Source organism: Notothenia rossii, assembly GCF_949606895.1.
Source record: "Notothenia rossii genome assembly, chromosome: 1".
Lineage (NCBI taxonomy): Eukaryota > Metazoa > Chordata > Actinopteri > Perciformes > Nototheniidae > Notothenia > Notothenia rossii.
The window spans coordinates 28,731,190-28,792,137 of record NC_136912.1 but is presented as its reverse complement, the minus strand read 5'-3'; the positions used below and the strand labels follow the sequence as shown (position 1 = coordinate 28,792,137).

At 40.4% G+C, this 60,948-nt stretch overlaps 6 protein-coding genes across 11 annotated transcripts; 3 read left to right on the top strand and 3 right to left on the bottom strand.

The window, feature by feature from the left end:
- Window positions 1–257: 257 nt before the first annotated feature.
- Window positions 258–27,454, bottom strand: mycbpap (mycbp associated protein). 4 transcript variants are annotated; one of them, XM_079673638.1, is made up of 19 exons: window positions 27,259–27,444; window positions 23,005–23,126; window positions 22,704–22,860; window positions 22,461–22,567; window positions 22,118–22,358; window positions 20,334–20,449; window positions 20,091–20,241; window positions 19,383–19,498; window positions 17,256–17,380; window positions 10,230–10,338; window positions 9,457–9,649; window positions 9,135–9,322; window positions 8,536–8,682; window positions 4,728–4,826; window positions 4,416–4,543; window positions 4,163–4,290; window positions 3,951–4,090; window positions 2,410–2,589; window positions 258–460 (listed from the first exon to the last, which is right to left on the bottom strand). In XM_079673638.1, the coding sequence occupies exons 1-19, from the start codon at window positions 27,308–27,310 to the stop codon at window positions 371–373; spliced, it is 2,589 nt and encodes an 862-aa protein (XP_079529764.1). In that variant the 5' UTR covers window positions 27,311–27,444; the 3' UTR covers window positions 258–370. The 4 variants fall into 4 exon arrangements, 3 of the variants coding, with proteins under 3 accessions (XP_079529764.1, XP_079529765.1, XP_079529766.1); XM_079673639.1 differs by having other exon boundaries at window positions 22,118–22,301; window positions 27,259–27,442; XR_013806985.1 differs by lacking the exon at window positions 258–460 and adding an exon at window positions 3,789–3,869 and having other exon boundaries at window positions 2,449–2,589; window positions 27,259–27,454.
- Window positions 27,455–28,352: 898 nt separating this feature from the next.
- On the top strand, window positions 28,353–30,792 carry rasd2b (RASD family member 2b). Its single transcript, XM_079694590.1, has 2 exons — window positions 28,353–29,087; window positions 29,532–30,792. The coding sequence occupies exons 1-2, from the start codon at window positions 28,478–28,480 to the stop codon at window positions 30,074–30,076; spliced, it is 1,155 nt and encodes a 384-aa protein (XP_079550716.1). The 5' UTR covers window positions 28,353–28,477; the 3' UTR covers window positions 30,077–30,792.
- Window positions 30,793–32,641: 1,849 nt separating this feature from the next.
- On the top strand, window positions 32,642–45,329 carry LOC307029759 (GTPase IMAP family member 9-like). Of its 3 annotated transcripts, XM_079665842.1 has the most exons (4): window positions 37,668–37,791; window positions 42,235–42,283; window positions 42,393–42,500; window positions 44,233–45,326. In XM_079665842.1, the coding sequence occupies exons 3-4, from the start codon at window positions 42,458–42,460 to the stop codon at window positions 45,027–45,029; spliced, it is 840 nt and encodes a 279-aa protein (XP_079521968.1). In that variant the 5' UTR covers window positions 37,668–37,791; window positions 42,235–42,283; window positions 42,393–42,457; the 3' UTR covers window positions 45,030–45,326. The 3 variants fall into 3 exon arrangements, with proteins under 3 accessions (XP_079521966.1, XP_079521968.1, XP_079521967.1); XM_079665841.1 differs by lacking the exon at window positions 37,668–37,791 and having other exon boundaries at window positions 41,499–42,283; XM_079665840.1 differs by lacking the exons at window positions 37,668–37,791; window positions 42,235–42,283; window positions 42,393–42,500 and adding an exon at window positions 32,642–32,756 and having other exon boundaries at window positions 44,233–45,329.
- An 802-nt stretch (window positions 45,330–46,131) lies between these two features.
- Window positions 46,132–49,160, top strand: LOC307029748 (GTPase IMAP family member 9-like). Its single transcript, XM_079665829.1, has 3 exons — window positions 46,132–46,369; window positions 46,551–46,622; window positions 47,840–49,160. Exons 1-3 carry the CDS (start codon window positions 46,261–46,263, stop codon window positions 48,769–48,771), a joined length of 1,113 nt encoding a protein of 370 aa, XP_079521955.1. The 5' UTR covers window positions 46,132–46,260; the 3' UTR covers window positions 48,772–49,160.
- Window positions 49,161–49,868: 708 nt separating this feature from the next.
- LOC307029784 (GTPase IMAP family member 7-like) lies at window positions 49,869–51,151 on the bottom strand. Its single transcript, XM_079665867.1, has 2 exons — window positions 51,020–51,151; window positions 49,869–50,907 (listed from the first exon to the last, which is right to left on the bottom strand). Exons 1-2 carry the CDS (start codon window positions 51,039–51,041, stop codon window positions 50,108–50,110), a joined length of 822 nt encoding a protein of 273 aa, XP_079521993.1. The 5' UTR covers window positions 51,042–51,151; the 3' UTR covers window positions 49,869–50,107.
- Window positions 51,152–54,488: 3,337 nt separating this feature from the next.
- LOC307018902 (GTPase IMAP family member 8-like) lies at window positions 54,489–59,991 on the bottom strand. The gene is made up of 4 exons (XM_079649410.1): window positions 59,869–59,991; window positions 57,557–58,358; window positions 57,450–57,460; window positions 54,489–55,827 (listed from the first exon to the last, which is right to left on the bottom strand). The coding sequence occupies exons 1-4, from the start codon at window positions 59,888–59,890 to the stop codon at window positions 55,001–55,003; spliced, it is 1,662 nt and encodes a 553-aa protein (XP_079505536.1). The 5' UTR covers window positions 59,891–59,991; the 3' UTR covers window positions 54,489–55,000.
- Between the last annotated feature and the right edge of the window lie 957 nt (window positions 59,992–60,948).

Below are 60,948 nucleotides of genomic sequence, written 5' to 3'. Positions count from 1 at the left end.
TAAACAATTGCGTGAGTGTGAGGTTTTTAAAATAAATTGGTCAATAAGTCAGGGATGTGGAACTATATTTAACTTTTTGGTTTAAAACATTTTTTATACATAATTATGGGAAGTGCCCTTTTTCTCACTTGAGCTCCCACCTCCCAAAAAGTCTGTGCACGTCCCTGGGCAGGGGCGTCCTTTGCAGAGTCAGCGGTACTATCATCATGATGTGTGAGTGTGACAGTGAGTGACACAGAATGAATGTTACGCCACACTTATGACAGAAAAATAAAAGCTGTTTTTATTTTTACAACAATATTTGGTACTGAGATACATGGATCCTACATTTGGTATAGGATGATGTATTCAGTGGGACCCTGCCTGCCTCTCACGTGGTAATAGTGTGTTCATCTCCCTCTTTAAGATCATCCGTCAGGTCACACAGGTTGTTCACCAGGTTTTCCATCAGAGCATACACCTGTCAGAAAGAACAATATAAATCAATGTAGGACATCTTAAAAAGGCAAGTGTTGCACTTTCATAAAGTCATGAAATAAAGTTAAACACCCTGACTGTTATGGAGCAGGATCCAAAATCTCTCATAATGCTACTGGGAAGGGTCCTTTGTAATAATAATAATACACTTTATTTGTATAGCACCTTTAATGCTTGACACTGCTCAAAGTGCTTTTCAGAGTATGACAGAAAATGACAATAAAAAGTGAGGAACATGATTCAAAACAAGGTATAAACAAACAGAAAGAGTTCAGTGAACCATAAAGCAATAAAACACGAACAGTGATACTACAAAAAATTCCAATTGCCCCAAATTAAAAGCCAAATTAAAAAGATAGGTCTTTAATTTACTTTAAAAATTCCAATAAAGGTTGCTGTTCTAGGAACCAATAAGACAGTCCACTTCTATATATACTGTTCTCTAAACAAACCTCTCCAATTTGTAATGCATGTGTTCTTTTAAGGTTGAGCCACACAAACTCCAATTCAAACTTAACTCCAAAGAGATTTTAACAGGTTCAACCCAATTTAGTTTATGATGCTGCTGAATTTCTTTTAAAAGACTTTGTCTGGATTTACCCATTTTAATAATACTAGTTCTGCAAAGCTGATTTTACAAGTTATTTTTTTTTAATCACAGCCTGAGTCTTAGACCTGGACCTTAGACCAGCTTGCTGTCATCACAATAGTTATCAAGCTTTAGAAATCTCCTCCAGAGCTGAAGAACATATTAAACAACACACAGGTTCATGGGTGTTCCTCACAAATACGCCAAACTTCATTTGGTTGCTCCTTAAACAGTTAAGCCCAGAGCCTGTTTTTCAGGTTTCAGGCTCGAAAATGACATTCCCAGAACAAATGACTATATCTTCACTTCTAAAAAGGGGCAAATTAATAATCTTTTTTCTCAAAGCAATGATAAACCTGTGAGTTGGAAAAGTCAGAATCAATATAGATGTTTTTATTTTAAAGTACATTCAGATTGAACATAGTAAAACAATTTAAATTATAGTTTCCGTCCAAAAAAAACATTACTTATAGTGAAAACCACCCTTAAATGATGGGATAGACAAAAAGCTTTAGGAATCCAAACTGTAACACATAATAAGTACCCTTTATCAAGATTGATGCAAAACAAGTGACATTTGACCTTTTTAGAGAGGTTTAGAAAAAAAGACCCACTGATTGACACCACTTTTTAACCGATAGAGCCAATAGAATCTAGAGGGAAGTTCCTAAATCCATTTAAACATTACCATTGGTGAATGAGTGATGCGCAGCCAGCAAGCCCAAAACAGGAAGCTCTCATACACTCTAGTAGCTCTCATAGCAGCTATTTATGAAAACTCCGGTTATTGACATAAATGTTATGATGGATTATCAGTAATCATTTCAAAGTGACAGAGACATTGGATTAACCTTCAGCAGCGTTTTTATGCGTTTTAATGCCATTGAACACCACTTTTGATCAGAAAACAGCAAAGGTAAGACGTATTTGCCGTTTTGGCTACGTAAAGTGAAGTTGTGTGTTGTCTTTGCTTGTTTTAGCTGCCGCGAGTTTTGGTCGCACAATGATGATACTTATACCATTGGAATCCGTGGAATCTCAGCTTTCATATGATATCTAGTTTGTGCAGATCCGATGAAGAATACAATATTTCTACCGTGAGTTATGTGCTAAGTGCGTTAGCACTCTTTCGCTTAGTGCTAATTCAGAGGCTCGGCGTTAGACTTGTGTTTTGTTTCGGTAAAAAAAATTCATATCGTCAGGTAGCGGAGTTTCTTCCCGTTAAGTGGGTATGACACATTCATAGGTTGTTACATTTTAAGAAGCCCTCAGACGCTGTTTCTTGCAAGATGTTGCGGGAGGCTTAACAGGTTAAAATACTGTAAGATAGTTGAAAAACTTGCCTTTGAATGCAGGAGTCTTTTGTAAATGCCCATCGCCTCCGGCTCTACATTTGGGTCTTCGATAAATTCTTGACTGACGCTTTGTGAGGTGGTATCAGTCAGCGAGGCAGTTTCCTTCCCTTGCTTTTCCTTAGAGCTTTTCACCGCGTCTTCTCTTCGTTTCCCTTTCTTTTTGCTGTCCTGTACACAAAACGGATAGATAGACAACAGACATCAGTTAATGAAATAAAATAAATCTAACTTCCAAAACAAGTTGTCTGGTTCATAGTTAGCCACATCTTACACATTTCCAGTGGTGTTTAATAAATGGTTCTGTACCAGGTAGTGTATAGCTGTGTGCACCACAGATGGTGGTCCAGGGTCGATTAATTCAAAGCCTGGCACACAGTTGGAGAGCAGGTGCACGTTTTCACACAGTGTCCTGTTACCATGGTACCCTGTGAGTAATAGTCGGTACCTTACCTATGACTCAACCATCATGCAGGGTAGAGAATACACACACACACAGAAAAGACTTCATCTGTTGTCTGTTTCAAAATGTAATATTTGTTTCTGCCTTTGATGGCTGACAATGGAGAGACGGATCGTTAGGAGAGAGATGTTACAGGTCCCTGGGCAGATTCACACCGAGCACTTTATTTATGTGACGACCATCTGAGCCATCAGGACGCAGCATCATCAAAGTTGCTCAGATTTGTGAAGAGGACCATGCAAAGTTTCTGGGCTGAGTATAATGAGGACTGGTGAAAACAAATATCTGCATTATAAACAAATAGAAACTGAGTGAAAGTGTTTTTGCGCATTATTAAAAAAACAGGATAGGACCACGACCACATTTTTCCACTATGATTTTTCACTATTTTGGCCAAAATAATTCAGAAAAACGTCATGAATGGGATATCTTTAGAAATGATCTCTTTTTAAAATGTAAATAATACGTGTGTAATCAGTCAAATTCATCTTTAACTTTTGTGCATTCTTTGGCAAATAAACTACACTCTGAAGGAACTGTAATGATTGATATTATTATATGGGTATAGTAAACATGACATCAATATCCTTTTAATATTGTGGTATATTTAAATATCATGGTTATGGTCAATACCTGAATATGGCCTAAATGTCAAAAATAATAAGAGTGAATCTCTAAAAAGAAATTGTTACACAGTTGTTTTTGCTCCTGTTATAAATTAAATGAACCCTCAAGTGTGATGGTGACACACATGATATACTGTATAAAACATTGTTTCAAAAAACCAGGCAGCAGGTGGCCTAATGTGTGGCAGCAGTCTGTACTGTAGTAACAAGAAAATGGGAGTTGTTGAATATCAGGTGATTGAATGATGAACTGACAGCTCAAAGTAGTGAAGATGACTCACAGTTGGGTCAGCTGTAAGTCAGCTGAAGTGATGTGTCTTCATACTTCATAATTAAAACAAGTTTTGGATCTGCTGGCCTGCCTATCAGTGGAGAGAACATCTTATAGCAGCCCATCTACAGTATGAATCGTCAAAGGCAACAAACACCTTCTCTTCACTCACCTCCACTGATTTTTCAGTTGTTGCCGACTTGGACTCCACTTTGCTGTCCTCCTTAACTCTGGACTTCACTCCACTTCTCTCTTCTTTAGCAGCCGCTCCTCCCTTTTTCTCACTCTTCTCATCTTTGGTATCAGCCATATCTGCGATGAAATAACTCAGTAAGCATCAGGAATCTCCATCAATCTACATCTTATTGAAAGTCTGAGTCTCACCAGCATCTGAGATTGGGGGTTCCTCCTTTTCATGGATCTGTGTGTCTCTCTCTGGAAGGCCCATAACCTCTCTGAGCCACATGGCCTCACCAGCCATGGTGCCGAGGAGTTCCCTCCACAGCTGCTGCCTGCAGGTGGCAGCACATACCACCATAACCCTGAAGGCTTACTACGCTATGTACAAGTGTGTATCGTGTGTGTAGAAGCTATGATAGAGATGGTTCATTACTCATTGCTTGTGTTTATGCCTCACCCAATAGTTCCTGCAGTTAGCTGCTGCTGCTTGAGCTGAGGAGGTTCAGAGAGCTGCAGAATCAGAGAGTTGATCCGGGCCAGGCTCTGTTCCTGAGCCGACTCATGCTTAGGCAGAGACAGAACAACCTTGGGTGGAGAACCAATGAATGGACAAATAAATATGTTGTGTTTTTAATCATGGTATAGCATTTGATAGTCAAGTGCACAGTGCATTCAAAGAGGACCGTCACATTGGTTCAACCTGCTACATGTACTTTAATTGTACTAACCAAGGTTTATCATGCACCTTAACATTAAATAATGTCTCTACCTGTCGCAGTGTATCCACAGAGAGGTCCCAACTGCTTCCAGGTTGCACTTCTTGCGACAGTCTCTTTAGGTCCTCCACTGGCTGATAAAGATACTGCAACTAAAATAATGTATGGAGTAGTTATCAATATAAGCAGTATAAACCATACATCCATACAACACCATAGCTACCTGTCAATCACAACGTAGCCACGTCCTAAACCACACCCTGCTTTATCATCTATTGTACATTCATTGTGACAATACTTTACACAAAATGAACATCATGCTGCACTGAAGAAAACTTCAATTACCGATTGAGACCATTACTTTATTAGGAAAAAGTTTACTAAGGTAACAAATAAAGTGAAAAGTAGGGTCATTTTCTCATAGACTTCTATATAATCTGACTTCTTTTTTCAACCAGTATAGTCGCCCCCTGCTGGTCTTTAGAAAGAATGCAGATTTAAAGGCTCACCAGCATTGAACTCACTTTTCACTGGAGGTTGATTACCCTTGGTATCTTTAGGTCCTCCACTGGCTGATGATTGAATTAAAACAGTGTTTGGAATATAAATCAAACACTGTAAATAAGAAGTTGACCTCGTCACCGCGATGTTGTCTATTGGTTTGTGGACTACAGTTTGAAGCCTTACGTTTGGAATTACAATTAACTTTTATGAACTGAAAACACCTTGTGGAAGGGACTCAAATGAGGACAACAAATGTGTGCCACCCTTTGTGGTGATAAAATGTGGGTTAGGGTTAAAAAGCTCCAATCATCACAATATTTGGTAATGCCTTTTGAAAGAAAAGCCTTCTATTCATCATAATTAGTGTATAGCCTGTAAACAGATACAGTGGGTCAAAAAAGTATTTAGTCAGCCACCAATTGTGCAAGTTCTCCCAGTTAAAAAGATGAGAGAGGCCTGTAATGTTCATCCTAGGTATACCTCAACTATGAGAGACAAAATGAGAAAAAAAGAAAAAATCCAGAAAATATCATTGTCTGATTTTTAAAGAATTTATTTGCAAATTATGGTGGAAAATAAGTATTTGGTCAATAACAAAAGTTAATCTCAATACTTTGTTGTATACCCTTTGTTGGCAATGACAGAGGTCAAACGTTTTCTGTAAGTCTTCACAAGGTTTTCACACACTGTTGCTGGTATTTTGTCCCATTCCTCCATGCAGATCTCCTCTAGAGCAGTGATGTCGCTGGGCAACACAGACTTTCAACTCCCTCCAAAGATTTTCTATGGGGTTGAGATCTGGAGACTGGCTAGGCCACTCCAGGACCTTGAAATGCTTCTTAAGAAGCCACTCCTTCGTTGCCCGGGCGACGTGTTTGGGATCATTGTCATGCTGAAAGACCCAGCCACGTTTCATCTTCAATGCCCTTGCTGATGGAAGGAGGTTGTCACTCAAAATCTCACGATACATGGCCCCATTCATTCTTTCCTTTACACAGATCAGTCGTCCTGGTCCCTTTGCAGAAAAACAGCCCCAAAGCATGATGTTTCCACCCCCATGTTTCACAGTAGGTATGGTGTTCTTTGGATGCAACTCAGCATTCTTTCTCCTCCAAACACGTCTAGTTGAGTTTTTACCAAAAAGTTCTATTTTGGTTTCATCTGACCATATGACATTCTCCCAATCCTCTTCTGGATCATCTAAATGCTCTCTAGCAAACTTCAGACGGGCCTGGACATGTACTGGCTTAATCAGGGGGACACGTCTGGCACTGCAGGATTTGAGTCCCTGGCGGCGTAGTGTGTTCCTGATGGTAGCCTTTGTTACTTTGGTCCCAGCTCTCTGCAGGTCATTGACTAGGTCCCCCCGTGTGGTTCTGGGATTTTTGCTCACCGTTCTTGTGATCATTTTGACCCCACGGGGTGAGATCTTGCGTGGAGCCCAAGATCGAGGGAGATTATCAGTGGTCTTGTATGTCTTCCATTTTCTAATAATTGCTCCCACAGTTGATTTATTCACACCAAGCTGCTTACCTATTGCAGATTCAGTCTTCCCAGCCTGGTGCAGGTCTACAATGTTGTTTCCGGTGTCCTTTGACAGCTCTTTGGTCTTGGCCATAGTGGAGTTTGGAGTGTGACTGTTTGAGGTTGTGGACAGGTGTCTTTTATACTGATAACGAGTTCAAACAGGTGCCATTAATACAGTTAACAAGTGGAGGACAGAGGAGGCTCTTAAAGAAGAAGTTACAGGTCTGTGAGAGCCAGAAATCTTGTTTGTTTGTAGGTGACCTAATACTTATTTTCCACCATAATTTGCAAATAAATTCTTTAAAAATCAGACAATGTGATTTTCTGGATTTCTTTTCTCATTTCGTCTCTCAGAGTTGAGGTATACCGAGGATGAAAATTACAGGCCTCTCTCATCTTTTTAAGTGGGAGAACTTGCACAATTGGTGGCTGACTAAATACTTTATTTCCCCACTGTAAATGTACTCTTAATTTGTTGTTACACTTTCCTATGTTGTTTTCAATCATTAGCTGCCATGTCTAATGATTATATTGTAAAGTATTTTGATTGTATGCAGCACTTTGGCTCGACCAAAAATAGTTTTAAAAATGTGCTATATAAATAAAACTTGATTTGATGTCTATTGATGTTGTTTATCAAAGCTAAGTGGGTCTTTACTACAGCCATGCTCTATATTCACTGTAGTCTAATTAGCTAAATCAGCCTCATAATTAACCCAGTTATAGCCAGGTTACTAGGACACTAGTACATGACATATTTAGTACAGTGTAGTGGCAACAGTGACTAATTGAAGTTATAATGATTTTGTATCTATTATGAGTGTGATAATGGATGGATATATTTCAGTTTGTGAAGGACATGATATAATGGGCTGATCACACCCTTGTCTTCAGTTAAAAGGTCAAGAAGAACAACATGATGGGCCCACTGGTGGATCACCTCACACCATGCAATGTGAGTAAGATTCAGGGGGTACTATATACAAAGAAACATGTCTGGTATATCACTGATGTAAAAAATGTGGCAATGTATTAGGGCTGCTCGATTATGGCAAAAATCATAATTATTATCTTTGGTCACTATTGATATCACGATTATTAAATACGATTATTCAATGACTTTGAAAACATCCTTTAAAAAATGTTTAAATAATCATTTGAACAGTATGTTTTTAACAGTTGAATACCCTGAACTTTAAGTATTATTCAACTGAAAAACCAATTAAAAAATTATACATTTATATCTACATTTAAAGATGGGGTAGGTAATTTTGGAGAAACCAGCTCGAGTGCGCTAGAATTTGAAAATACACACAAAACATAAATTACCAAATTTATTTTTTCTGTTTTTTTCCGGTTGTGTATAAGGTGGGGTAATACCCCCACCTTTAAAGGTGGGGTATGTAATTTATTTCAGAAACACTTTTTGTTATATTCCATGGAATGCTCTTAACATCCCGATAGCAATTAATATATTAAATGCTTAAAATGACAATAAATACATAAAAAAATGTCATCTGTGGAAGCCGTAGTACTGTAAAAAGCACGACGATGACCTACCTGCCTGTCAGCCTTCCATCTGTGCAAAAACTTATCTCGTGCCCTCATTGGTAATGTGCGCGTTCGTGTGTGTTGGAGGAGAGGCTCTGTAAGGAAGTGGCAGATTTTTTCCAGTTGCGTATTTTCAAATTCTAGCGCACTCGAACTGGTTTCTCCAAAATTACCTACCCCACCTTTAAGTCCTAAGGAGGGTTTATATGAAAAGAAACGCCTATAAAAACTGAAGTGTGGCATGATTTAAGGACAACATCTTCCACTTGTAGTATTTACCTTGGGGTTTTGGCGTAAAAACTCTTGCTCTTCGGTGACGTAGAGTTCTGCAGGAGAGCTGGGTCTCTCTGGGGTGCGGACCCCCCGCAGCACGTCATACACAATGGACCGACACAGTTTCTCCTTCACTATCTTTTCCAGCTTCGTCTGCTCGTGCCCACACAACAGAAACACAGATAAAAAATCACAGATGGGCTTCAAGAAGATCTCAGTGCCATCTGTCCTTGCAATTTGCAGTCGTACTTTCAGATAAAACTGCAAAAATAGTAACTATTTTCATTTCATTCCCAATATTTAATAAAATGGCTTACATTTTTCAGACTGATAAGAAAAACCGAGTCACAAAACAGTGAAAATTGCCATCCCCACTTCATAAAGTCTAAAGGAGGTCTTAAAACTGTTGTTTTGTCAGTCTAAAACCCAAATATTTATTCTGTTATAGATCAAATAAACAGAGAAAACAATGACATTTCCATATTTAAGAAGCAGAAAATAGTACTTTCAGCCATTTTGGCATGAAAAATTACTTTTACGATTAATTGATTATCAAAATTGTGCAACAGTTGCAGCTCACTAAAACACACTGTAATTGTACCCACCTGTATGAAAAGCCTCTGGTCTGCAGTTGTGTCCTGGTGCAGAGCCACTCCTCTCAGAGAGACCTGCATGGAGGCACCTCGCAGCAGCACAGGGTGGGTGTTGAGCTGCCATATCTCAGTTATGATGCCTGGCTCCTCTGACTTAAATACAAACTCAACACGCTGGGTTTCGCCTGGACGCATAACGCCTGGATGGGAATGGAAGCATCATTAAAAACTGGTTGAGGTGCAATGAGTACGAGCTGAAAGATAAAGTATAATGGGCTGGAACTGGGACAAACAGTGTGTGACCAGGGCTTAGCAGGTGTCTGGTTGTGTTTACCACTGGAAGAGTTGAAGTAGAAGTGATGACGCATTGTGTGTGATCGCAAGTTAGCAAGGCAGCATGGCACGGGAAGCTGCTGCCAGCTGTAGAAGATGGCCGAGCTGCCCTCATTGTGCAGCTCCAGCTGGGATGATGCTCTTTCTCCAGTCAGGGCCTCAAAGATAATTGTGGCACTGATTCCTACTTGTCCCTGATCAGTGAGTGGTAGAGAGGGAAAAGTCTATTCATATGATGTAGGCGTCTCCAATAACAGGAAGCATGGACAAATAAAGGCAAACGGCAGGTACGGTACAGAAACATGGAGGAAGGTGAAATTACTTGTGGTTTACTCACATGGTAAATTTAGCTTCATATCGATTTACCGCATTTATTCCATCACAGCAGTTGTGTTATCAACTCAATCTCTATTTCTTCTAGAAATACTGTTTTCATACTGTAATTAATCACAGTCGTTTCTATTTGCCGTACTCTTGATCATTGTCCACCTAAACTAAAGCTTCCTGATCTTTTATTCCCTAAAATGTAAAGCCTAACTATAATAAGACCTCTGCAGGGAATTTAAACATTTAAAAAATCAGGAAAAATGCTGATTCATGCTAGCTCAACATCGTTCAGGGATGTTATGATGAATTGAACTAGACTTTTGCAACTGGGGAGCATGTTCATACTATGAGCCTGGTGTTTATCTCAGGTAAGATATAATAGTTGATATATCATGCTTTGAAACTCATTGGTGCAGACTAACTATCTGTTTTAAGGCCGCTCTGTACCTGGTTGATGGGAGAGTTTCCAGTCCAGCTAGCAAGTTGACCTCCGAACCTCAAGGCAGGAATGAGCAGAGCGTCGGTCCAAACATCATCGTACTGCGCCAGAGGATCTCTGAAGACAACAAGACAGCAGGAGTACCACGCGGCCAACACGATAGAAACTAGACTGCATCTTGACTTCTGATACTAGATATGGATTTATTAAATTAGTTTGAATGTAATTTGAATCTGTATTGTTGTTATGTTACATCTGGAATGCTGATTCTTCCCTCTGAACAAAACATTGACACATGGGTACTAATGACAACATTGACCAGCTCCTAAAAGGAGAACCATTGAAGGTACTGATGCATTCAAGCGTTTCTTGTCCAACTTAACATTTGCAAGCTTAGCATCAGGAAGCTGCCCTAACATGAGTGAAAAAGTGTAGTTCATGTTGGGACGTACACTTCAACATTATGGGTAACTGAGAATACACATTTAGATGAAAATTTAATTTTTTTTTATCCATTTCATATGATTTGTTGTGATTCATAAAGATGCACTTCCCTCTCTCAAGGTAGGAGAGAGGTTTAACTCTTATAATTATCTGGTTATTTTGGTTCATAACTCCCTCACATTTGAACCACATGTGCAGCACCTGGAGAAAAAAAACTTTTTTTATTTTAAAAACAAGTTTTCTTATTATTTGTATGAAACAATTAAATACAAAATTATAATAACTCATAAATCGTCAATAATAAAAAGAAAAAAAAATGTACTAGTGGAGACATGACATGGTTCCATTCATTCAATTTAAATTAAAATGGCATATTAAAGAGCCTGTGACACGATTGTCCCCCATCATCCAAACCCATCAATTTGAGTAAATATTGTCCCCTTGAAAACCGTTACTGAACTGATTTTGGATATTTGTACTTTGATAACCATTAATCTGCCCTTCAATGTTGACCATTTCCTGGATCTTCTCGGGGATTCTTCAAGTCCCGCCAAATTATAGGTGACGTCAATGCGGGCACAGCGCTCCAGCTGCACCGTTCAGGATCCCAGCATCTGCATGTAAACGCACGATGGCGCACACAGCAGCAAGCTCAGACAGCGATGACAGTTTAATCTTGAACGTGTCTGAGAGCTCATATGAGGTTGAAGGATCGGTTTATTTTGTATCTGTTAGAAGTTTAGGAATTAGGTGCGTCAATATGGGCGATCATACGGTCATGTAGCCAGTGGTGGACTGGGACTAAAAATCAGCCCGGGACTCTCGACCGGCCCACTGCGGTACAACTAGTAAATTGTCAACGGGGGGAGTGGGGGATGTGCTAGTGACTTATCCGACCGGCCCACTTCGGTACCGGCCCATCGGGATTCGTCCCGATGGCCAGTCCGCCACTGCACCCAGCCCAGCCCACGTAAACTGTCAACGGGGGGAGCCTCGCTGCGGGGAAACGGTGGACCTAGTGTCCCGATCGGAGTGGGAATAATAATAATAATAATAATAATAATAATAATAATAGTAATAATAATAATAATAATAATCCGTGCATTTTATCCATTAATTTCCCCAACATTGTTGTAAAAAAAAAAAACGTTTAATCCATGTTGGTGTACTACTACTGTAGAAGTTGTCGATACTTCTTAATACATGCATGTGTGTATGTACAAGGAATACACAATGCATAGGCAAGTGGTGGCTTTATTTATGACCACAGCATGAACAGTGAACATGTACGTTGCATGCCGACTAACAACTGAATGCCTATTATCTTAACACCTCACCGGGTGGCGCACCATCTACGGTAGCCTGCAAAGGACAAACTTAATCATATGAGAATGATCTACATCCCTTCTCTTTAGCTGATGTTTCTATCTGAAAGTAAATAACATTTAAGGCAGAGGATATTGAACATTCCTTTAGCATTTGGTGACACAAACAATAAACCATTACTAAATACCTTACCAGGTAACAGGAAAAGGAAATGACTAAACATATCACTTTAACAAGATTGTCCAACAGTGTTACTGCACATATTTAGGGTTTGGTTTGCATGTGCGACCTGATCGTGTTATGTATGGTGTGTCACTGTTGTTGCAAGGGAAATGTGATGTGTGTCTTGGTAGTGAAGGGGAACTGTTCTGTGTCAGCCTGCTGTTTCTCTCAGGTGTTTGTGGTGTGTGGGGTACACAGTCCATCATAGAGGGGTCAGTGTTTTGAGGGTCGAAATCTTGAGGCTGCTGTTGCTGGAGCAACGGCTCGAGAACAGGAATGATGTGACGACGATTCCGTCTGTATGAAGTCCCGTTGGCTTGGATTATGTAAGAGCGTGGTTTCTCGCTCACGTCCTTGACAACGCCAAGCCGATCATATCCTTTTGGGGTCTGCATCCTGATCACTTGTCCCTCTGCCAGGGGTTTTAGAGGAGAACTTGAGATGTCATAGTGGCGCTTTAAGATGAGCCGCTTGTTGAGGAGTTGTGTTCTGATTAGTTGTGCATCTTTTGGGTTTGGCTGTAACAGTTTGGTGCTCACAGGGATGGCTGCACGTGTTTGTCGCGACATCAGGCGTTCAGCAGGAGAGCCTAACGTCAGATCACGGGGAATGTTTCTGAGATTTACCAGGTTGAGGAAGACATCTGTGCCATCTCTGTGTGAACGTTCCATCAGCTGCTTTGCACTGCGAACTGCTCTCTCTGCTAGTCCGTTTGACTGTGGGTATTCAGGACTGCTGGTGATGTGAACAAAGTCCCACTGTTTTGCAAAGTCCTTGAAATGCTGACTGGCGTACTGTCCAGCATTATCAGAGATGAGTGTGTGTGGTGTGCCGAAAACAGAGAAATGTCTCTTCAATTTAGTTATCACAGTTGATGAGGTCACATCCCGGAGAAGGTCGATTTCAAACCAGCCAGAGTATGAGTCAACCAGCACCTGATACCGTTTTCCATGCCACTCAAAGATGTCTGTTGCCACTGTGGACCATGGGAGATCTGGCACAGGATGAAGCTGGAGGGGCTCCTTTTGCTGATGGGATCTGGTGCTGTTGCACACTGCACATGAAAGCAACTCCTCAGTGATGTCTCTAGACATTTCTGGCCAAAAGATGATGCTTCTTGCTCTGCGTTTGGTTGCTTCAATGCCGGGGTGCCCTCTGTGCACTATTTTGATGTACTCTCTGTGCAGGGATTGAGGAATGACAGTTTTGTGGCCTTTCATGACAATTCCCTCTTCTACTGTCATTTCATCTCTGTAGGGAAAGAAGAGACGGACAGCAGGTTGGAGCTGATTCTGTCGGATGGGCCATCCTCTATTAATGACTGCACTGAGGGCTTGCAGATCTTTGTCCTCTGCTGTGTGCTTTCTGAGTTCTTCCAAGCGGGCTGTGGAGATGTAGCTCACAGACATAACTTCATAAGCATCATTTTCAGCAGGGCTTTGAGATGTTTGTGTGGTTGGGGCACGTGAAAGTGTGTCTGCTACATACATATACTTGCCCTTTTTGTACACCAAACTGATGTCGTAGCTCTGCAGCCGGAGTAACATTCTCTGCAGACGGGCAGGGGCTGTGTGGATGGGCTTCTTTAAGATAGTCACTAAAGGTTGGTGGTCAGTCTCCACCACTACAGGCTTTCCATACACATAGTCTTTGAATTTTGTACAGGCAAACACGACAGCTAGCAGTTCTTTTTCAATTTGTGCATACCTTGTCTCTGTGTCAGTGAGGGTGCGTGATGCAAACGCTACTGGCCTGCCATCTTGCATGCACGCTGCTCCAAGTCCGTAGCACGACGCATCACAGGTGAGCGTGACTGGTCTTCTGACATCATAGTATGACAGGACAGGTGGACTTGATAAGCATGATCTAAGAAGGTCAAATGCATCCTGATGCTGCTGGAACCAACACCATGCAGTGTCCTTGTGGATGAGTTTTCTCAGTGGTGCTGCGATGTCGCTGAAGTTCGGGATGAACTTGCCGAGGTAGTTAACCATACCGAGGAAACGCTGTAGTGAGACAACGTCTGTGGGGACTGGCATGTTAGTGATTGCATCTGTCTTAGAAGGGTCTGCCTTCAGGCCTTCACTTGTGAAAATGTGACCTACATATCCTACATGATCCAGGCGAAACTTGCACTTGGCTGGATTCAGCTTTAGGTTGACTTCTCTCACTCGTTCCAGCACCTTCTTGAGGTTGGCATCATGCTCAGCAACTCCGCGGCCACCAATGATGATGTCGTCAACGATGACAGAACATGGGTAACCTGCAAATAGCTGTTCCATCGAGCGTTGAAATACCTCACTAGCAGAGCTAATGCCGAAGGGCATCCTTAGGAATCTGTACCGCCCAAATGGAGTACTGAAGGTCGTCAACATGGAGGATTTCTTGTCGAGACGTATCTGCCAGAAGGAGCTTTTAGCATCTAGCACAGAAAACACTTTCGCTCCTGACATCTGTGCTGCAACTTCTTCTACTGTTCTCATAGGGTGATGTGGTCTTTTCAGCGCTGTGTTGAGGTCTTGTGGATTGATACACAATCTTATTTCCTGCTTGTCTTTTTTGTGTGCTGCCACCATAGATGAGACCCAGTCTGTGGGCTCAGTAACTGGTATAATGACACCTATGTTTTGCATGCGGTTAAGTTCAGCTTTAACTCTGTCTTGCATTGCAATAGGAATGCGGTGGGCAGGTCTAACCACAGGTTGTACACTAGGATCAACTGTCATGGAGTAAGTGATTGGTAGTTCTCCAAGTTCATCATCAAACAGGTCTTTGTACTGCATGAGTGTCTGTGTGGTGAAATCCGTGTTGCTTTCCGTAGTGATCTGGTGGACATCTTTGCTCAATGTGACAATTCCCATGTCCACGCATGCCCGAAATCCCAGTAGTGGCTGCACATCTTTGTTCACTATGAAGAAAGGCAACGAATGGAGCTGCTCCTTTAATCAGGAAGGCAGTGTGGCCAGGCCTTTGGTCTCAATCCTGCTTCCTCCATAAGCAACAAGGTTTATAGCAGTCTCTTGCTTCACAAGTTGCTCGCCATTGGTCACTTGTGTGAACGCTTCTTGAGACAACACATTGCATTTAGCTCCTGTGTCAACTTTCATTTCAGTTGGTATGCCATTAATGTGAATTGTAACAAATCCTTCTTCTTTGTCTTTAGCTTGAGGATTAACACCATCAACATGTCTTTCGATATCTACGCCATCCACGTAGAACGTGTCTTCTCTGTGTGTTGTGGGCTCTTCCACTGTTACTTCATGTACAGACTGGTTAAAATTATTTCTATTTGAATGACTGTAGCTGCGTGGTTTAGACTTGCAGCATTTTTTGTAGTGATTCACTTTTTCACAGTTGTGGCACTTTTGCCCGAAAGCTGGACACTTTTCTCGCATAGCTGCATGGCTGCCTCCGCAATTATTACAGTTAGAGATGCTCTGGGAGTGAGCGAGTGACTGTGGCTTTGGCTGATATCTTCTGCTAGAAACAGGTCTCACTGCATCAACACTGGTAGCTTGAACGGCTAACGTCCTGCTGCTTTCCTCTGTCATTTCGTGTATACGGCAGACTGAAACAGCTTTAGCAAGTGTCAGTTCACTGTCTCTCAACAGAGTTTTTCTTAAAGAGTCATTGATTATGCCACATACTATTCTGTCACAGATTAGTTCCTCAGCTAAGTCTCCAAAATGACAACTTTTAGCTTTTATCTTCAGATCACTGATGAATGACTCAATGCTCTCACCTTGCTTCTGATTTCTTGAATGAAACCTGTGCCTTTCCATTATTTTGTTATGTTGAGGGTTGCATATTTCTCTGAATTTCCGTATCAAACAGTCCGGGTCCTCCCTTGATTCAGCTGGGGAGATCACTGCACCGTCGGGGCCTGGCGCGCGCACTTCAGCTGCATACATAAAGGATCGTTCACGTTCAATGGCTTCTGGTCCAGCAAGATTGAGGAGGATGTAAGCCTTAGTCCTGGCAGCCTTGTCTGGGTGCGCTGCGGCGATGAAGATTTCATATTCCCTCTCAAAGATCCGCCAGCTCTCCGCGACGTTTCCTTCAAACATAAATGGGTCCGGACGGCGAAATCCATCCGCCATTGTAGCTGGGGCTAGCTTCAGCCAGCTAGTTAGCGTTAGCACGGTCCGTGGAAAAGAAATTCTCCAGACGAGGAGAGGCCCGTGCCGTCTTCTGACACCATGTAGAAGTTGTCGATACTTCTTAATACATGCATGTGTGTATGTACAAGGAATACACAATGCATAGGCAAGTGGTGGCTTTATTTATGACCACAGCATGAACAGTGAACATGTACGTTGCATGCCGACTAACAACTGAATGCCTATTATCTTAACACCTCACCGGGTGGCGCACCATCTACGGTAGCCTGCAAAGGACAAACTTAATCATATGAGAATGATCTACAACTACAACCAGTGTTGTAGTGGGGATGTTTAACTGGGTGGACGGGGTGGTGGGTGGACGGGAGACACTATGGACGCGCTCGTGAACTGTCATGTATGTTCGCCGAATTGACATGAAAGCACTGACAAATATGAATATACTGTAGTCAACTTCATTAAAACGTTATTAACGTGCCTAAACTCAGTAATTCACCATTTCTACGCATGACAACACACTTTGTCCGTGTTTGGCTCTCTCGCCGCACAGTGAAGCGTTCCCGCATTGACGTCACATCCGGCTTCCCCCAAAACCTCAAAATGAGTCGAAGGAATTTTCCCGCGATGTTCGAAATTATTGATATTTATCGGAACGGTATCGCTTTTTCTTTTTTAAACTGACGGTTCGAGATTACTAGTAGCCCACTATTTCATTGCACAACAGTTGTTGGGTTCGTGTCACAGGCTCTTTAAGCACCTATAATATGGCATTTCCATACACAATTAAATCAATGATTTGTGGGTAGTGATTTGTAGTGCCTTTGAAATAGGGCAAGACATTTGGCCTGATTTTGACCTATTTAACCAAGCTTTGGTAAGAAATAATGGCAAATCTCTAAAAATCAATGAAGCCCAGCTTACAGGTCCTCCTTCCTCATGTTCTTGTGCTCTGTCTCATCTTCCAGCTCCTCCAGTAAGGGACCACGACACACTCTGACAGAAGTGACAGGCGTGCTGGAGCCAATAACCTCCAGTCCATAAATCTCCTGTAATAAAAGCCACACAGTGGGTGTCGGTTGTGAAGGAGGTAGTTAGCTTTGTATGCTCATTCAACATTGTGACACGGGGCATTGAAACACAATACCCAGAGTCCTTTTCAAAGTACGCATGTCCTGTCAGCGCACATCCAGAAAGTGCAGCCGGAACGGACAAAAGGAGGTGTTGAGGACGAGGTGTTGTGGAACACACAGTCCGGATGTCAATGGCTAAATTAAACTTCATCAATGTGGACATACACTATCCTTAAAACGTTTCCCCGACAACTGTGAAACATGTATATGCATGTGTGTTCAAAGAAGCAGTGAAAATATTTAATTTAGCTAAATGTCATCATTACATATTTGTTGCTAGTTGTTGGTCAAATTTCTGTAAAAAAGGTACATTTTAGGGATCCTTGTCAAATATATTTGTCATGCACTTTTATTTATTTATTTATTCAGTCCATGCACCAATACGATTACTTTGTGGGGACTTCCCCCCTTTATATTGTGTCCCTCACATTTTCCTCTTCCCTTTTTGTGTCACGGGAGCGGTGAACTGCAATGTGCTGGGACATTTCTGCATTAAGCTATGAACATGTGTGTATACTGAATTAGTTATTTCTTATTTAATCTATGCAGGGGCCGAAGTGTGAGGGCATACAATATACTGTAGTAACGACTGATTTGTTGTTCATCTGTTGTCAGCATAAACAGAGATTGGCTCCAACGATATGCTGACTCGGGTCTTATCCTTCCACAACACAACGCAGACACCACTAGTCGACACTATGTCATAAAAAGGAGAGGATTTCTGAGTCTTTCTTCAATGAAACAGTCTCCATTGGCCTCAGAAACAAAAATACATCATCAGCTTAGCTCTACCATTATATCATGTGACATAATAATTAAAGTGCAATCTTTTGTTCTCCTGAAGTTCAAACTCTTCTTCTTGAGTACCACTAGAGGCTATATTTTCTTCCGCCCTTTCTGTCGTTCGCCCCCCTCTTCCCTACCTTTGCCTCTGTTCCTCGCTCTCGTTACAGCCCCCCCCTCTCCTTATTATCGCTCTCCTGTATGTCACAAAGCCACGGACCAGTCAGCTGCTGACAAGACAGTCTGTTTCCTCCTGTGTGTTTGTCAAGAGGCCCTTCAGACCCCAACCCCCCCCTCAGCATCACACATCCACCAGCCCGGCAGAACACACTGCTACCATTTCCTCTAATGTCACGGACACAATGTGTGTGTGTGTGCGTGTGCGTGTGCGTGTGCGTGTGCGTGTGCGTGTGCGTGTGCGTGTGCGTGTGCGTGTGCGTGTGCGTGTGCGTGTGCGTGTGTGTGTGTGTGTGTGTGTGTGTGTGTGTGTGTGTGTTACCCTGCACATCTTTTCAGTGTTACAACACGCTCCAGACTTCATATCTGGACTCAATGTGAAGATGAGTGTTCATGGAAGGGCTCCAGTTCCTCATTAATCTCATCATGCATGTGTGTACTAACTGTACTTTTTACAGGTAATAAGATACACCATCACATAATTGCTAAAGACTATGTAAATTGTTTTGTGAGTGTGTGTGTTCATGCCCATGTGCAGTTTGCATTAAACATCACACTTTTTTCAGCATCATAACTTCTGCACACAGACATGGTGCATATATTTTTTAGGTTCAGTGTATGACCTCAGAGGATATCTGTTTCACATCATCCATGTCCAGCTCAAACAAAAGATCCAAGCTGCAGTTTAAATAAAAAGGTCATCAAGTCACCCTTTTATCCTATTCTTTTTGGGGAAATTATCAGTATAATCATAAGAGTAATTCAGTTATTGACAAAACTATGTTATTGTGAGATCACAGTGACCTTGACCATTTGACCACCATAACCCAATCAGTTCATCCTTGAGTCTTAATCGATGTTTGTAAGAGATGGAAAGTACTGTAAAAAACTGAAGAAATGCCTGGTGGATTCAAACATCTGTTGCAGCTGTTCTGCAGTTGAGTGTGAGTTGTGTTACCGGCTTTTTGATATCCATGTCCGGCAGAAGCTCCCCAAGCTCCTGGCACTGGTGCTGCAGGTAGGTGCTCTGGTCCCAAGTCCGAGACGCTGGACGAGTCTCAGCAGAAATTATTCCTAGAGAATCAAACATTTTCCACAGAGAGATTTATTATTAGAGTTTATTCCCAGTAGTCCCCCAAAAAAGAGACAATCACTCATCTTTAACTGTTATACATCAGCGGCTGCAACTGCAGTGGCACATTGCAAGTTGTCCGTCTGTACCATTCTTAACATGGAATTAAATGAACGCCTGGAGGGATTTTGTTCAAATGTTGCACAATTCTCCTCTTGGACTAAAGGACACACTGATCAGATTTAGGGGGGCGAGGGTCACATTTTCTGACAAAACTCAACAATACATATGCCAATTATGACAATTCCACACAACGGATGCCTTTTGGGACAGACATGGACTAGTTGGCAGAGGCAAAGAACCACGAGGCATTTTTGTAGTTTTCTCCTTTTTACTTTGGTGAGTATTTGTTTTATGATGTTTCGGGATTATCCTCAACGCCAAGTGTGGTTTTCAAAAATGTGTATTCAGGGGGAAAAGTGGACGACTAGAATGTTGGGCCAACTGGATGTTCCAAGCGAATGCACCATGAGAAGAAAACAGTTTGAAGAAATGCTGAGGCAGATTGGACAGAGTGGAGGTTTCTGTGTGTACCTGATTCCCGGCGTACGCTGCCCGGTTGTGCTACGTGTGCGACAGGTGTCCATCTGCCCCGCTCCGTCTGAGTCAGAGTGGCTGCGATGCCACTCATTTCATCTCCAATACGCTGTGGGAGGCTCCAAAACTCACTGCCCACACGGTAACCCTAAGACATAGATGTAAAGACACGTGAGTGAAGAAGCCGCAGAGAAAATCAAATCAAATAGGAGAGGATTCTGACTCAAATGTGTGTCATACATATCCAGAGTGGATGAGAGGCATGACTCGGTTTAGAAACTCCCTCTGCTCCTGAGTTTCTCTGTAATGGTTGGCTTGGTTCATCAGTAAGCTCTCTACCGGCCTATCGAGCATGTCTTGAGAGAGTTGAACAGAGCAGCAGATGAATAAAGAGATGGATAAACAGGGAGAAAAAGTATTTTGGAAATCAAATATTAATGTATAAATGAGCAAATATCTTTAATTTGCCTTAAATTAAAGTATGCATCTATGAGATGTATTCATTCATCAACTCCTGATTCAGTTCAAGTGTTTTTCATTCAATAATATATTGCCTCTTGTTACAGTTTTTCTCGATTGCTAACACACTAAAATGCTACGTAAAACACAATTATTTTAACTGACACTCAAAGAGCAAAACATCGGCTCAAATCTCCAAAACTCTAAACACGTTTTCAGCTTTTCACACAATTTTCAAATCAACATGGCACTTTTTGCAAACCACTGCAAACGTCTCTCCACGTAAGACACAGGAATCTGACATAAAGTCACGTGTTAGCAGGTTTAAAACACTGATATTCAAAATGCCTCACACATGGACCAATGATCAAGAAACACGTTCCACCTGACCAAACACCTGATAGCATAATTGTTGGCTCATCAATCAGGATGTTAGCACTATAAAAAGACCACAGGTGAGTACTGTCTTACAGCAACAATGGAAGCCAACATGGAAGCAAGAGCAAGAGCTGGGCTGAGAGTGAGAGGAGGAAGAATGAGAGGTAGAGGTAGAGCTGGAGGGAGAGGACGTGGACAAAGAAGAATACTCTCTATTACTGTAAATGAAACGTTATCAACCATGGTTTGACGATGAGAGAGGCTGGACAGAGGGTTCAGCCTAATCTAAGCTGATTTACTGTTGCCTCTTTAATCCGGACACTTAGACTTGAAAACAGGTTAGTTACCAGTTTTTAGCTCTGCATAATCATGATATATCAGTGCTTATATATCTGTTGTGTGAAACATATTCATTACTGTAATTGAATTGTTGGCATGTTGCAGACTATAACTGTACAACAATCCTGCACAATGTACTGTGGTAAACTTACTTGTATGCAACACAGACACTGACCAACCACTATGTCTTTGCTGTTTATCTGAAGGACTGAGAAACAAAGAGGTGCAGGTGGAAGGCTAAGGATTTCCAATGAGGCACAGGAAGCAGCAGTTACAAACTGGGTTTTGGCAAACAATGCCATCACACTTAGAGAGATCCGAAGCAGAGTAACTATGTGCTGAGATGCATGTTGCACAATGTTATCTTTGAATAAAATATGTTTTTTTTTTCATTTCTTCATTAACTGTATTTCTGTAAACTCAAGCAATCTTTCTCTGCAGAAACCTCTATGTACAGAGCATAGCCTATAACAGATGAACGTGCTTTAGATTATGCTCAGCAGTGTGTAGCTGGGTGGTCAAACAATCTAGTATTATGAATGCAGTGTGTTATATTTGGTGCAAAAGTTTGCATTTGGTAAGTGTTTATGTAGTTTTGAGTGCATTTCTTCATTTAGCAGGAGAAATTAGGTGTTTTGCACTTTGGGTGTGTGGTTTTGTGAATTGTATTTAGTGTTCTGAGAAACTGAGCAATTTAAAAAGAAACGTGTGTTAGCAATCGAGAAAAACTGTAATGCTTATAAAAATGCGAGCTGATTCTTTTTTTTTTAGGTTGTAAGCAGGCAGAAATTATTATGCAAATGTTATGTATTTCTGGTGCAGGTTGCTGTACAGTGTAATCCGCTCACCAGATAAGAGGTCCTGCTGCCGTCTGCGCTGCGTCATGTGAGCCTGCCAGTGCTGCAGGGCATTGCTCTGAATGTTTCTGCAGCCTGAAGGGATCCCACGCCCGTCCTCCACAGCCTCAGACCCATGTCTCTCTGGGGCCTCAGATGGAGCGTATTTCCTGGACTTTGCTATTCGCTTCCCCAACTGGATAGTGGAAAAAGGAAGGAAGGAACCAGAGTTGGCTTGCGCAGTCAACGTTTTCTGTTTCGTTCCATCAGTTTACAGAATGACAGCTGTATTTGGTTGCCAGATTTGAAATGTTAAAATGTAAATGCTGTTTCACTTTGTCTCATTATGATATACCTCTGTCTCCCCTTTGGCTTCCAAGTAACTTCGGAAATCCTCTAAAGTACCCAGAATGCTGTGTGGAAGAACCATCTCTTGGTCATCAAAGTTGAACCCTTCTGATCCTGAAAAAAAAAAGTATTCGGAACAGAAAATAACACTAATTTCAGCCTTAGGATACAAATTATGAACATCTTTCTCACTACAGTACACTGTACATGTATGTGTTATTGTTCATGAGGACAAATGAAGATGACCAACCTGTGCAGTCTGGAGGTTGAGAGTCAGGATCCTGATTCACTGGATGAGTCGCTGGCCCCTGCACAGTATCACTTGCTCCTTCCGTTGGCTGTGTCTTAGGCACAAGAGCCATGTGAGCTGGTTTGGGGCGGCCCTTCGGTGGCTTAGGTATATGAATCTACAGACATAATCATATTGTCAGTAACATATTCAACTGCTTTAAAACACCCTTGGTGCCGCACAAACATGATTTGTATTTTTGGGGGAGCAAAGTTCATTTCAAACTCATAGTAAATACTGTAAATGGATGAAGTGGGTTTACTTTATTGATGTCCTGTGGCTGAAAGGACATGGCCTGGAGATCACAGTCTTTGAGAGTACAGATGTCGGGCTGCTCATAATCCAAGATGTGCAACACCTCTGATGGTTTCAGCTTCTTGTTCTCTAGAGGAGAGAGTCAAGATATAAACTGAAAAATGGGAATGGGAATGAGTGCTCCCACACTTCAAGTCTCTTGGTAATCTCTCCGCACAGAGACTATGTGTCATGTTGCTTATCCCTAATTCTTACATTTTAAAAAGTGAGAGAGGCTTTACTTCATTTGTGCAAAGTACATAAGTGGTCACAAACTCACAGCTATCACCCTGGAACACTGACATGGTTATGCAATTCTGTTCATTTCTCTGAATATAGTTTCCATGGCCACAACAACAGTGAAAAATCCTTGGCTTTTGTAAGTGTTTTGCTTCACTTCCTCCATGTTGTCAGTCTCGAACTAAGTGCAGTTTCTCACATAATTGATTTGATTTGCCAGCTGCAAAGCCCTTGGCCCTTATCCAAAGAAATTGATGCTGCAATTCTACATGTTTTTGCTAAATAATCTGTGTTGAAAGCCGATGAAACAATCTTTTTTTCTGACCATGATCTTATGTACTTTCTCCCTAAGAGAATGCAACAAAATACATGAGTTATTTCCACATTTATGCTATCTTTTAATTCGACTACAGTACATTTGAGTTGAAAATATCTTCCTATTTTCCACTGAGACAACTTTACTAGTTACCTTGCATATCCCGATTAATCAAAAAAAGATATAAAAAAATTAAATTTTAAATGTATAATTATAGGCTAAGTTTAGATAAAACATAAATGGTTTGTACAATAATAATCATAATGTATTTTTTTCTATTCATAAAACAAACTACCAAAGGAGTTTTGGGACTAAAGTATGGTATCTGAACTCTTATTAGCAGAGGTGGAAAAAGTACTTGAATCACAAGTAAAAATACCACAGTGTAGAAATACTCTGTTACAAGAAAAAATCCTGCACTCAAAATGTCACTGAAGTAAAAGTACAAGAGCTATAGCGACAGCAGAAAACAAACAAAGTCGCTGAGAGGCTGAGGCCGGGCCTGTTTGATATTGTGTTACACGCTACAACAAAGTACTTGCTGAGATCAAAAACTCTGTGGAAAAATAATGTAGTTTAACGAAATCTGGGATGATCAACTTATTTTCCTTGGACATGTACATTGTTATAGTAATCAAAGCAATCATTAAACTTGCCGTCAACAAAAAGTACAACGACCCTGTTTCACCCTCTCTTCCACGCACACACCTCACGCAGGTGAACAAGATTATAATGAGTGCCGCCCATATCCATGTGACCAGTGGCGGTTCTAGAACATTTTACATGGCGTGGCAATGGGGGGGCAAGAGGTCATGCCAGGGTGGCATGGGAGGGCGGACAGTACGTGGTATTTTATACTGTATATAACCTATTTATTGTTAATTCATGAGTGTCCTTAATGCACAAGAGAAACAAGGTGTTCAGACAAACAATCAAGTGCCCTTTGAGTCCCCCAAGCTTACTTCAATAATTTTAAATGAAAGGAAACTACAAAATGTATTTTAAAGCAATGGATTAATGGAACAGGTTGTTTTGCATGACAATGTAAAACTAAATATATTTTTTTTTTTGTTTTTTTTTTAAATTGGTTGTCTTAGTAGTGGACAACAGACATATTTGCATGTCCTTACTAAGCATTATTACATATTAATTTAATATTATACAAATCAAAATGGCCACTTATCCCAAAATGTTGCTGCTAATATAATCATATGCTTGTCAACTTTAACTGATCAAAAAGAAATTCTGAAAAAATACTTGAATTATCTATGAAATTGCAATATTGACACACGTCCCAAAGTTTGTTTCAACCCCGCCACGCCAAACCATTTACCCTCCAATTAAAATAATGGATCAGTCCATGAGTCATCTGCATTGAGGGAATTACATCACAGAAGTCTTTTGAAGGAAAGATGGCAAAGAAAGGCACGTGTCAGTGTCTTCTCTTACCTATATTTCAGTTTTTGTATTTTCAGATTAAGATTGACAAGCTCAACATTTCAACTCTGTTATGAATTAATAATAGTAGATAATGGTTTATTACAAAATAAACAATAATATTGCAAAATATTACAATTTTGTAATGTCCTTAACTTCCATGTTGGCCATATCTTAGCTAAACAAGGTCTCATGGTTACTTTTTTGTTAAAAACTTCAACCCTGTCAAATTCTTTCAAGGAAATTGCTAGTAATTATTTATACTTTGTGCCTGAGATGGGAACATGTAAGTAGTCGACTACCAGATGTTATGATCAAATATTTTGGTTTCATTTTTCAAAGATGTAAAGACCCAAAAGGCACCCGATTCAGAGAATACTCAGAATTCTGCTTACTGTAAGTAGGCATACAGTAAAGGTACTGGAGTCTCATCTGCCTCCTGATCCCTGCCTCTGTCCCTCTTTCTGACACTTCATCTTTATTCCTCATACATTTCTTCTTCTTCACTAATGTCTTCATCTCCTCCTGGCTTCCTCCTGCTCTGACCCTCCTGGCCTCTTCATCTCTCTTTTCCCTTTCCTCTTTATGTTCGTCCTGATCACTTCTCAGATATGTCTTTTTGTTGTTGTTTAATCACTCCAGCTACTCTGGCCTGCAAGAGTCTACTTGTGAAAAGCACTGGTGCAAATGCTTGTATAACTTTACACGTTAGGGCCATGTAGCTAAGTAGCATAATAAATATAACATAAGAAAGTATTTATCAAACGCACACAGGCAGCTGTGTTTAGATCCAGTTTGACGGTAAAGGAGGTATGCTGTAATTTAGCTGGCCTCATTGCTGTGATGTGTAATTTACGTGGATTTAATAGTACCGCATAGTTTAGCAAATAAAGTGATCGATCTCCCAGCTAGCGCTGCCTGCGTAGTATTTTGTAACGTAACGTCCCAAACAGCGACCGTCTGTTAAACGCTATCGATTCAAACGGCAGCGTTTTATTAATATTTTGTTTCAAGCTCTCGTCTTTAGTAAAAACAAAACTAGTTGAAGGGGAAATGCTCCCAGGGGAAGCTGATCCACCTTCAGGTGCTGGGACAGCTCGTTCCCTCTCTGCAGCTGTGTGAGCCGCGGTCTGTGTGAACGCCACTCCGCAGTTTAATGCAGGGCCGTAGCTACGTTTTTAATGGGGCTAAATGATATTTAAAATTATCCACTTTTAATTAATGTACTGCTTGTTTCGTTGCTTGAGAAGCTTGTGGAAATAGTGTAGGGTTGTTTCTACAAGTACAGTTTTAGGGAAACAAAAGTTAGGGGGGCAGCTGGGGGGCTTAAGGCTCTACAGTGGGGGGGGCAGCTGCCCCCCTTGCCCCCCTCTAGATCCGCCCCTGCATGTGACCCAAGCTAACCAATCAATAGTGATCAAACAAATATCTTATATTAAAACAAAATGCATTACTATACACGTTTCATGGCTCCTAAGAGCATTAAAATCAAAATATACTTTCTAAAAGTAAAGTACTCGTTTTGCACATTGGCCCATTCCAGATGTATGTATATTATATGTTTTGATCATAATTATTGATCATTAAAGTGTTATCAAAGCTGGTAAAGGTGCAGCTCGTTTGAATGACTTTATACTGCAGGGTAGATTGTGATTTTACTCCAGGTGTAATAAAGCCTTATTTAATTTTGTATTATGTTTCACATCATTAATCCAAATCTGCAAGGGATCTAAATAAATGTAGTGGAGTACAAGTACATTATGTAGGCCTACCTCTGAATTGTAGTAGGGGAGCAGTATAAAGTAGTACGAAATTGAAATACTCAAGTAAAGTACAAGTCTCTCAAAAGGAACTTAAGTTACTTAGTTACTTTACACCAGTGCTGATTAGTTCTTCTTCGTTATGCTACTTCTACTCCGACTTCTAAATTACTTTGCAGATTTGGATTAATGATGTGAAATATAATCAACATTTTTGAAGGCAACACTTTAATTTACGAAGGACTTAGTTATCTACATTGTGGTTTCGCTACTTTAACAAAAGTCAAAGTTCTGAGTATCTTTTCCAACAAAATAAAGAGAGGCACAGCTTCATTCTCGCTGTTGACTTGAGTGCAGCTCCTGATCAGGTGGAGAGGTCATTGTGCTGCAAACGCTTAGCTAGTATACAGTTACAGAGACATGGACAGGGGGATAAAAGAAAGACACAGAAGTGTGTGACTTAGCCTACCTGCAGCACTTAGACGCCTGAGCCCCTTACTCACTGACTCGCCGTGGTTCATTTGTTCTCACTGCCGTGAAAGTTTCGGTAAACTAATGTAGCGTTTGTTAGCTAGCAGTGCTAACCAAGCTAGCGCTGCACCTCAGCGTCAAGTATGTTCTCTATTTGTAACCATGGTCACCACGACGCTTCAAAACAAAGGAGGAGCAGAGGCGTTTGTTTTAAACAAGATGTGAGTTTTCTATGACAGTACTATTGCACATGTGTTTCCGGTTTATTCAGTTATTGTAACATAAAGGACGCAGTTTCTATCACCACACAGTCTGTGTGGTGATAGATCAAACCTTAATCAGCCTATTTGGGACTGTACCCATACTTTTGGGTATGACCTTCAATTATTATGTATTTAATTATATTTGGTTATTTTGATAGTGGCATCAGTCTTGTTGTTTTATATGCAAAAATCCATGTTGGTTACTATAACATTTGCATGCCCTGCCTGCTTCAAGTCCTACCCCACACTAAATAATGTAGGCCTTCACAAACTCTAAAGCTGTGAAAACTAGAGCCTTATGTAATTATTTACATTTTCGTTTTTCGTATGTTTTGTTTCAGTTTCTATTTTGGTTTTGTATGGCTGTTTTCGGTTCTGTGTGCAAACTTTAATTCGGGTAAATAACGTTTTAAAAAGTATTTTATTTCTTTCACATGTTTTCTTTCTTTTTTCTTAAGCAATAAAATAGCAAAACTATTTAAAATGAAAGGGAACAACACTTACAAGATAAGTTGTCAAATGTCAGAATGTTTCATGGAGAAAAAAAATGAGCCATGAATAAAATAAGCATATTAATTTTGCTAAATTAACCTATGAATAAGCTAATACTGTAATAACAATAATCAAAAACAAATGTCATAATCATGAAATAATACATTAAATGGTTGTTTTATTAATAATATATAGGATAATAATATAAAAATCAAACATGGCAAATGTAAATCATACGCTGAGTTGTATAGCCCCATACTGTTTCCTCAACACACTGTTCTCCTGAGGAACACAACAACCCTCTCCATGAGCATGACGCATGAATCACGGGGTTGAGGATGGCTCATATAAAGACAACGGGCATCAGCCTTTGCACAGAGACAAGCTTGAGCAGGCCTATGCAACGTCAGCTCTCACAATCTGCCCACATTGTTGAGCCACGGGCTAAGACATATTAAAACGATGGAAAGAGGCAGCATCTCCACCGTGTCACAGACCACCTCTCTGCCTGTGGCGCACCAGCTCAGCTGCTCCATAGATGCTCCCCAGTTTCATGGTAATATGGAAGAGAAGGGCACCGGCACCTCCAAAGTATTTCTGGCTTACAAAAACGCTTCACAGCACCTGAGTTCATCGGGAATCAAAGCAGGTTTGGGGATACTTAAAGTGGCCACGTCTCAGTGGAAACAGGAGAAGAAGACGCGTTCAGGGCCACCTGTTAGGCAACTGTCCGCCGCCAACAGCAGCCACCCCTGCAAGAGATCCCCCCTGGATCAGCTGGCGGCTCTGGTTCTGCACGGTAAAAACCGGCAGCGCAAGATTGGCCAAGAGCAAGCACCGACCAAGCCTCAGAACTGTAAGCGCATCGTGGTTCTTGGTGCGCCAAGGGTCGGCAAGACGTCCATCGTTAGAAGATACCTTCGAGAAGGATTCTTGGAGGAGTACAATCCCACCTCCGAGGATTTCCTCAGGAAAATGTTTCGAATTCGTGGAGAGAGTTATCAAATTGACGTTCTGGACGCGTCCAGGGAAAGGGATTTCCCAGCCAAGCGGCGGCTATCTATCCTCACTGGTGCGTGTTATAGTCTCTGTCCTGACAAATGCTTAGATTTGTTTTCAGTTTATATGTTTTCCATAACCATAACAGGTGAATCGTTGCAGTTTTTTGTGTATGCGTAATTCAGCCACATCATAGACCCATATGCATTACATTAATGCACAGTGTATAGGCTACTATCTTGCTTTTTATTGCTGCAAATATTGTATTAAATTATATTTCTAGGATTACAACCATATTCAATACTGCTATTTTTTTTACTCTATCTTTTTTAATGTTTGTTAATGTTATTAGTTTTCTTCAAATAGTTTTATATCTGTGTTTTATCTTATGTGTGCACCACAACAAAATTCATCATAAGTGTTACCCTACCTGGTAATAAACCTGTTTCTGATTCTGTTTCTTATTCTATTTCTATCTCTCGCATATTATCCAACTAATTTATTGTCTTTAATGCAGGGGACATTTTTCTCCTGGTATTCAGTCTCGATGACCGGAGCTCTTTCGAAGAGGTGTGTGCCCTACGAAAGGAGATTCTGGCCGCTAAATTAAAGCTCACCAAATCCTCTGTGCCAGAGCATTGCGCACAACCGCAGATTCCTCTGGTGGTCTGCGCCAACAAAGTGGATCTCCTGGAATCAGAGAGCGAAATATCAAGGGAAGAAGTGCTCAAATCCCTCGGTGATGAATGTGCATATTTTGAAACGTCTGCAAAAGAAAGCACAAATCTGGAGAAAGTGTTTGAGACTTTGGCGAAGCGAGGCGGGCTTCCTACTGAAACTGGGCCATCTCAGCACCGCAAACTGTCCATGCGTTCGTACCAGGCCATTCGGACAGGCCGTGTGCCCGGGAGGGTCAGCAAGACTCCGGGGCGAGATGATGCCTTCGGCGCCCTGCATCCTCTGGTCCGTCGGCCCAGTTTTACCACGGATCTCAGACAAGTCATTGGGCCACTCACTGCAACCAAGCCGGGGAAAGCACTGGAGAAATGTCCGATTCAGTGAGAGACAATTAGAGTACCAATTGTAACAGAGCGCATACAACAACGAATTAAGCACTGATATTATTTAAATATAAGCCATTATTCCTGTCTATAATCACATTAAGATGATGTTTTCAAAATAAATGTTTTTTAACAGCCCAATGGCTGGCCTATTAATACAAGAAGCATACATATACAATTACTATCTATCTATCTATCTATCTATCTATCTATCTATCTATCTATCTATCTATCTATCTATCTATCTATCTATCTATCTATCTATCTATCGTGAAGGAGAAGGTGGGAGGATGTTGAGTCAGGAAGTTGATTTTTATTGTATGATTATTGCATAACATAACGTGTGTGTGTGCGTGTGCGTGCGTGCGTGCGTGTGTGTGTGTGTGTGTGTGTGTGTGTGTGTGTGTGTGTGTGTGTGTGTGTGTGTGTGTGTGTGTGTGTGTGTGTGTGTGTGTGTGTGTGTGTGTGTGTGTGTGTGTGTGTGTTAACCTCGAGTCACGATTGCCAGAAGTTCTCCTCAGGATTCCCACACATCCTGAAAATAGGATTTCCACTGCTCTCAAGTCATATCATCAGCTTATTTTCCTCGGGTCCACATAAAACATGACAACACAATAAACACAAAACGACCAAATGACATTACAATGATGAAAGTGTTCCAGCAAACAGAACATTTTATGTTTATGTTCATGAATAGAAATAAAAGTTTAAAAATTATTTTTTTTGTAATGAATGTCGTTTGGCTTAGTGTTTATTAAAAGGGCACCTAACACACATTTTCTGTTGTCAACTAGCTGGTTGTTTCTGCTGTGTGTGAAGCATTTAGTGAAAGTTGCCTGCAGGTACAGCATATGCATTTCCATTGCCACTGCTTTACAGACCATCCCAACCTACGTTTGAAAAATAGAGTTACACAGTTTGTTAACACAACATGGCCCCAGACCCATAAAAACAGTGATAAAAGGGTTAACACTCAAAAAAACTTGAGTAGTTTCTTCATTCACAGAGCTCTAGCTGGGTGCCATTATAAAGCAATGTTATGTGAACATGTGAGTCATTATGACTGAAAGCAGCAGAACAACGCCCGCGCCATGAGGCAGAGGCTTAGAGAGATTTAGGGATGACAAATGAAACCAACTCTTTTGAGTAAGTAGAACCGTTTGCAGAAAAGTATTAGACTCTCCAGTAAAGGGGATGTTTAGTGCATTAATGAAATGTTTGAATATGCCATTTAAGGGACGATAGGGAAGATTTGTACTTCACATCTGCTGAAGCAACACAGTCTCACTTACTGTGTTGGTTGAAGCTCACTTATCATCGGCTTCAATACAAGTACTTCAAACATTAATTTGTGTGCTTTATCATCCTTTCTTAAAACTCACCAGATAGATGCATTTGTTAAAAGTGACAACAACTTTTATGGAATAAATATGTTCAAATAAATTGTTTAATTTAATGCAGTGTGGTTAAGCTAAATTGCTGCTTGATTATATATAACTATAGGTTGCTGCTGTCGCGTGAGAAAATTCACATTGCAGGTAAGAGGATGCTATTATCACCACACACACACACACACACACACGTACACACGGGTCTACACTGTGCCCAGAGAGGATAAAAGCTTTGCCTCTGAAACGTGATTCTGTTTTTCTACTACCTTCGCTGGAAAATGTGTTGTTCTGCCAAGGCCGCTCACAATTGAAAGCACCCTGTTCTACAAACAAAATCTGTTGCTTTGGATTTTGTAGTTGCCATCTATGTTGGTCAGTGAGCAGAGTTTTCCTCAATAGGAAGATCGACAGCTCTGTATTCCGCTTTTGTAAATGTAAAATAACCTACATGTTTGTCTAATCTTCTCTTTCACTGATATTTTATTTTTGTTGTGACATTGGACTGGGTTGTTAAGTGATGTTAAAGCATAGCCCACTGAGACACATTGGACTATATAATAGACCTGAATTGTGCAGCTACTTTAAGATTTCATGTCAGATAAAGCTAATGATTCAAAACATCCACTACGGCTTTCATCACATCTTGTTGGACTTACAGGAGGGAATATGAGTTTGTATACACCTATGGTTTGAAGAGTTCTGTCCATCAACAGTACAATCAGTGGCTTGTTCACAGCAGCTGGGGAAAAATCATGCCAAGTAGAAAAGACTGAAGAAGGCAGGCGGCTTGTCACGCAGTTAGATGACAGAGAAATGGAACACAAATGCACAAGCAAGCACCTGCCACCCATTCTGGCTTTTGTTGTTTGGCTTGATCAGTGGATTGAGGCTATGGTTTGCCAATTAAACTACATGTCATGAAGCACAAACGAAACAAAAAATTGCACAGCATTAGTGTCATAAGACTGTTGGGTGTGTTTGTCATTCGTAGGCAGCTGAGAAACACTCGTACAGGTACGTTTATAATAATTATAAGTGTAAGTAGAGGGCTTTATCTTCATTGTTTTATTATATAACACACCTGTGCACCGTTTATCAGCATTTCTTTCGAAATATTCAATTGCTACCTGATTTGAAACAGTTTCTTTTTAAATGTGTCTTTTCATTTGTTAGATTTTTGACGAAGGTCACTGGCTACAGAGATGTTGGGAGGAAAAGCTTTCATCTCAGGCTGCACCCTGCTTGTGCTGGTTACTTTATGTGGTCAAACTGCTCACTGCAAAACCGAAGGTAGGTGATCTTAAAGGAAACAATGCCATTTGTATTGCAGGTGTGCTATGAGAAGAGAGTCAAACATATGGAGCTGTACAACTGATCAAAAATACTTTATAGTGAAGGCTGGCAAAAACAAAAGGCAGCATCCAGGTCTAAGAAAATGCAGTCAATGCTTAAGCTTGCATTCTTTCTTATTTCCAACAGGGGGCAACAACACTGTATGCAAAAATAAGTCAGACTCCAAAGAAAGTCTATGCGATAATACTCAATTTACTACCTAAGTAAACTTTTTCCTGACTGTTATAGTCTCTATCACTAGTTTCAGTTAATTTTCAATACAGCATGACGGTCATTTTGTAAATTTGGAATAAAATAGACAAAGCAAGGTATGTTTCAGGGAGTGGCTACCTTGTGACTCACATTAATACCACACATTGTTTACCTGATTGAGTGAGTGCTCTCCGTTTTTTTCATCATACATATTTCAGCATGCAAATTGTTTAGTTGGACGATCTGATGGCACTTCTGGTTAACAAATAACAATATGGCATTAGCCAAATGCCAAATTAGAAGATTCCACATTTTATTCCACAAACCAATGCATGACTACGTCCACTTACAGTCGATTAGCCTTTGCTTTCAAGCTAAAAAAAAATGCATCAGCTATTTTAATTACAGTTTTTTCACACTTGTGTTTTCTTTATTGTCCACAGGTTCAACTCAACTGGAAGACATGAGAATTGTTCTTGTTGGAAAAACTGTATGAGCCAAACTGGAAAGATTTTGTGCAATAAATCAGTTTTGACATGTGGCCTGCTGGTGATCAGACTGGATGTACGGTTCACAGAAGAGAAGTCTGCCATCAAAGAGGGGTCAAAGACAACTTTGGTGAAGAAGCGTCCAAAAACACACTGGTGCTTTTCACCAGGGGGGGTGAGCTCAAGGGGAAGTCCAATGAGACTTTTTTATTCGAGGGACCCGAACTAAAGGAGTGTATCAGTGGTTTTACGGCTGGGTACATTGTGTTTGAAAACACATGCAGAGATAATCGCACTCAGGTGGCTGATATGTTTGAAAATATAGACAAGATGGTGCAGTTGAATGGTTACCAGTACAGTTCAATCGACTGGACTTCTTTCTGCAGATGTGAGCGTCCTTAACAACGGTCAATAAATCCTTGACAGCGGTCTTTCTGTTCTGGATTAACAACATGTCAAGTGTTCTGAATTGACCAATTAGAATCGAGTATTCAATAAACCATGTAATAGAGAGGCGAAGTCCCTCCCCTTCCGGGAGCCTCCATGGGACCCCGGAAGCGGAAAATTATACATTGAATTCAATGGAGAGAGAAAACGTATCTTTTGATCCCGTTTGAATTGTGCCACGAATGACACATATGATGTTTGTCAATTAAAAAGAACATTTTGCAAGTCAAAAAAATTAAAATGTGTCGTAAAACTGTGAAGTAACACATTTTTTTGTGTTAAGCCGCTCAGTGAACTACATGTCTCTGGTCCCGCACAATACGCGTCACCAACACAAAGATGACCGTCACGTTGGCACATTTCACCTCATTCTTTCAGAATGAGAATAAAAGTATAAAACGAGGTGAAAATCACTACAAGTCTGGGCACGTTGAGAGCTGTACATACACGAAAGGGGAGTTAGTCGGTTCTGTAAGAGCCAGCATGCGGGACCGGCTTTACAAGGTTTCGGTGAGTAATATGAGCGCAATGTTTAAGGTTAATGTCAGTCAATAAGGAGGAGAATGAAAAAGAAGATGATGAACCACAGACCCGGCATATAATGACTGCAGTGTGCAGGGCTGTGTTAATTTATGTTACTGTTATCAATAGCATTAGTTGACTGAGAAAACCGTCAAGAAAAAAAGTTTAGCGATGTTACGAGTCGACTAGCATAATATGAACCACGGCTGTGATTGACCACCTGGACAGCCAGTCAGAAGCTAGAATGCCAACCTAGAGAGCCAATCAGAACCTAGAACGGGTGTACTGTATACGGGTGTGTATGCTGTGGATAACATTAGTGTTCACAAGAACAAGGTACACTCCCGTGTTTTGTTTTAGTTGCTCTTCAGATTGAAGCGGCCAGTTTTATATCGACTATATGTGTGATCTCCTTTTTACATCTCGTTGTGTCATTTCAGTTTATTTGCTGTGTGTAGATTCAAGGATTTTGGTTATCTTGTCAATTTGTTTGGTTATCTAGGCACAGCTGTGTGTGACTCCCTCTGGTACACTGGTATGTTTTCCTAATGTAGAGAGCATTGATTAATTCATAAACTACACACTGAGTCTAGACCCTGACCAAATCCTTTTTTGTTGATCAAATGTTTTTCAAAAATGTAATACACATTTAAAAAAATACAATGTACAATCACAACCAATACAACACAAATTACAAAAAATTCAGAAAAAACAAACAACAACAATCAGACAAGAGGACAAAACTATGGAAAAATAAACCCTCCCACCCCCAGATCTGGACCATCCTTGTATTGCTCATTCAATCTATTATAGCATGTTAACAAACATGGTACTTACTTTATTTGTACAGATCTACATGGGAGAGGATGGCGTGATGCAGAGCGCTGTCTGTGGTTGTGCACGGGGGATGTACAAATGCAGCCACGCTGCAGCATTGGCAATATTTGCCATGTGGCAGATCAGCTCCACAGAAGTTGAGTGCCAGTGGAGGAAGCCTGGCACTTCAAAAGTAGTCCAGCCGGTGTCTCAACTCTACCAACAGCAAGAGGAGACATACAACCCACTGGCCAGAGACATCGCCACTGAGGAAGTAGACTTGTTCAGGTCTCCACTGAGGGGCGCAGCGTGGCATGGCATGGCTTTTGTCACCTGAGCCAGAGCTGCAGCCTCAACATCAGGCCATTTTCAACGTGCCGGAGCTGGTGAAGGAGCGTGGGGGTCGGGGGCTTGAGGCAATTCCTGCCTCAATGCGACTGAGCAGAGACCAGCAAGCTGCCATCCAGACAGCCACCTTAGGACAGCGGACAAATCCTCAGTGGCAGTTACACAGGCAGGGCAGGTTGACAGCCAGCAATTTTGGTGCTGTGCTGAGGTCGGGACTTTCATCCACTCCATGCGCGTCCCTCATGAAGAGGGTGCTTGGGGGGTACAATTTAGACGGAGTCATGGCTGTCAACTGGGGAGTTGTAAACGAGGTGTGTTTGGCCAGTGTGTTTGGCCTTTTAAGTGTGACACATATGTAGTGATAAATGCTTCACCTGACCACTGTTCCTAAATAAAAAAAGTTTTCTGCATCGTCAGTCATTTTTTCCAAATAATTACCAATATTTCACAAATTCTTCATGTCAACTTAAGAGCACAGCTGTATGTTGAGTGTCAGCTTTGCTTGGTTCATCTTACTGGGGGGCAGCTACATGGATGTCGGTGCAGTCCACAATCATTTTGCAGTTGAAGGCAGAATGAATTTATTATTGACTCAGAATGAAGCACAACTTCATGTCATACAATACATTGACTTTATTTGTAACTGTGTAAAACAATAAAGCATTTATTAGCAAGCAGGACCTGCAGGAACAGAGAATGGTGATGGATGGAGCTGGGAAGAGAGAAGAATAAAGAACACAGATCAACTTTATTATCGGATATTAAAAATTCAATTTCAAAACAAGTTGCTGCTCCTACAGTTTTCTAGTATGTAAAGATGATTTCACATGACCTATGCAAAATATCACACTCAATACAGGTTTCTCTCTGGGGGGTGCATTGTGCCTTTGATGTATATAAATAATATACCATAACCAAATACTATTACGTACAGTGGAAATCAGGTTGCCAGAGCAGGTCAGTCCAGTGTGCATGTTCCTCAGGGTCTCCGCAGTTACAGGTGAGGTAAAGAAAATAAAAGAGAAAAAGGTCAGTAACAACACTTTAAAGTAACAACACTGAATAATTATCTATTTTAATAATTTTCTCTCAGTAATCACTCAACTACTGTCTTTCCAACCAACAGATTGACTCACCCTCACTGTCATCACAATGACACATGTCCAGAAGAATGTCATGCAAAGCTCCCTGCCTGCCTGCCTTCCTTCGACTCTCCCTGAACTGCTTCCTTAGCACCCGGTGGAGGGCGCAGTAGGCCACTCTTCAAATGTTTCACGAAATACTTACCATGATGACTACTCTTACTGTTTAACATTTTGGTGTACTTCATGTAATAAAATAATAACTTAATGGTAAGGCTACTAAAAATGACAAGGCTAAGTAATGTAATGCTAACTAACGTGCTCGCTACTCGTCGCTACTAGCTAGGTAGCTAACTTGACTATGTTCCATGCACAACATGTATATTACCTATGATATTACCTGATATGTCTGATCCAGCGACTCCTGGTCCTTTCATAAGAGGGGAAGCGATAGAACGAGCAAGTGGTATGATCACTTTTGTGATTACAACATGGTACAAAGCACACAGGCATCTTGTAAAAGTGAATTTATTGGAGCAATCTCTTATATTTATTGGAGGGAATAAATCAGTTATGAAATCTTCTTCTTCGCTTTAATTACGAGTCGCAACCACTTGGAGCATTATCGCCTGTGACATCACATGCGCGACCCAGAATGGGATTTGGGATTTGTAGTCTCTCTAGTCGCGTATTTTTCATAGTCTTATATTTCAACAGTATTACGACAAAATGTGATTTTTTTGACATGGAAATGATTGTTTAAGATTGACAAACATCATATGTGTAGTTCGTGGCACAATTCAAACGGGATCAAAAGATACGTTTTCTCTCTCCATTGAATTCAATGTATAATTTTTCGCTTCCGGGGTCCCATGGACCGGAAGTAGATGGGCGTGACTTCGCCTCTCTATAATAGTTTATACATCACGCAGTTAGATGACAGAGAAATGGAACACAAATGCACAAGCAAGCACCTGTCACCAGTTCTGGCTTTTGTTGTTTGGCCTGATTAGTGGATTGAGGCTATGGTTTGCCAATTAAACTACATGCAGTGACGTGCGGTGAGCTTCATGGCTGGTGAGGCACTGACTCTTTCAGAGTCAGATTTACAAATATTATATTTTGACCTTAATCAAAATATTCGGTTATTTTCAAAAGCTTTTTTAGTCTGATGCTTCGATTCATTTTAAACAGACCGTTCAACAAAAGGATACCCAAAATCTAAATATTGGATTTTTCTTTCTTAGTAAGATCCCATTTTCATTACAATTGTGGTCTTAACTTGACTTGAAGATTAAGTCCATGCTCTCCTTCTGGACAACAATCTCTATTCGTTTTTTGTAAAAGTCCTCCGACCTTATCTTCCTGTAGTTTCAAAAGTCTAGTTTGTTGTTTATGTCTACCGTCTCTGCGTAGAATAACAGTCGCAACAAGAACCTGTGGGCTCACGTGCGCCCCCTTCAGTGCGGCAGAGTTTATGGCTGCCTCTCCTGCTGCTTTTTTCATTGCCGTTATATGATTAGACCAGCGAGCCTAAATATCATATATACGTTAAATAAGTTATTTAGAGACAATGGATGGCGAGGATAAATGTAATAAAGGGATCTACCAACCTTACACTGGTGACATACAGTGAGATGGTAAAAGGCATGCGCTTAGGGCCCGCTTTCCAGCCAGTTTCTGTGGGGTGACACATTCTGAGGTGAGGCAGATCTCATCTGTGCCTCACCTCACCCCACAGTAACTGGCTTGAGCGCGCTCACAAAATAAGTGCCCGCGCTAAATTAGTGCCCGCGCTCCAGCAAGTTACTGTCAGCGTTACGACAGCGGAAGTCCAAAAACGGTTATCGTCACGTGGTCATGCAGATGAGGCTCGTTCCCCGGAAGTTCATGGCGGGCAATGTGAATGCATTCATAACAGGAGATAGAACTACGATTTTTGGTAATTATTAGTGAATAAAGGTTTTGATTTGCAATATTTATACAACAAATCGATATGTGTATGTATTTACATCAATATGTTTTAAAAAATAAAATAGAATTTGCTAATATTAAGTGATAATATTAGGATTAGTGTGAACAACTAGTTTACATATTAGGCTAACAGTGCCTTGGTTAAAGAGCCTGTTGCTGTTTATAGCTTTGAATTCTTTAAAACCAATATTATCTTCTTAAACTTGTATGGTAGTCAGGAGCATCACTTTCTAATGTTTATTGATATATTTAGAGGGAGGGGATCTAAAGGAATGCTTAAAAATTCAGATTAGATTAATTTCTACCATTTTCTTAAATTCATGGTAGTTTCAGTAATCCCATGGTAATTGAGGACACAAGTTATCTAAATGACTGGTTACTGTGTGCTTACGAGAGGCAGAGCTCGTCCCTGCCTCACTTCTCATCGCTACCCGTAGGTGTAGCGGAGCTCGGCAAATTTGCTGATTTTGACTTTAAAAAGCGATTGGAATCATACATTAATCACACTTACATCATAGATCAGTGGAGACATTTATTATTATTACTATTTAGTAGGGGTGCACCGAATGGGAAATTCTTGGCCGAAACCGATACCGAAAATAGGAAACAGTTGGCCGAAAACCGAATGCCGAAAGGCCGAAAATGATTAATAGAAATATATATAATGTATACATTTTTTACCAATTTTGTTCAGCTTCCTGATTATGGAAAAAGACATGATTATGGCAAAACTTAACTTAAATAATAATCACTAGTATGGGTCCATAAAACATTTATTCAGCACTTTTGAATGCATACAGTACATTAATTCCAAGTCAAGTCCATTTTCTTTTCTCTGTAGGATAACTACAACAAAGTGCATTCAGAACAAAGCCAAGGTGCTTTAAAACTGCATAAACATCTAGGCCAGTAGGCCTACAACAAAATAGTGTAAATAAAGACTGTAACAGCAAGGCTTCAACAACAACAAATGCACCTATAAGTGCATGCATACAAATGTGCAAAATGGATAAATCCACATGAATGTAACTATTTACAAATGAAATTAAAATTGAATTTCAAGAATCTAAATAAGGCTATCTGTCCTCATAAGCAAAGTAGTAAACATTGTATAAAGATACATAAAGTGAAAACTGGATACAAAATCCACAATCAATTACAAATTAAATTACAATTTCAAGAATCTGCAAATAAGGTGGTCTGTCCTCATGAGCAATGTAAACAACATTGTATCATTTAGATAACGAAAGTACAATATATTGAACACTGTGCTGCTGTCATTTCCCCCTAATGATAACCTGAGATGGTGAATTATAACTCACAATGAAAATTGTTCAGGAAAGTGGGTATAGAGTAGACATGTAGAACTAGATAAGCTTATGATAAGCCAGCCTTGTCTACTTATTAAGGGAAAGTGGGAGGTTCTTTTTAATGAACAGTAGCTTCTCTGCTTTATCAGCCATAAGTCTGTTCCTCTTCTCATCAAGCACATGAGAGGCAGCGCTGAACAGTCTCTCGCTGTCACTGCTTGTGATTTGATCTTACTCCGCATATTTGTCCGGGTGTTTTGATTTCAAGTGGTGGAGTAATCCCGAAGTGGTGAAAGTATTTGCAGTTACACCCCCTCGAGAAATGTCAGCTGAACACGTTTTACAAATCGCAATCCGCGCCTCTTTCTCTGATATTTTTAAATATCTCCAAGCGGCAGACATGTTGGCTGTGAGCCAGCCGCGAGCATGGTCGCGCGCCGTGCTTGTCGCTGCGTTTTGATTACGTCATCACAACAACACGATAGCTTACCAACGTAACCCTGTTCTCTGACATTCGGTGATATTTTTTCGGTGCTAAAACCCTTTCGGCCGAAAGCCGAAAGAGCCTTTTTAACCATTTTCGGCCGATAATTTTCGGCGGCCGAATATTCGGTGCATCCCAGTGGTGTAGTCTACTTTTTTGTAGTGGGTATACTGTAATAATTGTATTCATCCTGTCTCGAAGCAACACCTCATGAACACCATCACACTTAGTAATGCATAGACTAGTCTTGAGACTGGTTATGTGTTATAAACATGTCAATGTATTATAAGCATTTTTATGTGACTTTTAACTGCCAGAGACATTAACAATAAAAAAATAAAAGAATGAACAATGATGGAAAAAGCCCACTTATCTTCTAGGGTTGAACAATTAATCGACATTTTTATCAAAATCTCAATATGGCCTACTGCAAACACTGTCTCTGACACAGCTCTCACCAAATTTCCAACTAAATCCTGTCCACCCTTCTCCGTGAGCTCCTGGGCTATTTTGTGTGCTCTGGACGTCTCATGTCGTCTAATCTTGTTTCTCAAAGAGGCCAGAGATGTTGATCTGCTTGAATCTGAGGACTGGATCTTAAAGTGCACCCACTCCTCAGACATAGACACTCGTTGTTCTGTGAGGACATCTGTTGATTTTGTAGCGCTGCAAAGAGCACAACCTGGAAATAAACAAAACCATGACTAATTAGCATAATACAAGTTTTTACCAATAATATCTGCAGAAAAGAGCCAAGATTTACTCAAAAGTATTTAATAAACTGCTTACAATATTTACATCATGGCTAACAAATGCATGAAAAGCAGATAAAAGGAGAAAAATCTTCCACTTTTTCAATAGCTAATTATTTGACAACTACTGATAACTAACATATAGTAATATAATGGTGTTTTAAATGCACTTTTAACATGACCATGAATTAACTCTCATTTGCATAGTCATTGACTTTATGAATTTCTGTTGTTTAGATCAGATTTCCTTTGCATGTCTGCTGACATTTACCTAACTTTCTGTCCCTCCACTCTAACCAAGGATGCCTGTTCTTACATTCCAGCTACTGTTACGTTAATGATAACCATGCTAATTCCACTTACCGGGTAAATTTGCGGTAGCGCCGGGCTCGTTCTCTGTCACCTTTAGGACAGCCGCCTGACCTGGCTCTTCTTCTGTAGTGGTAATAGGGGAAAACTTCGGAAAACATTAAAATATTTTCGTCTGTTTTCGTTTCATGTTTGCTTCCTGTTTAGCGCTCCGCGAACTTGAATGATGGAAGGATCAAATTCTGATAACGTTAGAGAAACGTGGGGTTTGTCAGAGCCGAACAAAGTGTGTTGCTGTTGCTTAGCAACAGGCCAAAGGCGACGGAAGCCCCAGACGTCCAAAAGTATTAACACAGAAGGGGGCGAAAGCGTGAAAGCGAAGTCACAAAATGATGTTGTTACGTATCATCGCTCATTTTTAAGAGGGCATACGGAAATCACTGGCATTTTCTAGTGGGTATACGGCGTATACCTGCGTATCACGTAGACTACACCACTGGTGCATCCCTACTATTTAGTTTTTCTTTAGTTGTTTTTCCGCTACATTGGAGTAAGACAGGTGAGGCTCTGCCTCCCCTGCCTCCCCTGACTGCACGTCGCACATGTCATGAAGCAGAAACGAAATTTAAAACAGCACAGCATCAGTGTCATATAACTGTTGGGTGTGTTTGTTATTCTTGGGCTATAAAAGGATCTCTCCACCTGCGAACATACCAGACAGCTGAGAAACATTTGTACAGGTACGTTTATAATAATTGAAAGTGTAAGTAGAGGGCTTTATCTTCATTGTTTGATGATAGAACTGTATACCGCATGCACGTTTATCTTTTCTTTTCTTTTTATTGTTAGATAATCGACGGAGGTAATTGCTACAGAGATGTTGGAAGGAAAAGCTTTTCATCTCAGGCTGCACCATGGTTACTTTATGTGGTCAAACTGCTCACTGCAAAACCGAAGGTAGGTGATCTTAAGGAAACAATGCCATTTGTACAGGTGTGCTATGAGAAGAGAGTAAAACATTTCGAGCTGTAAAACTGACCAAACACTGTATGGTGAAGGTTGTCAAACACGACAACGTGGCATAATCTGGGTCTAGGAGTGGCTACCTTGTGACTCACAGTGTTTACCTGATTGAGTGCTTTCAGATTTTTCATCATACATATTAGGGATGTAACGATACCAAAAACTCACGGTACGATAATATCGCGATAACAAGTCCACGGTACGGTATTTATCGCGATATTGAATAATAAAGGGAAGAACAAAAATTCATAATTTTTTTTTTCAATAAAACATTTTTTTACTCGGAAAATGTTTCTTTATTACATAATAAATCTGATTTTTACAGCCTTTTTGTAGGATAGCAGTAGTTTAAAGTGTCAAAAACAAAGTGACAGTAACAGACTGGAACAAGAAAATCAGTGTTTTTGTACCTACTGGTACTACCAAACAAAGTAAGCATTTTCTTTATGCCACTGCATCTCACAAATAAACAAGGACATTTAATAATCAGACCCTGCAATAAAATAAATCAAGTTTCACTTTAGTTTTTCAAGTAACTCAACTCAAACTCACTAGTCACTCACTCAGCATCATCAGACAGGTTTTAGGAATATGAGAATGTCCACATTTCCAGGTATTTATAAGCTGGGGTGTTTGGGCATTTACAATATCCCCTGCTCTGGAAACAACTCTCTCGCTTGGTATTGATGTTGCTGGGACACCAGTGGTCGCGTTAACCGAATATTTTATTTAACAATGACGGAAAAATCTGAAAGCAGTCTGTCATTTTGACAGATTAGAACAAACTCGGAACAGCGCCAACGTTTCCCCGCAGCGAGGCTCTGGTGTTATGCCGTGTTATGCATGCCCTCCAAAAGGAAATGATATAGTTCCCAAACCGTAATTTGCCGTACAGATCAATACATGTCTGGGAGGTTTTGCTTCACGCTGTGCGCGTCCCGCGAGGTGCATGCACACACGGCATAACACCGCCCCCCCCACCCCCCGTTGACAGTTCATGAGCATGCTCTATCGTGAACTGTTCAGACCCGACGGGTAATAAGGTATTATGACGGATATTTTACGATGCTGTCTGTCAAAATGACGGACAGCGAAAAAGTCTAACGCCAGGCTTATTGACATGGCGAGATATAAATATATGGTTGGTACTTGTCAATGTCTCTAGGTGTGTAAATGTAGCCCTGTAAATACGATGTCCTTTTGTGTTATCTGTTGTTTTATTTTCATGTTGTAACCTACTTGCTGCCATGTTGGACAGGTCTCTCTTGAAAAAGAGATCGATGATCTCAATGGGACCACCTGGTTAAAAAAAGGTTTAAAAAAATTTAAAAAAAGTTTAATTTTTTTTTTTTTAAATCGCGGTAAATTTTGTAAGTCTCACGACGGTATTGGGAAGTTTATTTACCGCGATATTCGGTATATCGTTACATCCCTATATTTCAGCATGTGATTTTATTGAGTTGGACGGTCTGATGGCACTTCTGGTTTACAAATAACAATATGGCAATAGCCAAAGGCCAAATTAGAAGATTCCACATTTTATTCAACAAACCATTGCATGACTACGTCCCCTCACAGTCGATTATTCTTTGCTTTCAGGCTAAAAAATGCCTCAGCTACTTTGCATTACTGTTTTTCACACTTGTGTTTTCTTTGTTGTCCACAGGTTCAACTCTACTGGAAGACCTGAGGATTGTTCTTGTTGGAAAAACTGGATCTGGAAAAAGTGCTTCTGGAAACACCATCCTGGGAAATCCAAATGCCTTTAAAACGGATATGTCTCCTGAGTCTGTTACTAACAACCTTCACAAAGAAGAGTCTAATTATGGTGAGAGGAAAATCGTTGTGATCGACAGTCCCGGACTTTTTGATACTAACAAAACACAAGAAATTGTAAAAGGAAAAATTGAGGAGTGTATTAAGCAGTCAGTTCCTGGACCCCATGCTTTTCTGTTAGTGATCAGTCTGAAGGCTCGATTCACTGATGAGGAGAAAGCAGCTGTGAAGTGGATCCAGGATAATTTTGGTTCGGATTCTTCCATGTATACCATCGTTCTGTTTACACACGCTGACTTGCTCGAGGATAAATCAGTGGACCAATATGTCTCGGAGAGCATACATCTAAAAAGACTGATAGACCAGTGTGGAGGAAGGTATCATTCACTCATGAATAACAAGGAAGGAAACAGAATCCAGGTTGAAAGTCTTCTAGAGAAGATAGACAAAATGGTGGAGTTTAATGGAGGACACTACACCAGCGAGATGTACAAGCAAGCCCAGGAGAAACTTGATGAGGAGAAAAGGAAAGGAGACGAAGAGAGGATAGCTTGGTGTAAAAAGCTTGGTATTCTTTCCCTGATAGCTATCACAGCAGGAGCGCTGTTACCTGCAGGATTTCTCCAGTATGGGGCTGGTACATTAGGTGCATCAGTTGGATATGCAGCCTATAATTGCACTAGATAGGTTTATGTAGCTCTGGAGAGCCTGTAATAAATACAAATATGGGAAAAGCTGAAAAGAAAAACTGTTGTCTGCATGCTCAGTGGCTAAATGACCCCAAAAAGCTCTGCTTGGTTTTGTTATGTAATGTGTACACACACACACACACACACACACACACACACACACACACACACACACACACACACACACACACATATACATATCCTTGGAGGTGAATGCACAAAAGAAAAACAATATGGGGGCAGAAGAGGCAATAAGGGCTAAGCTTGAAACACGGACAGTAATTGCTTTTACTAAGCTTTAAACTAAATCTTAAATTGAAATGGATGTTTCATATGTAATTGTGTGGGAATAAATCATTCTTCAATAAAGTCTGAAAGTACTTCCCCGGGAAGACTCATTAAACCAAATAACAAACTATAATACTAATACTTATGTATTTTAGACATACGTATGATTGATAGTTGATTGAAGTTTTTAAAATGTCATCATATGCTTCTGGTAGCTTATATTTAAGATATTTCGGTTTTGATGGGGGAAATTAACAATGAAAAAATGTGATTGGTGTTCTCTCTAGAGTTCTTCACTTTTAAACAACCAGATCTCATTATATGGTAGGTTACCCATGCGTTTATTAGTAAATATAGCTTAAATGTTATTCTCTTGTTGTGGCAAAACCTTCCAAAACCACCAAATGTAATGTACATGTACTCAAGTAGTGGGATACTTCTACATTAAATTAGTTATTGTGTTTACTTTAATAACTCTCAGAGGGGAATATTATGCTGCAATACATTTATCTGCCGAAACAATGCGCAATATAAAGTAGCTCTTTTTTAGTAGCTTTAAAAACATTTTTTTGCTCTGATATGTTTTCAATATTGATAAAAACATAATAATATAATATTTTATAACAATATAATACCACAAAAGCTGCTTTGCTGCATAATTAAGATCCTCCTTAAATACATTTAGCCAATTATAATACTGCACTTTTACTTAAATATCATTTTTAAACCAGGACTTTACCTGTAATGGTGTATTTTTAGGCTATGGTATTTGTACGTAAGGAAAGGATCTGAGTACCCGTACACAAACTGCTCAGTTTATTCACGGAGCTGTGGACAGCCTCTTTGGGGATGCACTTTTCAGATGTAAACTGAAGACAATAGAAGGAAATAGGAAGCCCCCTTTGCAAAGGCCAGGCTTCCAGAAGTTTCCCAGAAAATCAATGTCTGAAGTCAAACCACGGAGCTTGTCTAAGTTCACAACTCAGGCCTGGAACAACACATTTGGCCACCTGGGAACTGGAAAAAGTGATATTGAAGTGATGGCTGAAGGTAAGACAACCTTTCTGACTTGTGTTAAAAAGAAAAAACATTGATCTTTTATCCCTGTGAGATGTAACACTTACTGTGGCTCTGGAAAGAGGGAAATCGTAAAAACCTAGACCTTGATAATGATGTCAGTGACTAATAGTGGAATTTGTTTTTGTCTCAATGGAATAATTTCATATCACAGCAATACCACTGCGAGAAAAGAAGCAGAAAACTCTTCCTCGGGCTGATGGGTGTGGTCTGAACAGCTTTGACGGTATGCTCATTCATTGTCTCATGAAATCTCTAACTATTATATATGTCTATACCACCTTCTAACAAGAAACACTTTATACAGGCTTAAACTGATTTTTTTGTTTGTTTTGACCAAATCATTTATTTTAGGATTTCCAGGTTGTGAAAAATCCCTTTGTCTAGTGTTTATTCTTCTCTGGTATTACAGGGTCTACCTTTGGCTGCTTGATTTTGATGGCTTAACAGGAAAGAGCATGATCCTTTATTGTCTCTCGCACATCTATAACTGCAGATTCATTTCTTTAAAGTCACTTATTAACTTTTCAAAGTTGTTAAATGAGAGGTGTTATCAATGTTACTAAACTATAAAGGGTTAGACCACTACAATAAAATATACGATGTTGTACATTGTACGAATTATTTATGAGCTTTCCACTGCAACATTTGCACATGTGTTTAGTGCTTGAATGCTTCCTGACGGATTAAAGCTGCACCAAGTTACTATAGGTCTACATTTAGTGTTTTGCAACAAAAATGTAGTCCCATTTGGCCTATAGACTTTTATTTGGATGACATCATTCATGTGATTCATGCTTTAAAAAATCGGAATAGAATGAGTAACAATCAACGTCCCTTTTCTGTCTGAGGTGAATGTAAACGTGTTTGCAGTCGTCTCTTTAGCAATGATTTTAGTGCCCCAGGCGATTAATTTAAGCCGCAGTATCACAGTTGGCCACATAAGGAAAAGTGGGGTTAACACATTTCGTTAACATTGTATCCAGCTTAGAGCTTTTTATTCTCTAGCTTCTCATTTATTTCATAGTTTTTAACTGAAGTAAGTACTTCTGTGGATTGGATTTAATTTTTTGACCCAATCATAGCACTTCAGCTTTATCACTATAGACATGGTTTTACACCACGTTTGCTAGCTTGCAGCAGTCTTTTCCCTGACATTGCTGGCCCATATGCTTGAGTTCTTTGTGAATTGATGCCACCAAATATCAATCTATTAGGTAGAGGTTATGCACGGCCTCACGTGTGTCCACAATACTAAAAAAATCAACTTTGTGGTCCTAGGGGTCAAGTCTGTATTTGGAGGGGGATACAACTCATTCAAAGAGATCTTTCACAACCTTTGCAACCCAAATTGTGCTTAATAACCAAAACACTCATGCTGATTAATGGAAAACACATTAACTAAACATTAGCAATTGGCTAATATAAATTCTGCTGTTCCAGCTGGGGACATTTCTGGAGGGTTGCGGATTGTCCTGGTGGGCAAGACTGGATCTGGCAAGAGTGCGACAGGAAACACCATCCTTGGGAGAGCTGCCTTCAAAGAAGACCCGAGCCCTGTATCTGTGACCAAACACTGCGAGACACAGAGCGGGGAGGTGGACGGGACTGTGGTCCAGGTGATTGACACTCCAGGTCTGTTTGATACAGGCATCACAGAGGAAGAATTGAAAACCAGAATAGAGGAATGCGTCACAATGTCCGTGCCCGGCCCTCACGCCTTCCTACTCGTGATCAGGCTCGGAGTAAGATTCACAGAGGAGGAAAGAAACGCTGTGAAGTGGATCCAGGACAACTTTGGGGACGATGCCTCCATGTACACTATCATGATGTTTACATGCAAAGATCAGGCCAAAGCTGACAATGCTCTGAAGGAGTGCAAGGAGCTGCGGAGACTCTCTATTACGTTTGGACGCCGGTACCATGCCTTTAACAACAAAGACCCGCAGGACCAAGTACAGGTCAAAGATTTGATTACCATGGTCAAGGAAATGATCCAGGAAAATGGGGGGAAACACTACACCAATGAACTGTATGAGAAAGCCCAGAGGAAGCTGAGGGAGGAGGCGGAGCGGAAGATACAAGAGGAGGAAGAGAAGAAGGAGGAGGAGAGGAAAATATGGGATGCAGAGAGGGAGGAGAAAGAGAAACAGAGAGAAAAGGAGAAGAAGGTTAAAAGGAAGAATATACGTGTGGCCTCGGCTGCTGCTGTTGTGCTGGTGTTAGCGGGGGCTATCATAGCAGTGGGGGCCGACACCACGGTGGCTTTGGCTCTAGGCGCTCCTGTGCTCCTGCTGGGAGTGTTATGTGGTTTAGCTGCTTTTTGTGTCTGGAAGGGCATAAGATGCAAAGCAAAAGCAAATGTTCCGGTATAAGCAGAGGTTTGACTCAGACAAGGTGACATACAGTAGAAGTATACTGCACTCATGACTGTTTAAATTAATCTGTGAATGGTGTTTTCGTATTACCCTGCATTCTTCTTCTAGGATTATTAAGTTTGGACACAACATTGCTATAACTGAATGTGAATTAAATGCTGGCAGTAAACAAACGGTAGGCTATGACATGCAATACGTGTTTTCTTCTTTTGTTTTCTTTCCTCTCATTTATCGTTTGGAGCTTATATATGAGACCCATGTCCCGAGTTATACTTGAACTACTCTAATAAGTTTGAATGTGTTGACATGTTCTCTATGGATCTCATAATGTTTGTAAGTATGGGCATGATTTCACAACTTATGGGATAATAAAATGGTTATGGATGTGCCGTTTCCATTGTTTTATTATTAGTAACATTATGAGCTCACTTCCCCAAAGGAAATGAGAGACAATGGTCAACGTCCGCTGAGCGATCACATTTCACTGAGGAATCATTCTGAACAGAGCCACCTCTGACAATAACATACCAACATGATGGATTTAGACTGTTTAACCCAAGTCTGCAATCAAATTAGGGTGTTGTGTCATTTCCCAAGTATGAGGAACATAAACGAAGTAGTGTATCTTTATATACTGTAGATACAGGTTCTGACAAGTTAGATCTCTTTTTGTATTTCTTTAAAGGAATAGTTTTTAGGGTAATCATTTCCATCCACTGTAAAATATTTGAACTTATGACATGCTCTTGATATCTAAGACAAACACATTTCCTCTGTTTTTCCTTCCTATTCCTTTGGCCAATTCAAAGAGAGGATTTGTCCATGTTTTTGAAAGACTCCAAATCAGAGAGTGTACTGAGGTTAAATTGTATACAATTATGTACTACTCATTTCATCCATTATATCGTTACCAAAACACACAAAATAAATATTTTGGGACCATTTTTTTCATTTGTGATGGCACCATTTTTAACCAATACAGCATCATCATCAAATAAAAAAATTCAAGACAGAAAACACCAAAGCCAATGAAAAATCAATGAAAATAATACACACAAACTAACATTTCAAAATAGACATAAGAAAGAGTGGCATTATTTTTCTTTAAGTCATGTTTATTGATATGAATGTTTTACATCTGTCAACTTTACATTTGATCATGTGTAAACGATGGAGCTGTCAAATTAATAAATGATAATACATTATGTTATTTATAGGTTTGACACCTATAATAAACACTGAATGCCTTACTGCCTAAAGTGGTTACTGATGCTTACATTACATTATGTTTTTAGTTTTTCACAACAATGACCTTACAAGTTAGCTTGAAGGATCATAGCTTTACATCCGTTGTTTTAGGTTTCATCCACCACCCAATGGCTTTAGAAATCCCTGCAGCTGCTGCTAAAGGAGCACCAGCTACAGGGGAATTAACAGCAGTGGTGCATGCTGCTGCCAAAATCATGTTATTACTCAAATTGTCCATAGTAACTGCCCACTTGCTCCACCATTCCTTTGCATTCTTCTTTCTCTGGGTCTCTTCATACATGCTCCACGTATAATGCTGGTAACAATTCAACTGCACCATCTTGTCTATCTTTTCAAACAGATCAGCCACCTGAGTGTGGTTTTCCATGCATGTATTTTCAAACACAACATACCCAGCTGTATAGATACTGAGGCACTCTTTGAGCTCAGGGTGTTGGTATAAATGAGTCTCAATGGACTTCTCCTTGAGCTCATCCCCCCTGGTGAAAAGCACCAGTGTGTGTTTGGAGGCTTCCTCACCAAAGTTGTCTTCGACCCACTTGATGGCAGACTTCTCCTCTTCTGTGAACCGTACATCCAGTCTGATCACCAGCAGGAACACATGTGGTCCGGGGTCAATCAGTGTGAGACTTCGCTCTATTTCAATTTTCAACTGTTTTTCATTCATTGATGTGTCCAAGATACCAGGAGTGTCGACCACAGTCACGGTTCTTTTATCAAAGTAGCCTGACTCTTTGTTAGAGGTCTCTGTCACAGAGGATGGAGAAGCCTCTGAGGTGAAAACACTTTGTCTCAGGATGGTGTTCCCTGATGCACTCTTTCCTGATCCAGTCTTCCCCAGCAGGACGATTGTCAGGTCGCAGTCTGTGGAACAAATAAAAGAGAGGCAGTTGCTTTGAATCTTGAGTTTTAAGTTAGTTAATATAATGTGTACAAAAGCCTGCATATATGCCTCAACACATGTAAAGACACTTACCTTCACTTGAGCTTAAACCCATCTTGTTGTAGAGGTTGAAAAACCACACAGAACCGACTTCTATCCCCCAAATCTGCCAGTGTTGTCAAGCCTTTATTTCCAGATCACACTCTGCATTGCTGTGGGTTAGTCATTTTCCCTCCCTCTCCCTCCCTCAGTGGTTTCGAGTTAAATGAAACTCTCTGTCTTCTCCACCATGTGGTTTCCCTGGAAAGTGAAACTTTCAGAAATCTGTTTGGGATTAAAACATTGTTGAGGAGACGTGTCATTATTACGATCAGATTCAGGATTTTGGTGAATAGTGTGCCCTTCATTGGAAAAAGTGTAGCAACTTTTTTGGTAACAACTTCCCGGTTTATAATCAACACAATAAGTGGTTAAATGTTAACCATGGAACCACTTTCTACTCAAGAAAAAGTCTATTTAAGAGTTGAGATTGACTTTTGTGGATTACAATGACAGAATGAGCAGTAGAGAATGGTTCACAGAAAGTTTGTTTGTTTGTAGCCTTTATTTAGCCAGGTGAAAGCCCCTTGAGATCAAAAGATCTCTTTTTCAAGGGTGACCTGCAGGACATTAGTTACACATGTAACATAAAAACAACAGAACAACAATAAGGATGACATACAACATAATGTACAGGGTACAGTTTACAAACTCTATTTACAGTAACAGGTACCATGAGTATCAAACAGCATGTCACCCAGCCGAGTTTTAAAATGATGCAGGGGAACCAAAGTGCTCAGTTTTAAACATGTTTGCAGACTGTTCCAAGTTAGTGGAGCTGCACAACTAAAAGCTTTCTTCCCTAAGACAGTCCTAGCACTTGGAACATTTAATAAAAAAACATCATGAGATCTCAGGCAATAAGTACTTTCAATTTGTCGAGAGATCAGAGAGCAGATATAAAAAGGTAGTTTACCCAACATGGCTTTGTAAATGAACATGTACCAATGACTGAGCCTCCGTACAGTTAGTGAAGGCAGACCTGCCTTGGCATACAGGGTACAGTGATGAGTAAGTGCTTTACAGTTAGTAACAAATCTCAGAGCACTGTGATAGGCGGCATCTAACTTTTCCAGGCAATGGGCAGGTGCATTCATATAGATCAAATCACCATAGTCCAGCACAGGTAAAAAGGTCACAGTGACTAGCCTTTTCCTGGCCTCAAGCGAGAAACAGGACTTGTTTCTGAAAAAGAAACCTAGTCTAACCCTCAGCTTTTTAAGCAGATTAATGACCTGAAGTTTAAAAGTAAGACAATAATCAAGCCAGATACCAAGGTATTTGTAACAGGTAACCACTTCAAGTACTTGTCCTTGCATAGTAACAATATCCAAAGCAGTGTCTGTAGTCTTTTTAGCTTTAGAAAAGAGCATTACTGCGGTTTTATCAACATTTAAAAGAAGCTTAAGCTCAGAGAGCTGAGTCTGAATAATGTTAAAAACAGCCTGTAATTTAACAACAGCCTCCTTAATGGAGGGACCTGCACAGTACATCACGGTATCATCCGCATAAAAATGTAAAGTAGCTTCATCCACATTTTCACCTAACCTGTTGATATATATAGAGAATAAAAGTGGACCTAAAACAGAACCTTGAGGTACACCATTAGAAATGTTTAACCACTCAGAAGACAGCCCATCAAAGTGAACACATTTGGGCCTTTCAGAGAGGTAGTTCACAAACCACCCCACTGCATGGCTGGATATGCCAATACTGAGTAGCCTCTGCTTCAAAATGCTAGGATCAACGGTGTCAAACGCTTTGGAAAGGTCAATAAATAGAGCTGCACAACTCTGCTTATTATCTAAGATACTCGTAATGTCATTCACCACTTTCATTGTCGCAGTGATGGTGCTGTGTTGCTTTCTGAAGCCTGACTGATGTTTAGACAGGATATCATTTTTACATAAAAACTCCTTTACTTGTTCACTCACTAGGCGTTCGAGCACCTTCGCCAGAACTGATAATTTAGAGATTGGCCTATAGTTATTTAAAATAGTTGCCTCCCCTCCTTTTAGCAAAGGCAAGACATAAGCTGACTTCCATATTTTTGGAATTGTATTTGTGCTGAGGGAGAGGTTAAAAAGAGTAGTGAGAGGAGGAGCAATAAAATCTGCAGCTATCTTTAAAAAGAAAGGTTCTACGTTGTCCGGGCGAGCCGGCTTTTTAGGATCTAACTTAGATAATGCTTCATGAACAACATTGACAGTAAAAGGAGTAAAACTGAAAGGGTTTTCCAGACCACATTGTTCAGAGTCACGGATTGGGGTGTTCTCAGCAGCAGAGTTAGTCACAGAATCAAACATAGAACTGCAGGACACAAAATGCTCATTAAAGCAATTTAACATAGTGGCCCTGTCCGATATAGAGCCAGATGCTGTGGTAAGGCACGGAGGTAGCTCATTACGGATCTCACCGGTGGATATAGATTTTATGGCTTTCCAAAATTTCCTAGGATTATTTAGGTTTTCTGTGGTAACTGAAAAATAGTACTTCGACTTAGCGCTTTTGACATGTGAAGTGAAGCTATTCCTTAGCTGCCTAAAACGCAGCCATTCTACCTCTGAGCCTGATTTCCTAGCCTTTGCCCAGTCCTTGTTTCTCTCATCCAGGAGACTAGACAGTTCAACAGAAAACCAAGGATTGTCACGTCCCTTTGCTCTAAATTTACGCAGGGGTGCATGTCTATCAATGATCTCCATAAAACCAAGATAAAAATAAGACCTTGCAGTTTCTACATCAGCACACAGATCGATTTTTCCCCAATCAAAGCCAAACAGATCATGAACAAAACCCTGCTCCGCAATATGTTGTATGTCTCTCTTAATAATAATACAAGGTTTAACCTTTTGAACCTTAGTGAAAGTAGCTTTTCTGATGTGGTGCCTGTATTAAAGTAGTACCAGTCGTCCCCTTTGAGAATTTTTATTAACAAGGCTGCGGTTCTATTCACGCTAAGCTGCACCGCTTTGTTAAATATCTTTACAAAACAAATATTGAATGTAGGTTTGGTTACATTGATCAACTTTGATAAAACCATTAGCAATCATAAAAGCATTTTGGCAGCTGTTGAATTATGCTTGCACAGTAACAGGAGTTTCAAACAACCTTGTGACCTTTCATGTTAAACAAACCAGGTAGATCCTAATATAACTTGTAATTGTGTAGGAGTTTTATCTTAATATCACGTGGACCTTTAACTTGAGACTGATGGGTGATAAATGTGGTGTTATGTACACTGAAGTTCATGTTTTTCAGTTAGCATTGTCCCATAAGAGATTTGTGTTTTTTTTTACACAAGATCCACAGTGGGTCGTTATCTTATGCAATCAACCAGACTTGGTTTATGAAAAACAAACAGCAGTGTGCAGCCCTGGATGATGTGGTTAGATTTCTTGCTTACACAACAGGGAATCATTTCTAATAACGTTTTTTTTAATACATCAAACAACAGTTTCAAAAGTTAAAACCACATTTTTTTATTTCATTATGGCTAGTAAAACATACACAAGGAAGAATAGTGTTTTCAATACAAAATCATTTTCAGGATGAGAGTGTACAGAATCAATATAAGATTTGTTATTCAGAGTTTATATATCGTTCAATGCAGGTTGCGTTTGATATTTATGAATGTACATTAAGCAATGACATTTTTCCTACATGTATTAAAAAAAGGCAATCAATGGAATGACTTCACAAGTTTGCTTAAAGTTACTACGAAGAACTTTCCTTTTGTGTTGCTCTGACTGCAGGTTCTGGTTCTGGTCCTGTATGATATCCCCTGCCTCAGCCAAAATCAGACATGTATGCACCAATAACAAGTATTCAGAATAACCTCATAAAAAAAACCCAATCTCGACTTGGATTGATGGTCTTGTTTACTATGTATATAGTCATACAGAGGCATCATCTATTACACAAAGACAGGTTAAAAGTTCCTCTCTGTAACTTTAATGGATCATGGCATGATATGACTCAGTTGTCTTTTTTAGGTGTTATCCACCACCCAAGGCCTTTTAAAATCCCTCCACCTGCGCCCCATAGAAGTGGTGTTACGCTTTCAACTACTACTTCTTCTGCTGCCGCAGCAGCACCAGCACCAACACCAGCTGTGATTGTTGCTGCAGTTAACAAACTAGTACCGTACTTGTTCAAACAGTTTCCCCACTTGTTCCGCCATTCCCTTGACTTCTTCTTTCTCTGGGCCTCTTCGTACATGCTCCAGGTATAAGGGTTGTAACCATTCAACTGCACCATCTTGTCTATCTTTTCAAACATATCAGCCACCTGAGTGCGATTATCTCTGCATGTGTTTTCAAACACAATGTACCCAGCCGTAAAACCACTGATACACTTCTTTAGTTCAGGTCCCTCGAATAAAAAAGTCTCAATGGACTTCTCCTTGAGCTCATCCCCCCTGGTGAAAAGCACCAGTGTGTGTTTGGAGGCTTCCTCACCAAAGTTGTCTTCGACCCACTTGATGGCAGACTTCTCCTCTTCTGTGAACCGTACATCCAGTCTGATCACCAGCAGGAACACATGTGGTCCGGGGTCAGTCAGTGTGAGACTTTCAGACATTTCACTTTTAAGCTGCTCTTCCTTAATCAATGTGTCCAAGATACCAGGAGTGTCGACCACAGTCACAGTTCTTTTATCAAAGTAGCCAGACTCTTTTCTACATGTCTGGGTCACAGAGGATGGAGAAGCCTCTGAGGTGAAAACACTTTGTCCCAGGATGGTGTTCCCTGATGCACTCTTTCCTGATCCAGTCTTCCCCAGCAGGACGAGCCTCAGGTCGCAGTCTGTGGAACAAATAAAAGAGAGGCAGTTGCTTTGAATCTTGAGTTTTAAGTTAGTTAATATAAGGAGTACAAAAGCCTGCATATATGCCTAAACACAAGTAAAGACACTTACCTTCACTTGAGCTTAAACCCATCTTGTTGTAGAGGTTGAAAAACCACAAAGAACCGACTTCTATCCCCCAAATCTGCCAGTGTTGTCAAGCCTTTATTTCCAGATCACACTCTGCATTGCTGTGGGTTAGTCATTTTCCCTCCCTCTCCCTCCCTCAGTGGTTTCGAGTGAAATGAAACTCTCTGTCTTCTCCACCAAGTGGTTTCCCTGGAAAGTGAAACTTTCAGAAATCGGTTTGGGATTAAAAAATTGTTGAAATGGTTTAGACATCTTAAATGCTAAAGCTTGTAACACCCTAATCTCAGTTTTGCCTCCACCTCTTAAGGAGACGTGTCATTATTATGATCAGATTCAAGATTTTGGTGAATAGTGTGCCCTTCATTGGAAAAAGTGTAGCAACTTTTTTGGTAACAACTTCTCGGTTTATAATCAACACAATAAGTGGTTGAATGTTAACCATGGAACTACTTTCTACTCAAGAAAAAGTCTATGAAAGAGTTGAGATTGACTTTTGTGGATTACAATGACAGAATGAGCAGTAGAGAATGGTTCACAGAAAGTAGCTTTTCTGATGTGGAGCCTGTATTAAAGTAGTACCAGTCGTCCCCTTTGAGAATTTTTTTTAACAAGGCTGCGGTTCTGTTCACGCTAAGCTGCACTGCTTTGTTAAATATCTTTACAAAACAAATATTGAATGTAGGTTTGGTTACATTGATCAACTTTGATAAAACCATTAGCAATCATAAAAGCATTTTGGCAGCTGTTGAATTATGCTTGCACAGTAACAGGAGTTTCAAACAACCTTGTGACCTTTCATGTTAAACAAACCAGGTAGATCCTAATATAACTTGTAATTGTGTAGGAGTTTTATCTTAATATCACGTGGACCTTTAACTTGAGACTGATGGGTGATAAATGTGGTGTTATGTACACTGAAGTTCATGTTTTTCAGTTAGCATTGTCCCATAAGAGATTTGTGTTTTTTTTTACACAAGATCCACAGTGGGTCGTTATCTTATGCAATCAACCAGACTTGGTTTATGAAAAACAAACAGCAGTGTGGAGCCCTGGATGATGTGGTTAGATTTCTTGCTTACACAACAGGGAGTAATTTCTAATAAAGTTTTTTTTAATACATCAAACAACAGTTTCAAAAGTTAAAACCACATTGTTTTATTTCATTATGACTAGTAAAACATACACAAGGAAGAATAGTGTTTTCAATACAAAATCATTTTCAGGATAAGAGTCTACAGAATCAATATAAGATTGGTTATTCAGAGTTTATATATCGTTCAATGCAGGTTGTGTTTGATATTTATGATTGTACATTAAGCAATGACATTTTTCCTACATGTATTAAAAAAAGGCAATCAATGGAATGACTTCACAAGTTTGCTTAAAGTTACTACAAAGAACTTTCCTTTTGTGTTGCTCTGACTGCAGGTTCTGGTTGGTCCTGTATGATATCCCCTGCCTCAGCCAAAATCAGACATGTATATAGTCATACAGAGGCAGCATCTATTACACAAAGACAGGTTAAAAGTTCCTCTCTGTAACTTTAAAGGATCATGGCATGATATGACTCAGTTGTCTTTTTTAGGTGTTATCCATCACCTAAGGCCTGTTAAAATCCCTCCACCTGCGCCCCATAGAAGTGGTGTTACTGTTCCAACTACTACTTCTTCTGCTGCCGCAGTAGCACCAGCAGCAGCACCAACACCAGCTGAGATTGTTGCTGCCGTTAAGAAACTAGTACCGTACTTGTTCAAACTGTTTCCCCACTTGCTCCGCCATTCCCTTGACTTCTTCTTTCTCTGGGCCTCTTCGTACATGCTCCAGGTATAAGGGTTGTAACCATTCAACTGCACCATCTTGTCTATCTTTTCAAACATATCAGCCACCTGAGTGCGATTATCTCTGCATGTGTTTTCAAACACAATGTACCCAGCCGTAAAACCACTGATACACTTCTTTAGTTCAGGTCCCTCGAATAAAAAAGTCTCAATGGACTTCTCCTTGAGCTCATCCCCCCTGGTGAAAAGCACCAGTGTGTGTTTGGAGGCTTCCTCACCAAAGTTGTCTTCGACCCACTTGATGGCAGACTTCTCCTCTTCTGTGAACCGTACGTCCAGTCTGATCACCAGCAGGAACACATGTGGTCCGGGGTCAGTCAGTGTGAGACTTTCAGACATTTCACTTTTAAGCTGCTCTTCCTTAATCAATGTGTCCAAGATACCAGGAGTGTCGACCACAGTCACAGTTCTTTTATCAAAGTAGCCAGACTCTTTTCTACATGTCTGGGTCACAGAGGATGGAGAAGCCTCTGAGGTGAAAACAAACCGTCCCAGGATGGTGTTCCCTGATGCACTCTTTCCTGATCCAGTCTTCCCCAGCAGGAGGATCCTCAGGTCGCAGTCTGTGGAACAAATCAAAGAGAGGCAGTTATTTTGTTTTACAACAGCTCACATAAGGAGTACAAAAAGTGTTGTTGTGTGCTGTGCTGAAGCGCGTTGATCTTTGCACATATACTGCTGTACAGGGCCGCCCCTGGTCAACTTGGGGCCCCAAGCATGATTGTGAGATGAGGCCCCCCCCCAACCGACAGGAGTGAAAACATTTTTTTGGGAAACAAAGTAGGCTACTTTGCAAATATAATTCCTGTTTATTATTATTATCAACAGTTACTTTTTTATACAGTGAGGTAAATTGTAAATGTGCATGTATGTCGTTCAATATGCGTTTACAGGTAAATACTTTTGCATTTCCTGCCAAATACTAGCCTCAAAAAGAATCAAATATAATTAATGCAATTAAACTACTTCTACTAATAATAATAATCATAATCAATTCAATAATATAAATACTACATTATTTTATTATAATATAGTTGTAATATAGTCAAGACAAAACATGCTTATTACATGCTCAAAAACTGATATTTCTTAAATCTGTAATTAAATGTAGTTCCCTCTGTCAGCAATGTATCAACTACACACACATGTCTATCAGTATTTCTCTGTGTTGTGGTTGACATGATGATGACTGTTAGGAGTTAAGGGGAGGGGCTGAGCATCAACATAAAATGTGCAAATTGACATAAAAATGAATAAAAGGGGAAAAAATGCTCCATGTGTTTTAGGCTGTAAACTTTAACTGTTATGTAAGACAACTAGACAGACAGTTTATCACTCTTTATCATGTACATTAGCAGATAAAAGGCATAAAATACTTGAATGAATGTTAAATAAAGAATGCTGGAAATAACTGCATCTCCATTAGCCTATAATATGCTATGCAGAGACTGCCTTCTTCATGTTGTGAATTGCAGCTGATGTTTTAATATGGCAATTGGCAATTTGACAACATTCGTAAGTTGAACATTTGTCTCATACATTAACCCACCTTCGAGTGATGATCTAGTTTCTTCATGTTTTGTTTCTTTCCCCTCTTGCTTGCGCCAGACTGAAACTGTCTTTTCACCGACATCTCTTCACCTGCACTAGTGGCCGTATTAAAGCCGTGATTGGTCAGATTTCGATTCATTGCAACAATGTCGGGTTACAGACGTGCTCCCCTTGTCACCTCTCACTCTCGCGTGTCAGCGGGGGGTGCGCGGAGAACTGCGCACAGCAGCTGAGGCCCTCTGGGCAGGGCCCCCTGCGCAAGGCGGGGCCCCATGCAGCCTGCGTGATTGGCCTGTTGGGAGGGGCGGCCCTGCTGCTGTAGGCCTATATACTATATACGCCTCAGTGTATTTATTTTTATTTATGCATTTTACATCTATATCTTTACTTGTATATTTGTATTGTGCATTTATTTTGTACAGACTGCTGATAGATGTGTATATAACTGAATGTTTGTACTCTGGTTAGACCCTCTAATCTAAAAGCCTGCATATACGCTTAAACACAAGTAAGGAGACTCACCTTCTCTTGAGCTCGAACCCATCTTGTTGTTGAGACTTATTGCACAAAATCTGTCTTTGCTTTTCTCGACCGTTTCTTCCAGATCACAGTGTGCCTGTACTTGTGCTGTGTTACTCCACCCTCCCCCTCTTTTTAACTGAATGGTTTCCCTGGAAAGTGAAACTTAAACTGTCCGAAGGCTGGAGACTTCATGCAAAAGGACCAATCCCCTTTTGGCATGCATTCTTAAAGGATGGCGGCACTTGGGCGGCAGGGGACCAAACATGCTATTCAACAAGTTTGCATTGCAGCTATCAAAGACAAATACAATTTGAACCAGACATTGCTGCCAGCTTGATGTACAGTCAGGAATTCTATTTCTCAGCTAATCAACAAAACCTCTTTCGGCAATAGGCAAAATGCAAATAATAGGCACTCTGGACCCAAGCGCCTGGAAGGGCGGGATGTTAAGGCTGGAGTTGGAATCGTTGTAGTCTCTCTAATGCAAGGGTTCTCAAAGATTGGCCCGCGGGCCAATGGCGGCCCTCGGAAATGTTTCTGGCGGCCCGCGATAGTTAATGTGACACGCTGAAATGCATGCGTTATATTTTAATCCTCCATGGTTCGTATCTAGTAAGAATTAGAATGGAATTTAAGAATGGTAAAACTGCGCCCCCTGGGTTGTCATTCCTAAATTATGAATGACAGCTTGTGGAAAGTTTGCTAGACTACTGGTTGCATGGCAACTAGGCATCTCGCGAGTTGCGGTTAGGCGGAAAATCTGTTGTAAGTTATCAGAATCAGAAACGGGAGTTAGCTAGCGATTTTAGCTAGTCACTGTCTGAAGATAACCCAACTTTGTTTCCTCTGAGACTGAAGGAGATGTTGCATTGTTTTTGTTGCTTTCGTTGTAGTTTTATGTGTATTTTGGATGTAATTTAGGTTAACTTCCTGTTTCGTTTGCATGCTTTTATTTCCAAGGCGAGATAACGTGTTTGACAGGAAGTTGTGGTGGCATTGGAGACTAGAGATGGCAAATCCGGATCCTTTTATGGACTCGGAGTCTTATGAGTCAGTCATTGAAGAGATCCGGATCATACG

Bases quoted from the DNA above. Each gene is read 5' to 3' on its own strand.
- LOC307018902 (XM_079649410.1), bottom strand. From the start codon at position 59,890: ATGGGTTCGAGCTCAAGAGAAG. The intron at 58,359-59,868 runs GTGAGTCTCCTT...TTTGTTCCACAG, and splicing joins GGGTTCGAGCTCAAGAGAAG to ACTGCGACCTGAGGATCCTC.
- LOC307029784 (XM_079665867.1), bottom strand. From the start codon at position 51,041: ATGGGTTTAAGCTCAAGTGAAG. The intron at 50,908-51,019 runs GTAAGTGTCTTT...TTTGTTCCACAG, and splicing joins GGGTTTAAGCTCAAGTGAAG to ACTGCGACCTGACAATCGTC.
- mycbpap (XM_079673638.1), bottom strand. From the start codon at position 27,310: ATGAACCACGGCGAGTCAGTGAGTAAGGGGCTCAGGCGTCTAAGTGCT. The intron at 20,242-20,333 runs GTATGACACACA...TCTATGTCTTAG, and splicing joins CTCTCATCCACTCTGGATAT to GGTTACCGTGTGGGCAGTGA. The intron at 8,683-9,134 runs GTGGGTACAATT...GGGCACGAGCAG, and splicing joins ACCAGAGGCTTTTCATACAG to ACGAAGCTGGAAAAGATAGT.
- rasd2b (XM_079694590.1), top strand. From the start codon at position 28,478: ATGGAAAGAGGCAGCATCTCCACCGTGTCACAGACCACCTCTCTGCCT. The intron at 29,088-29,531 runs GTGCGTGTTATA...TCTTTAATGCAG, and splicing joins GCGGCTATCTATCCTCACTG to GGGACATTTTTCTCCTGGTA.
- LOC307029748 (XM_079665829.1), top strand. From the start codon at position 46,261: ATGTCTGAAGTCAAACCACGGAGCTTGTCTAAGTTCACAACTCAGGCC. The intron at 46,370-46,550 runs GTAAGACAACCT...TTCATATCACAG, and splicing joins TATTGAAGTGATGGCTGAAG to CAATACCACTGCGAGAAAAG. The intron at 46,623-47,839 runs GTATGCTCATTC...CTGCTGTTCCAG, and splicing joins TGGTCTGAACAGCTTTGACG to CTGGGGACATTTCTGGAGGG.
- LOC307029759 (XM_079665840.1), top strand. From the start codon at position 32,669: ATGTTGGGAGGAAAAGCTTTCATCTCAGGCTGCACCCTGCTTGTGCTG. The intron at 32,757-44,232 runs GTAGGTGATCTT...TGTTGTCCACAG, and splicing joins TGCTCACTGCAAAACCGAAG to GTTCAACTCTACTGGAAGAC.